The sequence below is a fragment of the Aphelocoma coerulescens genome, chromosome 15, assembly GCF_041296385.1.
Source record: "Aphelocoma coerulescens isolate FSJ_1873_10779 chromosome 15, UR_Acoe_1.0, whole genome shotgun sequence".
Taxonomy (NCBI): domain Eukaryota; kingdom Metazoa; phylum Chordata; class Aves; order Passeriformes; family Corvidae; genus Aphelocoma; species Aphelocoma coerulescens.
This window is the reverse complement of record NC_091029.1, coordinates 15,311,052-15,381,711: the sequence shown is the minus strand read 5'-3', so window position 1 is coordinate 15,381,711 and position 70,660 is coordinate 15,311,052. Positions and strand designations below refer to the sequence as shown.

Here is a 70,660-nt window from a genome sequence, read left to right as displayed (position 1 = left end):
AGCAACACAAAACTAAAACCCAGCCGTGGTAAGGACAATGAGAGCACTTCCCTTACCAAATCAAAAAAAAAAAAAAAAAAAAAAAAAAAAAAGAAAAAAGAGAAAAAAAAAAGAGAAAGAAGAGTGTGAAGGGTATTAGCTCAATAAACAAAACAGTGCATGCAGAAGTTAATGGTTGTTTCTGGCCACTTGTCACTGTTCTCAGCTGTGAAGACTGTTAACACTTCACTATGTAGTTCACTTCCAAAACGTCCCATCATTACTCAGGAATCAGAAAGAAAAATCCCCAAGACCTCTTGTTTCCTCCCGAATCTCCATGGCTTCTCCCATGCTGGAATTCTTTACTGTTTGAGCTCAAGGCAAGCACTTACTCTTGTCAGTGTGTTAACAAACCAGAGCAAGATCTTACCTCTCCCTTGGCTTTGTTCCCAGGTCTGAGCAGGAATACTCACACCCGGAGGTCATATGTGTGTAGGTAAGCAGGGCTGGATGGGACAGAATCCTCTGGCAAGGCAGGGATGGAGGGGCTGCAGGGGCCGCACTGGCATCCAGCAGTGGTGAAGACTCTATCTTTAATAAATAATACATGGTCCCCTTTCCCACAGCAGTTCACCACCTTTAGGACATTAATCCTCACAGCAGCAATACGGCATTGTCCTCTTTGTCTCTCCGAAGAATGAGGGTGGAACGGGACAAGTGCCTTGAGCCAGGTATTCCAAAGGGGGCAGTGAACCAAAAACCTCCATCTTGGCATGGAAGCCCCACATCCCCTTACACAGCCTGACTGAATGTTCCAGCATTTGTCACTGTCACCGAGGAACACGAGAGGATGCAAATTGCTGAACCTCCTCCTCTCTCCTCAGCCATGTTTTAGTAACATTCCACAACTGTTCTTCATGTGGCTGCTGGGCGCTGGCGTTAAAGCAGATTTCAGATGTGCTGTCGACACCTAGCCCTCTGCCTTTTTCTCTTTCTTATCGCAACTCCTCAGGGACCTTAAGATCTTCAGAATTTCAAACAGCTTCTTTAAAAGTCTTGCAACCTATATGTGAGCAGGAAAATCTGTTCATTTTATGGGCTGAGTAAATAAAATTTCACTCTGATGTGACCTTTGCTTGGATTCTTTCCTGGAGGGAAGCAGAGTGGTCATTTTCCATCTCCAGAATCCTGCATCTACATTCACAGCACATATGCCAGGATGGCTGGCTCAGCTGATCTGTTCACCAGCTCCTCACGAGGTGTCTGACAGTGATCATCTGCTTTATCCCCTTCACAGTACAGCTGCGAGATGAAATTCAAGCAGAAACTAAATTTTACAGCACCAACAAAGTAGCATCAAGCTGGCCTGTAACTGAGCACTAACTTTTTATAGGTCCTTCACACAGGGGTCAAACCTGCAAACGGAGCATCTTTGTTGACCAAAACCACAGTCACATTAGCCAGAATTTCAAAATAAGTGAAAATTTGATATTACAACACAATTTTTTCCCCTAGGAGTATACATCTTACAGTTTTTGCATAGGTCTTACTAAAGTGCAGATATGCCTAAAACATTATTAATTTTTCAGTGAAACAGAGCTGACTTGTAGTAGAAGTACTATCCTTGGCCCAGAAAAATAAAAAGATTAACTACTTCCTATTTCACTGTCAGACATACAATGGGAAAAAAAATATCCAAGAGCCAACACAATGCAGACAGCACAGTGAGATGTGCTATGTAGCCTGAGGTGAAAGAAAGGGGCTTTGGAGTCCTTTTTCCTGTAAGCTGCTGTATCCCACTTAGCGAGTAAGTGAATTTCTGGCCAAAACCATTGTCATCACTGACCCCATTCCCACATAAAAGCATTCCCTGAGAGGTCCTCGGAGCAACCATGAACCACCCCACTGGTTTTGTCCATAAATAGAAAAACTCATTCTGCAAACAGAAGTGAACATTTTTCATAACATCTAAAAATGATTTTAACCCCCAACAACAAATAAAAACATATTAAAAAGATACAATGACAGGCTTCCTGGAATAACTGTCTCAAACAACAGCTGGCCAAGTATGACAGATTCACAGGGAAGTAAGAGCTGGCTGTGCTTTGTAACAGACATTATTTCAAACAACCCAGATCTCAGAACTCCCCTGATCCAAAGAAAAGTCTTTTTAGTTGGCTTAGTGGGGAGAAAAAACTATTGGTAGAACGAACAACTAATTATGGTTAAGTTCATCTCTGGAAGGAACTGGAGATGGAAAACCAGCCCTTTAAGCAGAACACACATCCTTTTAAAAGGATGCCATTTTCTCATCACATCCAGATAGACAGTGTCCTAATGCACAAATTATAAATTCTCCCCTCGAAGAACATGGGCAGATGAATCAGAATCTCTCAGCAGATTGGCAAATACAAAATTTGTTTGGTGTTACTCTGCATGCAGTGATATACCTAAGGTCGGACCGCAACCCTCCATATGGAGTTAGACAACAGGAATAATGTAGTAGGATCATTATGGAATTTATCAAATTATGTTTTGGCTATCAAAACTTCAACTTCTGCATTTATCTTTCACACTGACTGTCTGATCTTTTTGAGATTCTAAACCTATTTTAAAAACTCAGATATTCGAGTTTGTATAATGAGAAATTTAATGACCTGTAAAGTGAGTGCATCTGCCAGCCCTAAAAAAGTCATCTTTTCACCACATGCACGTCATGGGACTGATGGTTCCACTGTTACTTTTCCAGGCATCCACTCTTGTTGCCTCCTTAAAACAAATGTACATTTTGGGATGTAAGTTGGAAGACTAAGAATATTAAAGTGCTTAAATATTTCTTACAATATTTTTCCAATAACACATTGTAGAGAAATATTCACATTCTCTAAGTAAACTGAAAATACAGAGTTTGCAAACAAAAAGATAAGCAAATTCTGAGCCACTGTTTAGTTTCACTCAAGCATATTTTTGTCAAAGGGTCAAATTCTCTGCTGGAATAAAAATCCTGACTGAATATGTATTTTGACAGGGATGAATATGGTCCATATTGCAACAGCAGAATGAGTGTGTATGCAAAGACTGGCTGGCACCAACTCCATCCACAGTAAACACGAGACAGATGAACATATCAAGAAAAAGATCTTAGTGGCTACATTTTGTGCAAGATTACAGAGCATCCTTTAATCCTGACACAAACTCCAAATCACCCTTTATAGCTGTATGTACAGAACATGTTTTAAATGTAACACACAGAATACAATTTAAATGTAACATACAGAACTAAAAATGACCTCTCTTTACTATGTATTTGTAATTTATACTAAAACTTCAGCATTCAGGCACGCACATCCAGGCTGGACATCAGTTTATATTCATTAACATTCTGGCACAGGTTTGTTTGGTTATCTGCAAACAAAGCCCTATCTGACTTAAAAAATATTAGTTTTTAGGTATTACCCTACATTTCTTGTAAGTGACGTTCAGTCCAAACTGCTGAAGGTCTGACGCATAAATAAGGGAATAAGCCCCAATCAAACTTGCCTTTCTGAAGGCCAGCTATTTTGAGCTGCAGTTTGTGATGGCCCTGCCAGCTGCACACACAGCCTGCCTTGCATCTGCGGCCCATTCTCCATGAGCACTGCCTTTGTTTGGATTTCCTAGTTTGTGTCCCATTAGTTTTAAGGCTACATGTCACACTGCCGTCAAATCACTGTTTTCAAGCAGCAGTGTCTCCCAGCTGACCTCAGAGCAAAGGCACAAAGACTTGCATTATCTCCACTTTCTCTGACAAGCCTGGGGTGCTGAGAGCCTCCAGCTCACACAGCAAACTTGCTCTGACTCACAACACACCAACCCAGATCTCACACAGATAATCAAAACGAACCTTAATTTATGAGAACAGCTCGAAGTGGAAATACCTGAATGGAAAAAATTACATACACAATATTTCACTGAGAGCAGCTTTCTCAAAAGGGAAGAATTCAAACATTTCTGATGAGCTAATGGAAACAGCAAAGTGACCATTTGGAAAAGGTTTTTAGGGGGTTGGTTTGGGTTTTTGTTTTTTTTTAATCTTTAATCTGCTTTCACTAAGAGATTAAGCGAGCTCACTATCAGCAAGAGTGATTTCTGACTGTCAGACAGCAAAGCTAAACGAATGTTGTGCTTCTGAGCTTTTAGAAAAAGTGAGGAAAAAAAAAAATAGAGCTTTCATCTGATGAACCTGGACAGGGATCACTAGGATCCTGCCAAGGTTTAATTTCTCATTTTTCATGGATTAACATCATTGTTTATATAGTTCAGGCTGTTGCATAGTGACACAGGCTCTAAACAGGGTGACAAGAAACAAACCCAACCAAACAAATAATAGTTCCAGGATGCAGCAATGCCTCTTATGCGTGTTTAGAATGCGCTTATTTTACAGAAATCCACCTATGAGCTTCCCCAACAATGGCAGCAGTTGTGGAGCAGAGCTTGGGGAGGCTGAGGAGCCTCCAGTGATGTACAGCTGCCTGCACAGAGGAGTCAGCTCCCTGAACTGTGATGAGCAATTTGTCTCACAGCTTTGATCCACTGTCACTGCAGCTGACACTGACTCCAGGAATTAATTTCTAACATTTCAGGGTAACCTAATTTAAAAAAAAAAAAAAAAATGGAAGCAGTGTGTGGTAGATATCTGTAGGTAACCTATCACCCCCTGCAGGTGTTGACACCAAAATTAAATATCTCCTGTTACAGCACAAAAGCTCTCAGTTTCTTGAGCACATAAATACATAACCCTACCCAGGACAAAGTATCAACAAGGTAAAGCAGCATAAAGGACAAAATATTTTAACCATATGCTCTAAGCTAATACTGTGTTGGTCCTACCTATGTAAGAGGCTTCCTGAGAGGAAGAACAGATCCTTTATTTCAACTATCTGCCCACTGGAAAAGGACATCAGCTCCTTCACAATGGAATCGGACTAGAATATGTTTGGGGTTTAATTACAGGACAGTTGCTACAGAGCTTTAAACATACTGTTAATTTGATAAGTGCACTGCATGAAAGCCATAAATATTTCCCGCTCTGGCTGAACTGATCAACACCAAACAGAGCAGAAAATACTGGCTTTGGAAGACATTTAGGAAGGGCGTATAAACTCTCGTTAAATTCAGCCCTACTGTTATGCTGTCATTATGCTGCAGATGGATCACAAACCCTCTATTTCGGTATGTTTTGGGCAAAAATCTTTGTCATTAGCAAACTGACACTGAGTTGTGGCTTAGCTTAAAGTTGTTGTGCTTGGCCATCATGACCCGAAGGCAGTCACACCATTCTTCGCCAGCCAAACTGCCAAGGTCATGACACTTGCAAGAAGGTACCAATCCTAAGAGTTCTCAGTGAGCAACCTCTGGTCCTTTCCTGGTTCTATCCCCCTGTATCCAGGCTTGAGGCTGACAGGAGGCAACAGGAGAGGAACATTGCTGGCCCACAAATATACAAGTTGTCGGTTGAATTGTGGACAAATTTAATCACGTGTGAAAGTCTTATTCTAACAGTGTCAGACGGGACAGGTTTGACTTCCTGCCATTAGCTCCCACATCATAAAGGCAAAAGTTTGTTCTTTAGTTTCAGGCCCTAGCTGTGAGGTAACTTCACTTCTTCTTAAAATAATTAGCTCCCCAAATGGCAGGGTAAACAATGAGCCTTGAAAATCAATTGTTATCTAATAAAGCTGTAAGTCTTCCTCTGTCTGAACCGGGAACTATCAGGTTCAAGGGGTACAAACACTAGAGAACAGCTTTGGGAGAGAAGGAGGAATCATCTGAGAGCAGAAGTCAAACCCACTGGATTCCTGAAACACTGGGAAGGAAATGTTGACAAACACTGGGACTAAATGATGCCACCTGGACAGATGAGGATCCTCAGGATGGCAGACAAATGAGGCTCTCTGATCACTGCTGTACCTGCAGGGGAGAAATGAACCACTGAGGCCAAAACCACTGACGTAAATTCACTTCAGACTGAAGGACTGCAGTCCAAGGGCTGCTCTAACAGATGAGGAATGATATGATTTCACCCTCCCAGCAGTGCCACAGGCCTTAGCTCAAGGCTAAAGACACAGCAGAGAGCACATAGTGACCAGCATTGGCTTCAGTGGGTTCTGGAACCTACTGCAACCTGACTTTAATTGCAGAAGAGAAAATATTACAAATAACCCCAACAGCTTTGCCATCCCTTTATTTCAAACACATGGATTGTTTTCTGGAGCCTGATGTAACACAGCTAGAATGTGCCTTTTATGAGTAAGGAAACTTAGGAAAAAGAGTCATTCTTCAAAAGGGAAGATTTGTAATGGATGCAGTGTATGAATGAGCCATTATGAATTTAAATGTGTCATATCAGCTTTATGAAGCATCTTTTGACCCCTAAATGAAATTGAGCAGGTGTGAATGAAGTGAAGTGCTCACAGACCAAAATCTAGCAATGTTTCACTTGGAGAAGTGTGCCTTACTCCACAATTACTCCTCTGAGGTTGATAGAAAGGCATATGAAATATCTCGGTTCTCCATGCCAAGAAGGATTGCGGAATCTGTCTTTTCTGCCCATTAGATTAGCAGAGAGGATGCCTAAACCTTTTAGCAGCAAGTCATTGAGGAATTAAAAGCTAAAACTTTCCTCATAATACACTGGAAAAAAACAGGTCCAGGCTACAGTACTTGAAACAACGTCACAGCCCAGATTTCACAAAAAACACAAAGCAACTCCTTCAATATGAATGGAATGCAAAGCAACATTAAACCCCCATTCCCCATACCCTGCTTTTGAGCTCTCAGTGTAAAGAGTAAGTTACAGCTGCCCAATTAACTTGACTATTGCCCCCTAAAAATACTTGCTATCTTAGCTTTCCTGTGCAAACAGCATAATGTTAATTTTATGGAAAGGTCACATTATGCTACAAGGAAGGGAGTGACATTCCATTATGTCCTTCTCTCCCTGCTCACAGTCCTCCCCTTACTGCTGCTGTGCATGCAAGGCATTTTCTATGGGTATTTCATGAATAATGAGAAACCATCTATCCAGGGAAAGTGCTGCCTTCCACCACTTGCTGTTGCACATCATTCTGCAGTCTCAAGGAAAGTGAAACACCACCCACTTAATCATACACAAATGTTTTTTCCTCTGCAAGCCAAACTCAAGATTTAATTATTACACTTTCCCCATCACTCCTGAATGCCTTCATTCACTTTGCCTGCACAAGGAAATATTCCAATCCAAGAACAGGTTTCAAAGTTCTTGCATGTGGAGCTAGATACCCTCATTTTTATGAGCGGAATGATTCCTCATCTGCCAGGCAGTGTTTGGGGGGAATTAGCAAGGTGTCCTGGCTAAACTTCAACTTGCTTCAGCTGCTGTCTGCTCACTGAAGTTCACCCCTCCATGTCAGCTGGATCCACCATTCTTCATCATTTTCTACCCTGCTCTCTCAGGTAGCTTTGCCCTGCTCTGTTGGTCACAGTTAACCAGGGATGGCTGATGTGACCTCTACATTCAGCCTGCAAAGCGCTTGTGGCATCATTTGGGGCAAAACTGATCTATGCATATATGATTCTTCTAGAAATGAGCACAAACCAGCCTATCTACTGTTCTGTATCAGTTCTGATTTTCTTGGAATATAAAAATTGCCACATTGACCATGTTCCCCTGCCCCTAATTAAATACTTATCACTTCCTGCTAGTGATCACAAAGCAGTTTCTAAGTTCTGTATATGCAAAAGAGCTCAGCTTTCCCTCCTGAAACATTTTCTTAACATTTCAGCTATGCACACATTCATTCCAGACATAATTCCACTGAACATGACATTAGAGAAATCCACCAGTGTCTGGTAAGATCAGCATTTACATTCCTTTGTGCTGAGTGACACAAAGGAACCAGAAGCTCATCCATAAATTCCCAAGTGTTGACCTTACTGTCCAGTACAAGTTCTAAACCGAGCCCACCCAGAAACAGGAACTACCATCTATTTCCTACGTAGAAATTCCAGTCAAATACGAAAAGGTTTTTTTCCCCATTCTCACCCAAAAGCAGCCGTTCAATGCAGTTACCAAAAGTAATTTTTAGCTGCCACACTGCAGCTGGGGGAGCAGATTCTCCAAATACAGGGAATAGTTTATTGCCTTCACTGTATGAGCTATAGAGCATTTGTATGCTCCACTTAAGAGAAACAGGCACTAAACCTGTTAAAAAATCTAGTATTTTGAATATTCACTGCTCAGTGTAACCTTTGTAGTGCACTTCCCTCCTGTCCCAGGCAGGATATTGCAGCTCAATTCCCAAAGCCAGGTGAGCTCTAAGGACAGCTCAGCTTTAATCACAGCAGTTAATTAACGCACCATGACTGGACCAGCAGCCTGACATTTGGCAAGTTTACTGAAACCTTCATAACAATGCATTAGTACATTTGATATGCCTCCCTTAATTCATTACGGAAGCAGCCTTTAGGAACAGAAATTGAACTTCTGGCATTGATAGAGTATTTTGAGCTTTAATAGCATGGAGATTCTGTGGTCCTTCCTGGGTAGCTGCTGTTTCACAGATATGTCAACCTAATTTGGTGATCATAAACCATTTACTTTTATAGAACATAACATTTTCACTTGTTAGACTCAGGTCAGGAGTACCACCTTGCATTTAATATTCATGTTAGACAGTAAAACTAACACTCTTAACCAAATTTTAAAAGTCCATTCTTAAAAACATAGTTCCATGAGCATGAGCCCCATCTCAAGTCTGATTTTCATCACCATTTTTGTTTCACACTCTAAAAGACAAAGCAAAACACTTGCAGGAAAAACTGAGAGCTCGGGATCACAAAGCTTTTTGCTATAATACCAGTTTTACACTTTTCATATGCCATCACCTAAAGATAATTCACTTTTCTGAGTCACTTTGTGCACAAGTACAAGAAAGGCAATGACTGTCAGTCTCTCGAGACCATGAAGAAAAACACTTCAACAAAACTCTCAGTACATGAGTGCTTAAATGTTATGGTTAACAGTAATAGAACCAACTACTTCAGCACTGAAGGACTGCTGCTCCTCTAAAACAGTCAAGAATTTCTAATACAGGCTGACTACAGTGGCAGAGTAGATCACAGTTCAGAATAAAAGATAAAAAATTCAGAAATTCTGCACCACCAGCTTCACTATGCCTGCTAAGTAATCTCAGATATTTGGCTGTCAGTGTTGTTATTCTCTTGTTAGAATTACTGCAGTATGATGTCATATGTCCCCATTTTGTCCATGCACGTGTGCAAATAAGAAGTTTACTTCCTCAGATATGGTGTCACTGACACTTTCCAACTTTTTATTAAGGGTTTTTGAAAATTAAACCCAAGTTAGAAGAAATACATTTATGGTTCAGGCTATCAAATGAGCATAATTAATAAGACCAACATTAGCCAGTGTACAGTCTAAAAGCCTAATATATTGTCTGTTGAAAGAGGCAGAAATTTCTCTGCCATTGAAACTTAAACATGAATCCAAGTTTGATGAAATCTGTCTAAAATTGAACTTTTCTTCTTGCATCATTTGCTCTCTTCCAGTTCTATGACCACCTCACTTCACAGCTTCTGTTTATCTTTTATCATTCCACTCCTCCTTTTACCAGCTCTCACAAACCAAACTGCTGCAGACCACCAGCAGCAGTCTCACCTAAAGCTTAACCTTTTCTTTTATTGCACAGCCAAATTATCCCCATCTACTTACTCACCACTTCCTAATACACCCTCATACCTCATGCATTCAGGCTTACTAACATTTAGCAAGAGCACATAAAAGCAGGAATACAACAGCACTTTATGGTAACATTGCAAATGTCTGGTGGGTCAATGCCTCCTTGGACAGGGGAGAATAAAGTCACAGATGAGCGGGAGCCCAGGCCATTAGACTGTTTATTTCCAAAGAAAACCCCTCCTAGTTCTTCTACAACAAGAAATGCATCTTTTGCTATTTTAGAAAAGTAGTGTAGTGTTACCCCTGCTAATACAGTTAAAAGCGACAGGAGACAGTTGAAAATAACACTTGAGCAACTCGTTCTGTTTGCTGGAAATGACATTCCCCATTAAACAAGTACAGCCAGGGTTCCACTGCTTTGTTGAGAGCTGGAAGAGCACATCGGTTTTCATCATAAGAAGTGAAGCAGAGACATCACCTCAAATGGAGATTGTGCATGAATCCTGTCCTGCCTGGAGTTACCACCGGGCACACAAGTTATGGATGGAGCTTGTAGGGAAAGCCATTGGTGCAACACCCACAGCTCATCCTGCCCACAAACACTGAGCAGAATAGCTGCTTCCCTCTCCCTTCACTCCAGAAAGGAAAAAAACCAAACAGTACACAACTTGTTAACAGCAAAAGGAAAAAAACAAACAAACAAACCAACAATCCAAAGAAACAAACCCCAAACAATAAGAAAAACCACAACATCCTTTTGTCCCCCCTCAAAACAAAACCAAAGAAAGCAGTAAAGGAACGTAGAGAAGGTTAGGCAAAGAAAAACTATCTGCAAAATCCACCTGTGGTAACGAGGGACAAGAAATCTCCATGGAAACCTAAGCCAGGCACATCTGTGTCCCCACTGCACGGCAGAGCTTTCAGAAGGAGGCATCGTACACCATGACAAAATCTTTCTGACATTCCAGGTCTCTCAGAGGGACCAAACAATGCACCCTTTCACTGTACAAGCAGTAAGAGTCTTTCCTTCAGTGTGACACCACCAACTCTGAATTTGCAACCACACACGGTGCCAGTGTGCTTGCACCTGCTTTTGTTTGTTTTACATACTCCAAACTCACCATCACTAACAGGTTTAGGCAACAGCAAGGTGAGAAACTGCAGACAATTGACAAAGGGCAGTTTTCCTACTACTGACTTTTTTTGCACTCAGGAAATTTATTTTGTTCGTGGTCTGCAAGATTGTGCAAGCCACGACACAATCATGGGGTAAAAACAAACCTGTTTTGCAGATGCTTTTAGTTTTCATACTGGTCTACATGAGGGGCACCTGCAGCAGTCACAGCTCCAAATAAAATTTAAAAAAAAAACCCACACAATTATGCCCAAGTACCTTTTCTTCATTCCCAGTGCTTCATCAGAAATGCACAAGGACAAACAAGATAAACCTGGATGACTGGGGAAGCTGAAAGCATGACTCTCACTACTACAGTCTCTTCTGAACACTCCCTATTTTGTCTTGTTCCCTTCATTCTGTCCAAAACACCAGCCCATACTAACACTGGAATTCTTGAGATGACAGGCTGTCAAGTGAGGAGCCTGGCAAAATAATACAGCAGGAAAAAAAAACCAAACAGCCTTAAATCAATTCTAAATTAACCCCTGCAGACAAAGCAAACTGTCACTTCCATGCTGCCAATATGCATTTTTTTAATTGTTAAAAAGATACTCACGTGTTTATCAATGAAGACTTTGAGACCACCTCTAGGAACCAGTGGAAAGATAGGGAAGGGCCCAATTTCACCTGTCTACGAGCTACCAAAATACCCCAAGAGGTACTTGAATCTGAACATCTCACCATATTTGGATCTACCTCATTTAGCTAACATAGAAAAATACTCTAGAAAATTATTCTGTGCCTTTTCACTTCCAAGGACATTTTATGGAGAGAAATACTGGGTTATCCCTTCTCAATAGCAGTTTGTTGAAATTTCATGTTCTTTAAATAGGAAGTTTCAAGGCGTGTCTGAAGCTGGAGTGTTTTTTGTTTGTTTTTCAAATGACTTAGGCACTTCCCAGACACAGGCATGAGACCTGTGCTGATCAATGACCACGTACTGGTTCTCAATTCAGCAAGGATTGGGAATGTCACCACACCAGTGAAGTCCGGCCAGACTAGTTTCTTTATTTTGGAGAACATAGGAAGACCATCCACCACCAATGTTTTCCTGATGTTCCCATAGAAATAAGAAATTATGACTAACCTTCACATAAGAGAGATGACAGGGAAAAAAAGGTCTTTGCATTAAAAGTTCTGCCTTGAAATACATGTTTTTAGTCTTCTAGAAAGCAAGGTTTTAAATTGGAAACACTGACAGATCCCTAACTGCAGCAATAACAAATAACATCAGTGTGATTCCTCTTGAAAGAAATTGCTCTGCTTTCTCATCCAGTTTCCAGCTTAAAACCTTTCATTGCTGAGGCTGTTGTCAATCTCATCTAGTGACCCATTTACCCAAAGCACAGAATTACAGAACAGAATATTATGACAAGTACAGAGCTGGCTTTGACACTAATAACACTCAAGATTTTGTGCACTTGGATTGTTTTTAGTGCTTGGTCAGAAAGGCCACCTTCCTTCCATGCAAAAAGTCAACGAGCCACCTCAGAGGTTTTGCAAATGAATTTGTCACGGCAATTAAGGGGAAGAATCTATCGAGCCATGATAAAAGGTGACTGACAACACCGTGCACCGCTACATTACGGAATAAGAGAGAGACCTTTAACACATTGTTCTGAACACTTAGGAAATCAAAAATACAGTCTGGACAGCTACATTCCATGACTTTCAATGAATCAGTGGTGCCTGCAATGCACACGCGACCTTTGAGGTAGAGGGAAACAAAACTCAGACTGAGCCAAGTAACTTCCAGTGCCCTGTAAGAGAGGGTTAAGGGCTCCGTCTCACGTGGACTGACATCAGCTGATATTAACCTGCGGAATGCGGGCTTCGGTGGATCGGTGCCGCGTTTATTCCTGCAGAGTCCCTCGTGGGGATGCTGAGGCAGCGCTCTCCCAGCACCTACGTGTGCACAGGATCTCACCTGCGCAGGTGGTCACGAACAGCCGCTCACACCCACAGTCTGTGCACGAACGGGAGACAGAGAGGCGAGAGGGGCTCTCTGCAGGCAATTCCGAGGCCTTTAATGGCAACACACCCGAAGGCAAGGGCCAGAGGCAAAAAGAACCACGAAACCGGAAGCCCGCACCAGTTTTATCCCAAAAACTCCCAAAGGCGGGCAGAGCATCCAAACCCAATAGGCTGAGGGCTCGTGGGCAGAGGCAAGGGCGAGTGACATAACAGGGACCAGTGGGGAAAGAGATGGCAGGGGGGAGAGGGCCAGTGACCAGCAGAGTCTAGACAAGGGGAGAACTTTGTAGCACAGCGTTGTAAGGAGAGGCCACTTTTAGGGCAACTTGTGGGGTGTAAAGTGGACTTAGCCACCGCAACGTTAACCCAGCACAGAGCCAGGCAGCCCTGCAGGGAGTCCCCTCCCCAGCGAGGTTTGGAAAATACAAGGACCTGAAATCCACTGGGAAGATGCCTGGGCTATCAGTTCTGGTTAAAAACATGGTCTGTTCAACTCTCCAGGCTTCTCCTGGAGAGCGGAGTGGCAGGGAGCAGATGTAGAAAAGCCACCACGTGGGATAATGGGCAATCTAAAGCCATGAGGGTCACAAAATCCACATCATTGTGAAAAGTGGCCACTCCATTCTGCTTGGATACTGCTGTACAGGGTGGGCAAAAGAGGCCTCCTTGTAGTGGGGTTGGAGGATTTTTATTTTTTGTGGGGTTTAGGGAGGATTTTGTTGTTTGGTTCATTTTTCAAACACACCCTGATCTTCCCCTGTCCCTCACTGGTATTGCCAGTGGGTTGGACAGGGTTTATTTTGTTCCAGGGTGTTGCAGTGGAATGCAATTCTTCCACTGTGCTGGCCCAGCTAAGTGTTTTCCCTGTAAGACAGGCACCACATGCCCGAGGGACTACAAAACAACAGCTTCCAGTGCAGCAGTGAGAATATTCAAATACCAGCTCTGTGTTCCTTGACACCAAATTTACTTAACAAAGATATAAAAAACATCCATGAACATACAACTTGTCTGAACACATTTGTTGCTATCAAGTATATTACAAAGCATCCTCAACATGCAATTATTCCATATAATGCCCTATGGCCATATTATTTTGTGAAACCATCCACAGTCCCTCAAGTGGTTTTAGCTCTTAAAATCTATTTTTTTAATACTATCAGTTTAGAAAGCAGCATTTGCTAGCAGATATTAACATACTCAAGCCCTGTTGAATTCACAGGGCTTTTATGATCTTCTTGTTGTTTACAAATTTTCCTATCATTCATGACTGCAAATCATCAGCTGTACTTGTGACTGAAGAAAACACTAACTCAGAAGGCAGAAACGAGTGCAAATGCATTAATCAGAGATTGTGATTTTTCTACCAGAAATGTTATGCTCTCAGACACCTATAATTAGACATATCCAGCATCTATAATCTTCTCAGATACTCAAAATATTATGGGGACTGCTCAGTGTGGGTAGGAATGGAGCAAATTAACAATAAAAAGCAAAAATACAGTTAAAACAAAGTATTTTTAATCTTGGGCTATAAAAACACATTTCTGTTCTAGAATTTCTAAAAAAAAACTACAAACAAATATCTCTGCAGAGAACACTGACAGCCTAAATAGTGAGACCTGATGGGAGAGCAGCATGAAATCCCTGGGCCTTCCCCAGACTGGGGGGATGGAGGGAAGCAGAGGACAGGTCAGATTCCTTTTTTTTTTTTTTTCGTTCAACTCAGTAACCTTCTAGTAACAGAGAAAAGAATCATCAGTCTGAAGACTTCCAACACTATGTTGCTCTGCACAAAAAGGAACAGCGGGCAAGACCATTCACTTCTGATTGCTTCGTGAGCCTCAAGCATAAGCCACAACCACACATTTAGTAACCGACATAATTTATTTTCTATTTCAATTGTGTACTTTTAATTTGGTCAAGTTAAACAGCCAAGTTCCAACTCGGTTTCAGAGCACCCTTAAGGATCAAACCCTGACATCATTGTTCAATACCAAAGAAATAATCACTACCTTGAATTAACCAGCATTTTCAAGATCACCAGAACTTAAAAGGGCATATTTACTGTTAAAAATTCTTGAAAACAACTTCTAATATTCAGCAGAAAAGATGTTTTAGAATTTAAGGGACAAGAACACTGGAAACACTTGCTGGATGAGGACAGGCAGCCAGATGCTGCTTCAGGTAGAATATAAAAATGAAGTGAATGCACCCGTAGTCTGGAGCCAGGACTGATGGCACAAGCGGGCTGCAGAGACTCCCACTCTGTTTTTCCAGGGAAAATTGCTCAGTACAAACCAGCCCAGACACCTCAGAGAGCCTCAGCTCTCTGTACATGAGCCAACAGCACTGAGGGAAAGAAAACAAGCAACAGAACACTGCAAGCTCATCTCGAGCTCAGTGACACAGCTCTTGTCCCTGTGGTTTGTAAGTCAAGCTTGGAAGTGACTTGAGACAGTGCAAGACTCACAAAGTCAGTGAGTATTGCAGGACTGAGGAGACCAGGAAATAGTCAGTTTGTTGTTTGTGTGGGTTTTATCACAGAGAGTCCTGACTGGTCCTGTGACACCTTCTTGAAACCCAAACGCAGAGGTGAAGCAAAATGTAAAACAGTTGATCCACCATCTCTGAAGCCATCCCTACTTATCTAAGCTGTATTGCAAGAACTTTACTTTTATACTATTCTTTTGCTCAGCTTTTGAGCTGTTTACCCACCCCTCAACTACCAGTAGTTATTATTCCTGCTTCTTAATCCATCCTTTACCCTCAAACCCTCACTACGATTCCTTTCCTTCCATTTTCAAGACTTGCTACCTTCTCTGAGTATTCTCCCTTAAGTGCATCCTCCTTATCTCACATTTTCCTTTTCACTCAGCCTCCTCCATTATTTTAAGTGCTCTCATTAAGAACTTTAAAGATCAGTTTCAAAGAGCCAATTCCCAAGCCACAGTGTACCCATCAAAACAGCCTTGCTTTACTTACAAACACTGTGTACCGCCATCAAATGTTGTATCCTGTGATACATTTCCTGTGATTACCCACAGGAAGGCATGGAAGATTGTTCCAAGCATTTATTTAAGCAGAAATAAAGATTTCTTTTCCCTGGAAACAGGAGCTTACTTTGAAGAAAAGTAAGCTTTAAAGGGGAGCCAGGAAAACTGGGTATACCCGTGCAAGCTGCCCCAAGGAGCAGAGATGAGTTTCCTTGGATCTGCATGGAGAATCTCTGCAACCTCCTGATAAGGCTTCCCAGGAGTTTGAAGCACCTTTGAATGAATTATTGTCCCCTCCTTATGGTCATTTTCCCAGAACTTGCTCCCTTGGACATTTGCTGCTCCAGGCCAAGACCTTTCCTTCCTCCCAAGCAGAGCCAAGCAAAACCCAAATGGGCACAAAAATCTCAAGGATTCAGCACTTTAGTGGCTGCTGGCACCTTTATTCTGCTGTTCCCAACTCGATCTGGGACCACAGGTGCCTCGAGTTTGCTGTTCCCACCTGCATTTGCTATCACAATTGCCTTGAGTTTACAATTTTTAAATGCATCTGGTACTGGCATCGTTCCAGAACAGGAGCCTTGGTGGTTTTTATTCCCTAAGTTATTAAAGCCAGTTGTTTCCCAGTTATGAAAACAAACACAGCTGCCCAAAGTCTGAAGCAAGGGGTTTTCATTTTCTAAAGGGTAGCCCAGCAGAAGGATCTGCAGCTAACTAACACTACACGAGGTCTCATTCCCCTCAGCAGCCCCTCAACAATAGAAACAAATCCTGAGAGGCCAGGACACCTTAAACCTAACCAGCCTCCTAGGGACTACCCAGAACATCTCCTTTGTATTTTATGTCAAATAAAACATATTTATATCGATTTCTAACTGTAGCACCACCTCCCCTGCCTGCAGCCCTCATGCCAAGGGCCTCCCACCACCCAAATTCCAGGGACTGGGGTGAAGTTTCCTCATCCCCTCCTGGGGCCAAGGGGGCCATGCACAAGCACAAGTGGTGACAGACTTGCCAAGGGTCAGGGGGCTGTGGCAAAATGTGGAATATGTAAAAATTTTCTTAGGAAAGGATGCTTTTGATGTTTGATAATTGTATATTTCCAAGACTGATCAACAGATAGCAGCTAATGACCAAGCTCATGCATTAGGAAAAAAAACCAAAATTACTAATTGGTAGAATTGCCTTGTTAAGTTTAGGGCTTGACATGTTTCAGTGATCTCAGGCTTAGGGGAAGGTTAACAAGGCTTGGGGGAAATGGATGCCCGCTGATAGTGGACACAAAGAATGCAGAATTTATGGGCCATCCAGCAGAACTCCCAAGATAAGGAAGGAACTAACAAAACCCAACTCGGCAGCTGTTCTGGAATCAGCTCTGACATCTCCCTGTGCCCCACACGAGGTGCCCTGTGCCCCAGAGCAGAGCTGCAAGGGGGTTCCTCCTGCAAAACCCACACTGGGGGACACCAGGAGGCAGCAGCTGGTTTCTCCAAGCATGAAGGTCGCCTCTGGAGACGGATTTTTTCACCTTTCTTTCAGCTGAGGGTCAAGCTGGCGTGTCCCCCTGCTGAGGGACACCGGAGCTGTGGCCAAGGGACATGGCCATAAAGGTGTTTTGCATTTAGATCAACAGAACTTCATCACTTCACAACACTGATGGAGAGCCCAGTAATTAAAGCACTGGGAAGGAGAAGACCCTGAGTGTCATTATAACAGTAAGGGCAATATTAATCAGTATTTCAATTAATTAAATATAATCCTTGGCTACTCTCTCATGTGGCAGCGTGGGGTACAGGACAGAGCACCCCTAGCCTCCCCAGCCCCTGATGCTGCTCAGCCCTTGGGAAAACCCATCAAACCTCACTCCTCCCACGACTGTTTTCAGTAAAAGCCTTTTAAACTCCACTCAAACCTTGCCAAACAGGCTGTAACTGGTGCAAATGAAAACTCGAGATGAATTTAATACTGTACCTATTCAGCCCTAAAATACAGGGCCGATCAGCAGCAATAGCACATTATTTGAGGTATATGATTTCCAGCAGATTGGGTTTTTAGCCTGCCAAGATCACTCCAACGATTTGAATCCTGTGAGTTCTTTAAAGGGACAAGGTATCTGGAAACATCTCCTCCCTCCCTCCTCCCTGTCTCTCCTCTCAGCCAGGAAAAAAACACCCTTGCTATCATTTCCCTGCATTTCAATCTGTCCAACTCTTCTTTGCTATTACAACTTTTCATTTAGAGGGATGTGACCAGACAGGAGAAGTGGGGAGCCACAGAGGGGATGTGGGGCTCCAGAGGCTGCAGGAGAAAGCAGGGGGCATTTGCAGCTGGGCAGGTTTCTTCCACCTCATTTTCTTCCCTGGCTTTATATTTTCTATGGGCTGATTTTTACCCTTAGACCTCATGCATTGCTCTGCTTTTCTTTTCAGGAAAAACTTCTCAGGCACGTGGTGGTCGAGGCCAGAGGTGCTCACCCACTGACCTACTAAACTGGGGAGCTGGAAATGCAATTTCGGCTACTTTTCTCACTGGATGAAGTTTAATCATAGATGTTTCCAGCTAAAAGGAAGTATTCTGACACCCAGTGTTTTAGACAGCCACGAGAAATATCACCATTTGGTGACAATGACCCTCTGAGCACCTGCTGGTTTTGGGCATGGGTATACAGGAGTGATTTCAACTGAAATACTGGAGAAAGAACTGGTTTCAATTAATTCCCTAATACAAATTAGTTCTCTAATACAAATGATGACATCTCATCTGGAACAGCTCGGACAACCTTTGTCTGCAGCAGGGTGGAACCTGCTGGGGCTCTGGCTCCGGGAGAGGGGGGACCCAGCTGAGACACATCACCCTTGCACCCTCTGGGCCTGTGAGTCAATGCAGGAGCTGCAGAGGAGTGGGTGGGCACATAGGAGCCATCCCACACCCTCACCCTGCAGGCATCAATGCTGTCACCCTCTGGAATTGTGCCCAAAACTCACTCTGCTTCCCTGGCAGGTCCATTTTTTAATGGCTTTAAAACAACCTAAGTGCCATTTGGCTCAGGAGCCTGGGGGCCCGACAGAGGGGATGGAGGGGATGTGTCCTCCTGAGGCTGGACACTCCCTGTCCCTCCTGGTCTCCCTTCCTGCAATTTGTCTCCCATCCCACTGGGACCTGCACCCCAAGGGCAGCCTCCAAGCCTTGGGGCAAGGCTCTTGCACAGATCATCATGTCTGTCTCCAGGCTCTTGGCAATTCGTTTCTCCCTGCTCTGTCCGTGGGGAGCCCAGCCTGCAAACTCCTTCCTGGCACGGGGTTCCCTCTGGAGCACTGAGCTCAGAGAGGAGCACATGCCTGTGCCTGGCTCCTTAGTGCCATGTCCACAGAAACGAGCTCCTTCCAAGACACAGGGGGATGTATTCTTCAGAAACAAACAAAAAAGATCCCAAAAGATGGATTTATAGGTTTATGTTTTTGCAGACACTCCCACTTATTTCCTCCCGCAGCCCATGTAGGACGAGCCAGGTGGGATCTCCCAGCTCTTCCCTTCCTCAGCTCCATTTCTCCTCTACCCTGTTCATCTCTAGTCCCACTTTCGAGCAATACTCCAATAACAACAGGTCTGCATTTGTTTTTTTTCCGTCTGTGTCATTTCTCCATCCAGCTTACAATTTTGGCAGCAATTTAACAGCTTTTACAAATTACATTCCTATCTTTTTCGCAGTTATTGTTAGAAGAGAAAGTCCCATTTTTCCACTGTGATCCTTCAGGTTTCTGCTGTCACTGTACTTAAGACTTTTTTTTTTTTTTTTTTTTTTTTGTCCTTAGCTTTTATTTTCTTATCCCTCAAGGGCAGCCTTGGAAATTCAAAGCTGTTTCCTGCCTATCCACCGATCTGGTATTCTCTTTTGGCAGTTCCACAGTGACTGTCTCTCTTCCTTCCATCCTTCCACCTAAATGACACCTTTTCTCAATAAATTACCCTTTGTGTCTCAGAGCGATGGTTCCATTTGTGACAGTTCGGATATGTAATAGTTGCATCCCAGAGGATACCTCCAGAACCGTCAACTAACAGGCCAATACAAACCCACTGGTGCAGAAAATAAAGAGATTTATGTATTTTGGGCTTTATTTCCCCCCCAGTAGTTGAGCTGTGCTCTGCATTTTCAAAGTTTCAGTTTAAAGGCATGGTCGCTCATTGGCAAAAAAACCCTCTCCTGGACTGGAGGGATGGCTGAACTCATAGCAGAATTCCCTTTTTCGCAACATGATCCCTGGAAATCCCTGGGATCCCTGGAAAATGCCTGGGAGCAGCCAAACCCACTCAGCTATGCTCCCCCCACACCAAATCCAGCCCTGAACCCAGGGCTTCATGGATTGTTTATGCTACGGAGGAAACACTGATTTTTGCAAACATTTCCTAACAATAACAACAGGGATCGATTTGTGATGCTGTTGCTCATGGTTTTGCTAACGGAGGATAAATGTGTGGGTCAGCAGTTTTGAGGTGTCCCTCGGCTCCCTGTGGGAAGGGAGGGCTCCTGGAGGGAGCACATTCACACCCAGCAGTGCTGGAGAAGGGATGCAGCACATAAATCTTGAGACATTTGGATGCTCACACCCTGCTCCCATCAGATGACAATGGAGATATCCAAGCCCATGGCTGGCACACCACCATCCTCCCTGGCTCCTGCAAGCTGCCCAAAAGCAACAGATTGAACATTTTTATAGAAATTGTCAAGATCCAGCCCTTGGCTTTAGCAGCCTGATACTTTTTTCTCGTAGCTCTGCTCCTTCTGTCTCCTTTCCAAACACCAGACAAGCCAAACATTATTTTCCAATCCCAGCATCTGGCACAGAGCTCTGGGCAAGCCTCTCAGCCTGTCGCTGGTGAGATAAATGAGCCTGTTTCAGCAGCTGACTTCATAAAAGTATATGAAAAGTAGTTAACAAAAGGGTACTTCACAAAGAGGGGAATGCAAATGCTACCTCCTAGATAACTAATTAACTGAAGGAGGCAGACAAAGGGGAAGCAGCTTCCCATCTGTGGAAAGAGATGTCATTTTGTAGAGGCTCTAATTAGTTCTGCCCTGTCCCGCAGCCATTTGGTCGTGGTGCTCACAGGCTGCTCCTGCTCCGCAGCTCCCGGGGCCCTCCAGGTGAACAGGGGGAGAGCAAAGCTGGGGGGAAAGCTGCTTCACCTTCCTAAAGTCCCCAGGAGGGTCGTGTTTTCAGCAGGGACGCAAGAAGCAAACAAAGCTGGGGTTGTTTTTCGGAGGTGGCCTGCACAGCCCTGCAGAGCCATCCAGAGCCACCCAGCACTGGCCCCGAGGAGATCACAGAATCACAGAACAACTCAGGCTGGAAAAGACCTCTAAGATCATCGAGTCCAGCAATTAATCCAGCACTACCAGGTCCACCACTAAACCCAGTGGTGTTCAATGTTATCTCTTCTGTGGAGAGGGATTTTTTTCAGGTTGCTGTGGATGCCCCATCCCTGGAAGTGTCCCAAGGTCGGTTTGGACGAGGCTTGGAGCAACCTGGTCTAGGGGGAGGTGTCCCTGCCCATGGCAGGGGGGTTTGACCTCAAGAATCTTCATATTCCCTTCCAACCCAAACCACTGTCAGATTTCCCCCCTACTCAAAGCTTTCCAGCCAATTTTGGGCACAAGTATTAGATTTTGCTACACCCCAAGATTTGGGCTGTACCCCTGCTTTGGACTGAGGCACAGCTCACAGGGACGTGCTGTCCAGGGAATGTGGCACCTGGAGGGAGCACCATGGGGTCCATCCCCACTCTGCCACCACCCCCTTCTGCCCCTTTCAAGCTGTTTTCCTGCAACACCCAGCTTTTCTTTTGCTCCTCTGCCTGCAAGGATCCCTTGGCAACCCCCAGCCTGCAATGAGCTCAGCAGGGTTAATGCTGAAATGGGGCGTACCACGGGAATTAGTCACCACCGGGACCTCAGTCAAGTGCTTTATTTAATGCCCTTTTCCAAAGACATTTGTACTTGGAAAACCTGAAGAATACAAACTCCCTGCTAACAGACGTGACTCAGAGGAGTGGTGGGCACACACCACTTAAGTGAGAAGTGTCTTCTGCAACATGAGTGAGGAGGAGAGAGGGGCTGCTGACAAAGTGGGTTTTGCAGGGAAGAACACCCAAATGGCTTCAGTTTGCGCTGCCAACAGCTTTGCTACAGCAGGAGTGGCTCAGATCACCGATGGGGATTGCCCACCAGTGAAACTGCACCCGGGGGCTTGGCCAAGGTTTGATGTGCCCTGGTGCCAACGACCAGAGCAGCTCTGGCATTCAGTGCACGGAGCAAATCTGTGCCTAAAACATGGAGCAGGACAATGCTCTGCTACCAAAGGCCATGCTGTCCCTCACGGTGCTGCCCCACCCCCGTGAATGCCGGGAACTCGCTCAGCAAGAAGTCCAAGGGACATTTCCAACCCCCTGGAGATGGCTTTGAACACCACGTCCCTTTGCCAGGCCTTACCTGTGACCTGCCTGGGGCACCAGGAGCACAGATATGTGGGGGTAGCCCAAGTCCCTGTGCCAACCATGGCAGGTCACTATGGGGACATCGTAGGAGCTGGAAAGTTTACAGGAAAAAAATTATAATTGGAGGTCATCCCTTCTCAACACATCATCTCCCACCTGCATCCAGCACTGGCATCACTAGAAATTAACAGACTGGGCATTGCCAGCAGCCAGGAGATGCTGTGCAGAGGGAGGGGGACCAGAAATAAAGTTTATAGGGATACAAGCCTTGAACTTTCTCCAGATTGACTTCTAGTGCATTACCAGAATGGTGGGGATTGTCTGCCAAGCAGAGGTATTTGGAAATCCTCCCAGCTCTTTCCCAAAGGGGAGAAGGAGGAGGAGTTGCCTGAGCTGAGCTGGGTTCCTCCAAACCCTGCGAGGCCCCCGAGGGACCGGCTGGGAGAGGGGACATGTGGGACCTGGACAGTTGGGACAGGAACAGTGACTTTGCACAATGCTGTGCCTTGGTGACTCATGACACTGCAGCAACTGGCAGAGGCTCTCTGGAGCTGCACCCGGGTATTATTAGACCTGATGGTTTTATTTCTGCTCCAGCCAAAGTTCAGCTGGTGCAGTTTGAGCTCTGACGCTGTGGTGGGCACTGGATGCATCCTGTCCCTCCAGAAATACTTGGTGCCGAGGGTCACCATGTCCCCCTGCACGCCACCATCCAGCCATGCAGCTTCCCACGGCGGGGTATTTCCTAATCGTCCTTTTGTTGTCACTAAAAAATAAGAAAAGCAATGACCACAAATGATACTAAGCCAGGGCACGCAGGGCACCAGCTTCGCCAGACCATATAACCCTCCTCATTTACATTCCCTAGGGAAATTTCCTCCCCACTTTGCAGAGCTTCAGCTCTCACAAATCCCTTTGCTACTCTCCTACCTACCAGGGACATTGGGGGGAATGAAATAAGAGCCTACAGATCATCTGTGTCAAGCTGCAGCACATCCCTCTACTCCTCCGGGGTCAAGCACCATCTCCCCCTGCAACTGGCCTGGCCCAGGCTTGCAGAGGAGGGAAGCTGGGAACAAGCAGGGCCAGGAACTGGCAAGGGAAAGCAACCAGGCAAAGTGAGCACTGCCAGGAGCCCAGAGAGACAGGGGATCGCTCTGTGCCATCCCAGCACCTGTGGGATGGGGGGCATTTATCCGAGCCACTGAGCAGCAATTCCCGGCAGGCACAGAGCCAGCTCCTCGGAGCTGCTGAAAACTTCCCCCAGTGCAACACTGAGCCTGCGCCCTGGGCTCAGATAAGTGAAAACAGAGAGAGAAAGTCATTAAGTGCTCTTCCATTAACACCATTCCTGCCAGGCCCAGGGAGGCTGGGGTTTTGTCAGATTGTGTTATCACCATGACTTCGCTGTTTCCGAACCTTGAAGAGATTCTTCCCAAAAGCGCAACCGCCCCCTCACCCGCTTCCCTTTCAATCTCCAGCTATTTTTATTTCACTCCTTGAGATAAAGCTACGTGTGGGGGAGGTATTTACACACACGAGAAATTATCAACGCACATAAAAATAACTGATGATTTGAGAAAGGCATTTCACTTCCACAGAGCTCTCTGTTCCCCATTCCATTATGAACAGAAAATGCTGGAGTTATTGAGGCTTGCAGGAGGTTCGTCATTGCTCTCTGTGTGGATGCAGAGAACATTTGCTCTGCTCATGCACAGGGTCTGCAGCTGGGGGAAACAGGCACTGGGTATGTGCTTAAGGGCAAAAAAAAAGTGAAATTTTTATGTTCTTAAGAAGTTTATGGCTCACTGTGGAGCAGATATAGCGGAGACAAATTCCTGCAGAAAAGCTCCCCTATCCTTATTTCATTCATGACACATTTCCAGATGTGTAAGTGCCTGTCTTCACATTGCTTTCATGTTTGAAATACCTTTTTTAAGGGAAAAAGGGAGGAGAAGGATAAGCACCCAGTGCCTCTAGCTACAAGCTGATGCTGCCTGCTCTGGGAGCTCAGCTGTGCCCAGGTGTGGGGGTGATGCAGCATCTGCCCATCCCATGGGGTGAGTAGCCGAGGGGCTCACACACCTGCTGCTCCCCCTGCACACCCCATGGGATGCATTTAGCATCCACCGATCCCCAGATTTGGGATCCACTGGGCAAGACCACCCTCTAAGCAGCACACGGATTCAGGAGGGAGTGAGCTCACACAGCAAGGCAGGCGGGCAGCCGGGGCAGGCCCAGCCTGGCTCAGGGAAGTATCTCCGCCAAAACAACTCCTGAGCCCTGGGGCCATGCTCTCGGTGTCCCTACAAGCCACAGCATGCCAGGACATCGCTGCATCGGGGCTGCACCAGCCAGGGAGCAGAGCTGAGCAGCACAAAACATCCTCAGCAGGCTGTGCTCGGGCTGGCTGCTGCCAGCCTTGTTGTGACTCTCTTTTGAACAGGCTGCCACATGCAGCAGTCTTGGTGACAAGTGAAAGCCTCGTTGCATTAACAGCGCTCCACCACTTGGTATTACTATTATTATCTAGGTTTGTGGGTATAACAGATAACACGCCAACCCCCCTCCAAAACAACCTGGCGTTGGGAGCAATTTGGAGCAAAGATGGGGATATTTGCTGAGCACCCCACACTGTGATAAACACGGCAGCGCTGTGTCCTGCCAGCAGCAGGGCTGCGAGTCGCACATCCCTCAGCTGCGGGGCGCTGAGCCGCAGGACGGCTGTCTCCAAATCACTCTGTAATTGCAGGAAGAGATAACAGGAAAAGGCAGCGCTCCGGCAGAGCCTGCCTGGCCAAGGTTGTTTAAAAATACCCCGTCCCAGCCCCCGTGGTTCCTGCAGCTCTGCTGGGAGTCGGGAAGCCCATGCTGGTGATGAGCAGGTGCTCCTTGCAGGCTCAGCCCTTTGAAAAAGCTGCTGGGATCTTGCCCAGAATCTCTTCTCCCAAAATTTAAGCCAGATCCCAGCTGGGAAGCGGTCTAAAAAAACACAACCACATGCCCTGCCAGTGACCTCCATTTGGTGTTAAGCACAAAGCCACCTCACCACTCATGGGGAGCATCACCCTGCCTGCTGATGGACCCATCTGCTAGGATGAATCCGACAACAGTGGAAAGAATTTTAAAAGGAGTATTTAAAAAGAGCTTGCCCAGAGATAGGCTGAAGGCTCAACTGCCCCAGGGGGACCGGCCTGGATGGGGCTCGAAGCAGCAGCTTCTGACCCAGCTGTGGGTGTAGGTGCTGCCCATCACCGAGGCTTCCCACGCCACTGGTGCCCACCAGCATGAGCAGGGAGGCAGGGATGGATAGGGAAAAGGCTTCCTGGGAATGCCAACACTGCTCCCCTGTCATCCCCAGCACATTCCCCCGGCAGGAACACAACCAAGGCTGGCATATTTGCTGCTATTGCTCACGGTGTCCCCTGAGCCCATCCCTGGGAAATGGGACACGTCCGAGGGGACGAACCAGCCCGCACAGGTTTCCTGGGCCGTGACTCACCCAGCTTAAGTAAACGGCCAGGTAAACAGGCTCGTTTTACTTTCAAAATAAAAACAAGGAGCCGCAAAGCCCAGTTTTTCCTCCTTGAAGACAGTGTGTAATCACTGGCATTTGGCCTCCGGGTGCTTCCGCGAGGTGCCAGTGCTTTAAAGCCTGGCAGCTGCTACAAGACAAAGTGACATATTTAGCTCAGGAGTGAAAATGCTGCTCGCCTGTGGATGCCAAGGAGCACGAAAACAAAAAGCACCTGCAAGGGAAATGCCTGCTGCTAGGGAGGCTCTGAAACCTCATCTCGAAGAGGCATAGAGAGACTGTCCCTAAGGCAGAACAGCTCTGGGCATGGTGGGAATTAGGGGGATTTATAGCCAAATACACTATTCATGCATTTGAGGGTCTCTGCATCCTGCAGGAAGTGGCTTTTGGAGGAGAAATACAGCTCCAGACACAGCATTGCACTCACATTGCAACCCCCAAGGCTGAGCCCTGACACCTGAGGTTTGCCTATGGCTCCTTTGTTAGAAATGAGTTTGGGCAGCCCCTCCAGAAATCCCTGTCCCAAAAGGCACCTTCCCAGGGAGTAGGTGTGGAGGAGCCCTGACCTGACCCTGCTGGGTTTGGAAGCCGTGGGTGTTAAATGCCCTCCAATGAAGCCATTTCCCAAGCCACATGCTATAAGGATCTCACTGTTTGATGGCTCCTCTTATGTCATTTCAGTAGCAGGTGGTGGAAGTGGGGGGGAGGAAAAACCTATAAAATGTTTAACATCCCTTTAGCTTCGATTTATCTGAAGAGAATTCAAACAGCACAATTTCCTCCCGCCATCTGGGTGCCACTTTAAAAGACGTTTTCTCATATCATTGCAATTTCAGAAAATCTTGTTGTACATCTATGGAAACGCAAGATGCTCCCCTAAATTGTGCATCAGTGTGAAGCTTTTTAAACCTCAACAGCAGCTGATGATATATTTTGACAGCTCCCAGACGGCTCCTGAGAGAATTTCCCTGTTCCAGTACTACCCATGCAGGGGAGCCCAGCTTTGGGAGCTGCAGTCCCACAAGGCAAAGCTTTCTGCTTGGGTTTGTACCAATTTCTGCTTGGTTTTGCCTTGTTTTGCTTCAGTACTGGGAAGAAGTTTCCCTTGCAGATCTCTGAAGCTGCTTGCCCAAACACTTGGAGCTGCAGGCAGTTGCACAGGGGTGCACACAGGCACACGTGTTCATGGTGTGTATTTCCCACTCATGCACCCAAAATAGCTTAGAAACACATTGAGCTGCTCCAAAACCTTAGAGGCATCTCAAAGGTCCTGATAAACATCCTGCAAGTGGGGAATCTGGAAGAGGAGAAAGGCTCTAGCGATGTCCCTGCTGCTCTCAGCCTTTCCTAGTCGCCCCGAACAACTGCAGGGAAAGCTGCTCTGTGCAGACAGACAGCCCCAAAAATCCAGCTCCACAGGAGAGGGGAGGCATTTTCTTCAGCACCCCATTCCTAGGGGAGACTCCCAGCCCTCGGCCAGGTGAGAGAGACACCCCAGGCCCCAGCTCCAAGCCTTGGCTTTGCTGAGCTCCCTGAACCTCAGCCCTACCGGCCACCTCCCAAAGCATCCAAACTCAAACACTGATTCACAGCCAGAGGAAGTGCCCCAAGAATTAATCAAAAGGTTAACACAGGCCAGGGGATGTTTGGTGTCAGTCACCTTAGAGCTTAATAATCACACAAACACAGCAGGAGTAACTCTGGAGCAGCCAGTTCATCCAATGGGTGAGCTGTGCCTGGCCAGAGGTGGGATAGGGGGTGACTGCCCACTTGTCCCTGTGCATGTCCTGCATGGGGAGAAGCCACAAGGCTCAAGGGGTTTTGGGGAGCCCCAAACACCCCCCACTGCTGCCTGTGTCCCACATCCCCAGCCTCAGCAATGGGACAGTCCCAGGATGGAGGAGTCATTCTCTCCCACTGGGACATACTGGGAAGGGAAAGACAGGCATTTGAAAACAGTAGATTTTGATCTAAATCCAGTGGGTTTGCTTATTTTTGAAGATCCTAGTGAGTTTTCCCACATGGCTCCTGCACAGCAGAGAAGGGCCCCAGAGGAAAAGCTGGAGCTGACACTGAGCCAGACGCCTGCCACAGACAAGCAAAGTTTTTGTCATCAAACACCCCCAGATTTTGGAGGGGTCTGGCAGCTCACTTAGGGCATGAACTAAACTTGGGTTTGGAAAACCCACGACCGGGTCTAAACCTGGCAAATCAAACCTGAATGGATCTAAACCATGATCCTGTGTCATCTTAGAGCAAGAAGCCCTGTCTCAAGCAATTCCTGCCATGTGCAGTTCTGGGAAATCAGGGACATTTCCAATGAAGAAATAGGTTGTCCCTGTAGGACCAAAAAGCCCACATCACTTCACAAGAGCCTCCGTTTCCCCAAGGACACCTTGAAACACAGGATGCATCTTTCAGGTTTGCACCAATACCATCAGAAGCCAGTCCTGGGGACTCAGGTGGATGCTGGTTCTGTGGTGTTCTCCCCAAATCTGGCTCCTGCTGGATGGAGCCTCTTGCAGCTCACTGGGAAGAGTTGAAATGCCAAGCACGCCTTCCCGGCGTTCACCCTGATTTTCAGAAATTGCATTAAATCAATATTGCTGCAAATTGCCCTCTTTTTTTGGCTCCAGCTTGACGTAAAGGGAAAACAAATGGAGTTTTAAAATGCAGCTAATCAAGGAGTTAAAGAGAGGTTAATCCTAATGGATTAATCAGCTCACAGGAGGATGGGAAGGAGGCTCGGGTGAGAAGGAGCAGAGAAGCAGCCAAGCCTGGGTCCTCCTCCCAGGGGTGATGGAAAGGTTCAGGGAGCATCTGGAGACAGTGGGGATATTCCTTTCTCCACCTGGCTGCATCCAGCACGGGGACCACAGAGGAATAACGTGTCCTCGGCTTAGGTACATCTTCCCTGAGAAAACAGAGCCCTCAATGCACCCAACATCACCCCCTGAGGAAAAGAGTGAGGAGTGTTTGACTTCACCACCCTCACCTACAGACACCAAGAGGTGATAAAACCCAGGATGTGGGGAGGCCCTGACTGGTGTTAACCCCCTGCAGAACTCAGGATGGGATTGGGAAAGGGGTTTTGAACAGAGCAGAGTCATCCCAAGGCTTTCAACCACTGCCTGCACCCACTGGGGCTGCCCTGACCCCCCTGCAGGGTCCAGCCCATGGCTCTTGCCACCAAATCCAAACATCCTCCTGCCCAAAACATCAGCATCTGCCTCCCAGCACAGCCAGGCATCCTCCACGGGACAAAGCCTCTTTATTGTCAGCTAATTGGGCTTAGGCATAAGAAGAGCTTGAACATCATTAGTGACAGTGAAAGCAAGGAGGTTTAAAGAAGGTTATTAATGATATACACACTGTATACAACAGCATAATCACAAAAAAAAAAAAATTAGCTCCATTAAGTATCATTATCAAGGCCTGGAGCTAATGATTAAAGCTTAATTAAACCAATACATTTCTCCAGCACATTCTGGCAGCAGTGCTCATCCCTTGGAGGGAGGTGGCAGCCGGGAAGGCTCAAGCCGTGCTATTCCTGCATCTTCACTGCTGTACCAGTGCCCTGCTGACTCTGGGCTCTGTGTTCCCCAGAGCTGAGCCCCCTTCCAGGTGCTTTCAGCAGTGATTCACCCTCTTCAGCATCAACCTCTTGCTTTGGCAGCTCGAAGACATTCTGGTCAATGACCACAGAATGGTTTGGATGGGAAAGGAACTTGAAGACCATCTCATTCCAACCCCCTGCCATGGGCAGGAACACCTTCCATTGCTCAGAGCCCCATCCAGCTCAGCCCTGGCAGGCCACTCATCCTGCTGTCTCCACCCACACCTCCCTCCTCTCCCTCGTTTTGAGCAGCTCTTTGGAGACTGGAGGAGAAATGATTCGGAGCCATGGCAGCTGCAATGGTCTCCCTGCTAATTACGGAGAGAAGTCATTTTGCTGTGGCTGCAATGATGAAGTGATATGAGAGGAGTAAAACCCCACAGCCACTTTGTGCATCACAAATTAAACAGAAATAAAACCCAAAGTGAGCAAACGCAGCACCTTGACCTCTGTGAGCCACTGTGGGTGCTGTGCTACCCCCAAACCCACTGCAATTAGGGACAGGCGGCTCAGGCTGGGACACAATTCAAAATCCCATCAGCTCCGCTTTCCTCTTTGTTCTTGTCTCTTTTCCACGCTGGTCCCAGCAGCAGGATCATTGCTGCAGCAGGACTCACCATCATTTTAAAGGGGAGCTTGGGATTAGCACCATCCTTATTAAAACCACTCACTCACACCTCATTTCACCTTCCCACTGGAGATGATTTAGCTTGATTTATTCTAATTACTTGTAATTTATTGTTTTAATGAGCTCTTCTGCAGGCTTTTTGTGCTTCATAACCACCCTCCTTGGCTGCTACAATGCATTTCAAGGAGGTCTTTTAGTAAGGAGAGGTTTCCAATGCTGCCTCAGATAGGGAGGTTTTTGTTGGAATAGGAAAGAATCAAAATTAAGCCAAAATTTGCCTCTCCTCCAGGATGGGTTTGCTGGGGAGCATCTGGCTGGGAATAGGAGGCTGCACTTCAGCACTTCACCCAAATGGCAAGAGAGCCCTTAATTATCAGCAGCATTTGCAACTGGGTTTAAAGACTGACAAAAGAAAACAATTAGGAGAAAAATCTCCTTCATCCAGCTGCAGCTCTGGAGACAGGAATTTGGGGCTGGGAGGTGTTGCTGCCCAGAGGCAGCTGAAATTCCATGGATAGGTCAGGGATGCTCAACACCAGGGTCACCCACACTGCCCACCCAGGAGGGTCTGTGCTGCTGGAGGCAGGAGGGGGGGGTGTCACAGGGCCTCAGAGCCCACCCGGTCCCCTCCCAGGGTGGACACAGGCAGAAGCATCCAAAACACAATGCCATAACCAGCATTGCTTTACCCACAGAGATCTCTCCTCCCCTTCCCTCTGCTGGGATGGGTGAAGCTTCAGGAGCTTCTTGATCTGCTCCCCGGGGTGGCTGGGCCATTTCACAGCTTTCCAGCCCTTAATTTGGAAGGGAGACAAAGGCCATCTGGTCAGCCAGGGTGGGTTATTTCTGTGACATTGGGTTCTTCCATTAGAAAGAAAAGCAACTTTTTTGCTTCTCTGTCCCCACGGCCATCATGTGGCAAAGTGTTCCCTTTGGAGACATCCAAAATAAAGCAGATGAGATTCACTTTGCAAGCAGAGACAAAAACTTCATGAAAGCAAAATCTCCAAAGGAGGCGAAACTCCCAAAGAGAAACATGAAAACCCCCAAATGGCTTCAGCTACAACAGAGAAACACCTGGGTGGTTACAGGATATTTTCTCAGGGAAAAGGGACTGGCTTGTACTGAAGCAGCCAAGATTTGTGTGAGAAATAGTGAGAAACCCTCGGGGAGACAGGGACGCTCTAGAGGGCTCTGGGAAGGAAAAACACCTAGAAGTGTTATACCAAATCCCCCATGCAAACCCAGAGGGATTCACTGCAGGAACACGAACCAGCTGCCAAGCAAGAGCCTGGAGACTGCACATTTCCTGGCAGGGCCAGGGGAGCTCTGCAGCCCCAGGGACTGAGCAGGAGGATGCTGGAGGTAGTCAGGCTGAGCTCCTGCATGTGCAGAGCTGTGCAGAGGCTCCCAGAGGGGCTGGAAAGCACAAACAGCCTCATCAAACAACAAAAGGGTCTCTGTGGGCACCCCACAGCATGACCCAACAGTGAGATCCAACAGGGAGCAACGAGACACATCAAGTGCATCCCTGCAGGGCGAGCCAGCAAGGGTGTCCCAATCCATGGGCACATGAGGGTGTGTGAGAGCAATGCCTCCCAGACCAGGGATGGACACAGCTCTGGGAGCTGCTGTGCCAGACACTGGCCACATCTCTGCCCAGCCACCACCTGCTCCTGCCACAGGAGTGGGCAGTTGGAAAATAAGACCAACCCCATTCTTCTAGGAGAAGAGACCAGGTCTCTGGAGATGCCTGGTGGATCTGGACAGCTCTGGAAGTTCTTGTGGATTATTTACCCGGCTCCACATGTTGCCAACCAAAATAAATCAATTCAGCTTTTGCTTCCATTTTAGGAAAATAAATCCTCTGGGACAGGCTGGGAGCTGGTGTCCTGCTGGGAGCCACGTGCTCCCCATCCCAGCCCTGATGGGATGTAAACTGGACTCAGAACCCCTTGGCCCCACTGACCCATATCCCTGCCTTGCAGGGGGCAAGGGGTGCTTCCTTGGCAGCTCAGGACAGACAGCAGGACACAGCCAGGAGGTTTATTGAGGCTCCTGCCACTGAGCTGCCTAGAGAGCTCTCCCACAGCTCGGGTGACCTTATCTTTATCTCCTCATGTCCTGCAGCCCCTCACAGCAGCCAGCTGGAGAAGCAGGTCCTCCGAGGCTGGTTTGCCATGATGCAGCCCCTTACCTCATGGTGCTGAGCCTTCCCCATCAGCCCATCCCAGCTCTGTGTCGGCAGCACTGGGAATCACCCACTTGTGCTGTGGGAGGGATCACCAAAATTTTTTCCCAAAACAAAAAAGCTGCATGGACCACCCACATTTCCCTCCAGCTGCCCAGGAGAGCTTTGCTGGGACTCAGGGCTGAGCTTGCAGGGCTCATGGTCCTGAGATGCATCAGGAACTGCTGGATTGCCACCTCAGCCCCAACCCCAGAATCCATCTCCTGGAATAGGCACACTCCTCACACTCCTTTCTCCTGCTGCTGCCCCATCAGTGCCAATTGCAAATTGCCCAGCATTCAACTACTTAATCCCACCAGCTCTTTCAGATGTGGTTGTGTACTTGATCGGAATGGGCTGCTTCGAAAGAAAAAAAAAAATAAAACCTTCCAAGCACCTGCTTCTCTCTCCTCCCCATCCAGGAACATCCCTGTACCGGAAGCATCAGTGCTGCTCCGAGAGCAGGATATAAAAGGCCAGATTAGGATGGTTCCTCTGTCTCCTTCAGCAGTGAAAATCATTTGGTCTTGAATGATGTGGATATTGGCAAGTCTAAGGCTGCTCCAGGAGAAAAAAAGGGAGCACTGTCCTCCTAGAATGATTGGGACAGGGCTGGCAGAGAGGTGCTGCTGTGGCTGGGGTGCCTCCGTGCAGTGTGAATTGCTGATAAACTCAATCCTGCCCTTTCTCCCTTGTGTGAGAGGGGTCCCAAAATGCACAGCGGGGGTCTCAGTCCCTCCTGGGCTCCCTCAGGCAGCCCCAGGGTCAGACTCACAGGATGCCCACTCCTCCCCTCTGGGAGGATGCTCCCCTCAGTCACAACCTGCACAAGGTCTGTCCCTTAGAGCTGGTATTAAGCCATGCACCATTGTGTGTTCTGACACCACCTGATGTGCTGTAATTGCTTTGGACCCATAGATGTGATGCCACTGCAGAGTGGCCGCTACTGCTCTGTGTTACGGGGCTGGTGGCTCCAAACCAACATCTCACACATGAGTGAGGGTGAGCAAACAGTTCCCACCCCCCACCAGCCCCAGCTCTGCTCACTCTAGAACCCCAGATCAGACATGGGGGGAGAGGCTAGTGCAAAAGTGCCCCAGTGTTTCCAAACTGATTTTTCCCCTTGCAGAAACACCAGTAGGGATTACTTTAAAATCTCCTTCACATGTATAATCAGCTCTTACTTGAAAAGAACCTCCGGATCTCCAGTTACAATTATTTCATTAGGATGTGATACTCCAGACCATCCAAGAGCTTGGGAAGCTGCTGTCTGCACAGGTCCAAGCACGCTGCCCATGGAAGTGGTCCTTAGTGCTAATTGCTAATGCCAACCCCAGCCATTAGGAAATTATTGCTAATGCAGCTAACAACAGCTTTTATAAGACACTATCAAGGAACTCAATCAGAAAGCAGAACCAAATAAAGCAAAAAGCAATTAAAGAAAAACAAAACTCATCCCAAACTGCAGGATCAGCAGGAATAAGAGCTGGAGCTGTTGGGTGAGTGCAGCAGCCCCAAAGGTGATCCTGAATCTCCCTTTGTCCCAGCACTGCTGTGGCGCCAGCTTGGGCTCTCCCCTAATACCCCGGGATGAGAGAGGGGCACAGCTGTGGCTCATTCCCCCCTGGCAGCTCCCTATGGAGTCACAGCTGGTCCCCTGCACTTGCAGCCCTGCTCAGGGAACCATCCTGTGCCAGACCCAGGTGCTGGGCCTGAGCGTGTCCCCAGGGTCTCCTGGGGTCCTTCTATGAAAGGGGAAAAACTGAAGTTGGGCCTGGGGATATTTTTTCAAAAGGCTGATTAAAATAACTCTTTGAAGGAGTGAGGAAGAGGAAGGACAGTTTGTGCTGGAGAGGGGTCATCCACAGGGCCTGATGGCTCCAAGTGGCACAAGGACACAGGGCTGGAGCTGTGACTCATGACTTTTGGCGTTCCATCCCAGTGTCAGTATCCCATTTTGAGGATTATATTTTATTCATAAAAATTGCTGTGCTCACAGCCATGCCTGGCAGATCCACGGTGGCTGAGCTTGGGGCTGGCTGTGCTCTGCACCGTTAGGGGGTCCCAGCTCTGTAACAACTGCTGGAAGTTAAATATAATCTACAAAACTGGGTGAGAGTCCCCAGGTTCCCGTCCATGACCTGGAACGTGGGTGCCTTCATGGCAGGCGGGTGCTGTGCCAGGGTTTACAGCACGTGGTGGGTGTTGTTGGTAACCGCATCCCAAATGAACCAGAGTGAAACATGTGAGGCTGTATTTTTAACTCTGAGGTCCTGGTGACATAGAAAACTGGGTGCCTGGCCCAGGTGCTGCACAGATCAATGGAAAATTTCCTACCACCTATCACCACCTCGGCTTTGCTAACTCCAGGCACTGCAGTATGTTAGCAAATGGTGCTTTGCCCCCAGGAATGGTTTTAAGGCTGTGCCCAGAACCCAGGAGAAACCATCTGCCATTCCACTGGGAAGTGCTTCCCCATGGAGCTGCAGGTGGGGAGCTGGCATGGTGAGATGGAAATGGGGATGGGCAAACCTGACTTTCCCAGCTCAGAGCCTGGTTTAGCATCCCCAAGCAGGAGGAACATTTTCAACCCACTGAGAGGGTAAGGACGAGATGAGCCCATGGTCCTCGCCAGGCTCGATGCCTCCCCAGCACAGTGTTAGCTAGGATTAGGAATTCACCTCCAGTGCAGGCATGCCCACACAACTCTCTTGTCCTTGCCTTCATGGGGACAACCTGTGCCAGGCTGGGAGGTGGCACATGGTGACATCCCCCCTCCTCCCCACCACCCTCCCACAGCCTTTCACACACCCCACTGGCTCAGTCGAGACAAGCAGAGGCTAAGAACATCAACTGGGTTTTATTCCTCAGGTCTGACAAGTAAAAGCACAAATTCTCTTCGGAAATAAGGAAAAAAAAAAAAAAAACCAACACCAAAACCCCAAACCAACATTCAAAGCACGCAGACGATTTCTCAGGATGGAGGCTACGCCATCAAGCTCCACCGCTGGACACGTGTCCTTTGCAGAGATGTAGTTTAAAAAAAACAAAACAACTCATGGAGGAGGAAAAGACACAGAGCTGCAGGTTTCCATGTCAATTTTAAAGAAAAAAACAGGCCCTTTTTTGAAATTGTTATAAATACCCCATCTGAGTGACTCGGAGCAAACAATAACCATAAGGAGGAACATCCTTTCTGCTTGGCCCCGTGGGCACAAAATCTCTACCGGCACCTCAGACTGCTACAAGCCCTTGGGGACGGTGGCCTGGCACCCGGTGCATGTCCCGGCTCTCAGCTGGGGTGGCGGGTGCTGCCATCCCTGCGAGCGGCACCCGTCACCCTTGCCGGAGGCTGTCAGGACACCGCACCGCAGGGGACCGGGGAGCGGGGGAAGGGGACAGGGGACAGGGGTGCCGGGCACGCGGGAGGGCCGCGGGTGGCTGCTCAGGTGCAGGTGGCCTCCTGGCTCTCGACGGGGATCTCGCTGCCGCCGCTGCCCTCGCCGTACTGCTGGTAGGGGGGGATCTGGGGCGCCTCGATGATCAACAGCCCCTCCGGGGACAAGGAGGCGAACACCGTGATGGGATCCACCTCGTAGGGCAGCCTGCAGGGGGGCAGGAAAGATGGGAGGGGTTAGGATGCTGCATCCCTCGTGGATCCCGACCCTCGGACCCCCAGCACGCCGGAACCAGCCATGCCGAGGCAGCAGCCCCGGCGCCCCAGCACAGCCTCTGTTATTATTGGAGCGCCTGGGAATGTGCGGGGGATATTTAGAGCAGGCTTCTGGCCAGCCTGGCCCCCGTGGGAGCTCTGTTTAATCTCCCCGGCAGATGTGTTTGACGGGATGTCACCGCCGCTTGTGCTGCCGCGGAGCAGGAGTAAATCCCGGCCGTGCCGCAGCCCACGTCAGCCGCGAGCCTTGCCCGTAAAAGGAGCCCGAGCGCCGAGCAGGAGGGAGCACGGTGCTCGCCCCAGCTTTCCCGTGGGAGCTCGGGATGCACAGGGCTCCTTCGGGCTGAAAAAGCAAAGCTGAGCTACTGCCAGCCGAGGAAACCCTTCCCATGCCCTGGGCTTTGATGCGAGCCCCGTGGGTGGGGTCTGCCCCCCACATCGGTCAGGGCCCGCCGGCCTCTGGGCTCGCCTTTGCGGTTGTTGTTGCCAAAGTGAGCCATGGGGTGAGTCAACGTGATAGCGATCTCCCTGACATCATGGAGATGCGGGGATACGCAGGGATGTGCTCGAGGCTGGTGATGGTGCCAGCCCACCGTGCCCGGCTGCACCCCGGGGGACGGCTCCTCCTCGCACCCCTCCTGCTCCCCAGCCGTACCCAGACGCAGCCCCGGGGGCGCAGGAGACTGACAGAGCGCCTCCAAAATGGCCTCCTCCTCCTTCCCTCCCTTGGGAAATCACTCTGTGGCCCGACCCAGCCAGGCACGTGCTGCAGAAGGGCAGATTTTGGGGTGGAAACAGTCCCTGCGAGTGTGAGCTGGGACACGGGGACTGGCAAAGCTCAGCCAGGCCGACCGGTACCTACTGGATTTTCTTGGTGAAGTTCTTGGAGACGATCCCTCCTTCCACCTGTTGGTCCTCGTGTTTGCCTACAGGAAAGGCCAACACGCCACATCAGCACCTTACCAGAAGAATATTTTTCCCCAACAACAACTAAACCCAATAGGAAAGTTTTCTGAGCAGCTGTTTTCCCTGCCCCAATGCAAACCCTTCCTCTGGGGAGGAATCAGGAAGCCTCTCCATGTAGGGGAAGGAGATGCTGGATACAGCACAGCCATCTTTCCAGTGGGAAACTGGGGTCTCACAGGCTGCCAAGAGCTGGGGCTTAAGAAAATAAACAAATAATAAAGCCTTTGTAGGTGGCAGCATCCCCCTTGGCCCCACTCCCCAGGATGGGCTCCTTTCCACCACTCTGTCAGGTTGGGGGTCCCTGTGCCTGGAGCATCAGCCAGAGGCTGCCTGGACCCCCCTGACCTGTGGCTTTCCCCCTGCGGTGCAGTGAGCTCCAAATAAACACCCAGAGCTGTGTTAGGTGGCAGCCCCCAGCCCTCCCTGGTGATCCCAGCCTGGAGGACCATGGGACAATGGGGACTGTCAGTGCCAGGCTGATGGGACACTGAGGGCAGTCGCGGGCACCCCGAATGTGCTGGACCACACACCCACTGTTCTCTCCATTAATTGACTCTTCAGGGACCTGTTTCTGGCCGACTCAGAGCCAGGCTGGGCTGGGGGCTGTGGAGCAGCTGCTCCCTTCTTCTCAGCCTCTCCCTCGGCCCCTTTAAAGGGAATCTCCCTCCCTTGCCGGCCTCACCCTGGCTATAATTAACCGAGCAGAGCTGGGGCCCCTCTTGGCCGCTCGCTGCAGGGTGCCGCCAGCCAGGGCAGAAAGCAGGGAGATTTACCCCGAAGGACACGTGTCCTTTCTCATTTTAGCAGCAAACCACCATGGCTTGTGAGCCAGATTCCCCCACGACACCCAAACTGCCTCTGGAGATGCCCCAATACCCTGATGCAGCCCTCCCCTAGCCCTCCCCTGCTCCCGAGCACAGGGCTGCTGCTGCTGCCGATAAAAATAAAATAAAATAAAATAAGGCCGATTTTGGCATTCTGCGGCAATTCCTTGAGCTGGCAGTGCCACCTCCCCGGTGCCTTGGCTCTCACCTGACACCTCGACGTAGCCGTCCTTGGTTTTGACCGTCAGCTCCTCGGGTTTGAAACTATGCACGTTGACACACACCTTCCAGGGCTCGCGGGGAAACGGCGCTGGGCTGCGGCTCTCGGGGTACCCCCCGAAGTGGGCGCCGTAGGCGGGGGCCATGGGGGGGGTGCGGCCGAGACCGGCGCGCAGGGGACCCGGCCAGGTGGTGGTGAGCCGGGGCCGAGCCCAGTCGGGCCAGTCCGCCGTCAGATCCCCAGGGAAGGGCGATAAGCCGAAGTCATCATCCAGCAGGCGTGAGGTCAGGCCGGGCTCCCGGAAAGGGTCGCGGAGGCTGCGCCTACCGGGATAATGGCAGGAGAAGGGCATCTGGCTATCGGCCATGGCTTCCTTCGGAGGGGTCTGAGCGTGTCCCCGGGGCTCTCCAACGGAGTCTCAGCCTCTGTGTGGCTGCTCCTGGCTGCAAACTTCCCCCGGGAGCCTGTCCCGGAGGAAACGCATCCACCCCGGGTGGGACGTGGGGGCGCGGGGACGGTCCCTCCTTCCCGGCACCAGGTGAAGGACAATGAGAAAATCAATTCAGGCTGAATCACCGGGAGCTGGAAGATCACAGGAAGGACGGAGGGAGCTCTCTGGCCGCGAGAAAAAGCTTCCTGTCTGGCTGCGATCCCAGGACTGGGGAGAGGAAAATAAAACTTCTTGTCAGGAGAGAGAAACAAAAAAACAAATATCCTGAGATTAAAAGGCTTCTCTCTCACTTCTCACTCTTCAGCACTTTATGTGCAACTTTCCCTGCTGCTCCTGGGTGAGAGCTGCAATAAATGCCTGAGCCCGGAGCCCAGAAACTTCTCTAACCTTCCAGCCGTTGGGCGAGTACTATTTATATGGATTTCAGAGGAGGGGGGTGTGTGTTTTGCAAGTCCTGCCCTGTCAGACGAGTATTTTGGAGAGGATGAAACAGCCGTGGAGAATTTGGGCAGTGGCAGCTGACCTCTTCTGCTGGCCCAAGGATCCCGGCTGCCACGGGGCCACAGTGCTTCGGCAGCTGCCCCAGCCCCTGCCACCCCCTCCTGCTGCTCTGCCTGCCCAAAATAGCCCCCAAGCTCACTTAGGGCTGGCTGCTTTCACCCCAGTGTCACCTGTTAAAAATACCCTTGTGGGGCTGACTAAGCTGCTCCCCTCACTGTAAAGACACGTCCCCATGCCACCGAGTACCACTGTACCGGGAAATGGGTCACTGGCGGCACCCCCAGCGCAGCACGGGGAGGATGGTGGGATCCCAGGGGTGGGTGTTTGGGGCGTGTGGGGCAGGGGACAGATGACCCTTTCCAACACCTCTTCTTTTGGCCATCTTCACCAATTGAGCCCAGAGGAACATCCCCTAATTGCAGGAAGGAGACGGACCCCGGGCAGCAGGCAAGGCGCTCACGGCGCTGCTCAGCACCTGCCTCCTCCTCCTCCTCGCCCCACCGCATGCCCCGACCCTGCCGCAATCGCGGTGCGGGCAGGGCGAGGCGTTAATCACAGCCGCGGCCGGGCTAATTACAGGGCAGCGGCGGGAGCGGGCTGCACGCTGTGGGAAGAGGCACGGCAGCAGCACTGGAGGGGGAGCTCCCAGCAAGCATCCACCCGGGAGCCACGGCCCCGAGCCGGGCCACAGGCGGGGTACGGCTGGCAGTGACAGGGTCCCCATGGAGGGGATCCAGGCACGGGTCCGGTGGGCAGCCGGGTGTGCTGGAGGATGGGATATGATCAATGAGGGTCATGCTGGATACAGAGCCGCTTCCTCATGCCGCATCCTGGCTCTGCATCATGCTCCTTTTCTCCAGCATCTGCAATTTGTCTAATGGACTCTATGGAAGTAATTGCAGCAGGAAGACTTTAATGCGGCACAGGCCACGCAGGGATCCAGCCACTGGTCACTCCATGGCGTTAATCACGGCAGCATCGCTGGGAGCAGGGAAGTGCCTCTCCCTGGCCAGGGCATGGAGACACCTGGGCATCACAGTGGTCTCCCTGGTGTCCGAAGGGATGCTTGGAGGTGCCTGGGGAGGTCCCAGGTGCCAGCTGAGTACTCCTGGTGCAGGGTAGCAGCTGCTAGTGGAGGGACTGAGCATTGCCCTCCATTCCCTTATTCTGCCTGGCTGCCTCTGCCTGGCTGGAGGCTCCTGGTGCCCATGCATGACAGTACAGGAACAGTCCTGGGGGTCACTGCCACACACAGCCTGAGCTCAGCTGGGCACCTCTCAGCTTGGCTGGGGAGCAGGATTGCCCCAGCACCCAGCTCCGAACACACTTGGGCAAACACCGGCGCGTGGAGTGAGAGGGACAAGCCCCGAGGAGGTTTCAGGCAGTCCCACGATCCCGCCGTGTTTCCAGGAGCCTTATAACATCCCCCGTCCCACATAGCTCCAGGCCATCCTCCCTCCCCGGCCAGGAATTCTTCCTGTCGCCTTGTTCATCCCGATTAGTCACACATCCCCTCCTCCCGCCTGCTCTCACCCTCTCTGGGCCATCCCAATTTAGCTCCTGTTGTCATTCCAAACCTCCCGGCTGCCTCCCACCCGAGCCACTCCACGACATCAGCTCTGGGAAGCATGAAGTGCCCTTGCAGCCCCCCCTTCTCCTCCGAGTGACCTGGGAATGCTGCCCTGTGTCCCCACGAGCCATCTGTGGTACGCCCAGACCTTTCCTGGGTGCCCATCTAGGCCCTATTGAGGAGAATGGGGACATGGCTCAGTGCTGCTTCTCCCTTGGGGGGCTTCCAGGTTTCTGGAGAGTCCCCGTTGCCCCTGGGTCCTGCCAAGGAGATGACCGTAGCAGGTGCCTGTGGCATGGGACCTCTGTGCAGGGCTTGGAGTAAGGGCTGTGAAGGAAGGGAAGGGCACAGCCCCAAGGAGAGCACTGGGGAGCCCAGTGTGACCTCCAGGGAGAGACGGACACATTTCTGGCTTGGACTCCCGGTGCCTGAACAAGGTGGGGGGGGGATCCAAAGGGCCTGGCAAAGGGCAGCAGGAGCCTAGCCCAGCAGGGAAAGGAGAGCTGCCAGAAATACTAGCCCACAACTTTTTTTGCTTCAGCCAGTGCCCTGAGGAGCCAGTCCTCGGCAGCTGGGAGGGGAGGCACACGCCCTTCCCTGTGGAGCAGCTGAAACACCCCAAAATATCCCACCACACACACTTGTATCCAAAAGGAACATGATGCAAAAGAAATACTGTCCGAACCTTTATTGGAACCTTTTTCTAACCAGGCTAACAACTCAAACACCCAGGAAGACTAAAGGATACAGAACGCATGTGGATGGAGAGCAAGGGGAGCTTTACAATGAACTCAAACGAACAGATGCACCGGTGTCACTTGGGGTGGAATCAGCCAATAGGCAGAGAACAGAGACACCCTTGTTTCCCTCGTGGCTTTTCTCACATCTTTTGTTCTAAATCTTCTTCTCATTCCCCAGGTTTCAATGGTGGAGAGCTGCTCTGGGCTGGTGAGGGTGTTGTTCTCTAGGCAATAGCCCAAAAGCAGGGATGCTTGACCATGACCCTGTTGCTTCGGAGACGCTCCCAGTCATGTCCAAACTGCCAGGTAGCAGCAAAGTCATAAGAATTATTTATTCTCTGGTGAAGAGGTAATAAAACCCCACTGGACACTAAAGGGCAAACCTGAACCTGTCCCTTTCTCAAACCAATACCCCAACAGCCCTGAGGCTAAGCACCCAGCAGCTCCCGGACAGGTCTGTGGGAACAGCCCAGTGCTGGGCACTCACCTGCTGATGCTGGAGCTGTGTCCACACTTCACCAGTGCAGGCAGCTCTGCCCAAGGAGCACAAACACCTCTCACTCGAGCGAGCAGAACAATGGCTGCGGCGTTGGTGGAGCAACACTGGGGCAGGGTGGGATTTTTAGCGTATCGCATGCTCTTCTCAAAGCTGGGAGAGGATGCCTGCAGCAAACTCTGCTGGTGTTGGAGACAACAGGGGAGGCCTCCCCAGTCCTGCCCTGGCTCCTGAGCTCACATCAGGGCAAAGCTACCAGCTCTGGCACAAAGCTTGGGGAACGGGGCAAAGCAGGACATGGCATGAGGATCTCAGGATGGGGCAGGGTGGACATCCTTGCTTCCTGGTGGACACCATGGCCAGTCACTTCAGTCCTATCCCCTTCCTCATCACTGATGCAAAGCATGACAAGTGTCCCCATCCCCCAGCAGTGGAAGATCAGAGAACTCCAGGGATTTTTGGTGATGGCAGCCCTATGCCACATGGCAGAGGAAGAGGAGCAGGGTTATTCCTCCACCAGAACTGTTCTGTCACCTCTGAACTCCCCACACCTTTCCAGGGGGATGTGATTTGTCAACAGAAGCTGGTTCAAGGAGATAGTGAGTTTTCCCCTGCCTTGACCATCTCCATCACAATGATGTTCCTCTCTAAATACTGGTGGTGAGGTCCAAATGAGCCCAATTTGCCCTCCTCTCTCCAACGTATCTGGCAACACTTCAAAGGCTCCTGCCTTCATGGACCAAACAGCATGACCCAAATAGCTTTTTTAAAAGTAATGCTTAATAAATAGAAGAAATAAATATTAAATAGAGGCCAAGTCCTCTCAGCCTTTTCAATATATGTACAATGCATAGCAAAATAACAGTGGTTGGCTGTTGCAGACAAGTTTGGTACAAATTCAGTCCCCAAAACAACAAAAACATTGATAGAATTGCAGTCAACATAAAGCAAAGCTCAGCCAAGTGCTGCAACCAATGAAGAAAGAACAGAGCAGGGCTTTGAAGCATCCCTTATCTTTGCTTCCCAGCAAATCTGCAGAAATAGTGTTGGATTTTCTGGAGCCTGCGGTTGGGAGAGGTGGGACAAGCCTCCCTTAGTGGGACAAACCCAGAGCCAAGGCAGATCCAGTGAATGGGGAGAGTTGATGGCTCTGGGGTCGAGGAGTAGGTGCTGTGACATGTGCTTGGCCAGGGAAAGGCAGCAGGGATGCTTGTGGGATGAATCAATATTATGGGTGGGAAAGAGCCTTTGAGTGTGAGACAAGGCTTCCAAAAAACAGCCAAGGTATTATCCTGATGTTGTGGCCAGCCCTGAACACCCCTTGTGTGTCTGACCACAGCAGTGATTCACCAACACCAAAAAGACCGAGCTGCCTTTCCACCAGGTGAACCTGCTCTTTGCAGAGAGCACCTGCAGCAATCTGAGATACTGGATGCAGAGCTAAAATCCATAAAAGCAGTGAATGAGAGAAACAACATTTTTAAAAAAGCAAAAACAAAACAAAACAAACCACTGGCAAAAGGCACAGAGAGAAAAGCTCACAGGCTTCACGCAAACCCACAGAAAATCCAGTCATCCACTAACAGGGAGGGTGTACTAAAGCTTGTACTAAAAATATAAGTTAAAAAATAAATAACACCGAGGGAAACTCACATGTATATGCACATGAGCACATACACACACACACAGACTTGGTCAGGTCCGTCACCAGAGGCTGGATTTTGCAAGGACCTTCTGCAGGGATCACTCTCTCACAGTCTCATCTCTTTAGTTTTCCCATGGGTGGGTCACTGTGCAGGGATAAACACGGCAGGGGAGTCCTGGCGACGGCATCCTCGCAGGGAACGCGGCGGTGGCTGTGCGGAGCAGCCGGGTTTCGGGTTGAGCGCTGCCGGCGGAGCCAAGGCAAACAGCGCGCGGCCAGCTGGCACCCGGCCGGAGCGCGGGCGGCACTTGCCCGGTGGCACTGCCAACACCCCGCGCTCGGCCGGCCAGCAGACCCTCTCCGTCACCTCCGACACGTCCCAGACCCTTTTCTATGGTCACACCCACCACATTCCTGCACAAATCTAATGAGAAACCCGAGATTTGAACATGAAAACACGCGGCTCTGCCCTGCGTCCTGTTGTCCATCCCGTGCTCGCCGCTCTGCTCCGGAGAGTGAAGAGGGACATGGTGGCAGCAGGAGTGACTGTCACTCCTCCGACCACCTCACTGAGAGGGGCCAGAGCTGTAAACCTTTACACGAGACCGGCGGCATGGATGCATTTGAACAAACAAACAGATCCAAAAATAACATTAGGGGGGAAAAAAAAATCGAATAAATAAATAAATAAATACTGGTCCGTTCTGGCATACAATTAAAAATATAATAATAATAATAATAATAATAATAATAATAAAATAAATAATTTAAAGAGGTTTACTCCAATGCAAGTCTGCTTGGGAAACCCCAGGAGCGTTACGCTGCCACAGACTGTACAGGCAGAGGCAGTCCTTGACACGGGGATCAGCTCAAACGGTGCAGGAGCTGCCGTCAGCCCTATTCAACCCTCGGGGTCATCTCCTGACCCACAGGGGGTGGATGCTGCTAACCCTGGTGTGGTGCTTCCATCATCTGTCCCCAGCCACAAGGACTCCAGTCAGTGTGAGTTTGGTATTTACACCAGTTGCACAAAGCCCCTCTTCTTCTCTTTCCTAGTGTTGGATCTTGCTGCTTCCTTGCTACAGCTCCACATGTGCGTTACGGGGTGTAAGGGGCAGGAGGCTGCTCCTGAAACACTGGCAGAGCTGGGTAGATCTGGGTTCCCATCACTGCCTTTGGTTCTTCCCAGGGAGCAGAAGGATGGGGTGTTTCAGCATCAGACTGGGAGAGACTCTTTGGGGAAGAAGCATGAGGTTTTCAGCCCTTTTGAGAGGGAGTTCACTGCAGAAGGTGGCCAAGGGGCTGCTGTTAGGGCCAGCACAGGACGGAAGGCAGTGGCATCCTGTCTGATCCCTCAACCACAGCCCTGGAGCATTTGCCCAGCCCTACCAGGAATGCTTCTCTCTGTGTCCTAGAAAGGGCCTTTCCAGAAGATGGACACATCCCTACTAAGCCACCAACCATACCAGTGCCCCGCTCTCTGCCTCAGCCACCCTCATCCCCACATTGCCTGAAGAGTGCAAGGCAGGGGATGAGACTCTGGGAAAAAGGGGACCTTTGGCCATTGAAGGCACAGGACAAAGGGGACCAGCACCAGGAAGGATACTGGGAAAGAGGTCCCTGACATAAAACTTCCTCTTGTACCACCCAGATGGAATTCCAGCCTGCGCTGCTATACTTTCCAACAGATAACAGATTTATAGGCTTGCTGAGGCGATCATCCATTTCCACCACAGCAGCTCGTGGCACCTAGCCTTCCTCCAGTTGCTGCTTTGTCCCTTTTCCAGCTGCCAGGGGCCTGTAGGTAACTCTTTAGATTGGGGATGGGGGGGGGGGGCACCGGTGGGGGGTGGGTTGCATTCCTTTCTACCCCCTCTCCTCCCGCAGATGGTGGCTCCACTCAGCCCTTTTCTGTAACACTTAAACAACACACCTCCTTGACTCATTAAGCCCAAACTCGTTAATAATCATGCAGGATGGAAGGGGAGGGGATGGAAAAAGGGAGGGAGGGAAGTCTTAAGTCCAAATTAGCGTCTCTAAGCACCCAGGTGTTGTAAGAGAAATAAACTCCTCAGCACCAGCTCAGCCTGTGCTGGGAGAAGCCTTTGTTACCCGGCAAAACACAGTAATTGCGCAGGCAGCTGGGCTGGCAGGGAGACAAAACCCCACGGCCCAGGGCAGCCTGTGGCTCCCTGGAAAAACAGGCAATTAGTGAGGGGCCCTTCCTGTCCCCCTGCACTGCTCCGGCCTCCCAGTAACAAACTGGGGCATGAGTGCAGCCTGCTGCAGCCTGGCACCGGCCCTGCAACTGTGCTGCTGATCCTGCCCCAGGGCGGCCAGAGGGGCTCAAGGAGGAATGATTTCCTGCAATCTTGCTTGAAATTGCTTCATGTTTTGAGGAAGGGGAATTGGGGTCCCCTGGCTCTTGCAATGCCTTTTTAACCCTGTGTGTTCTGACTGCACCCCATAACTGGGCTATCTCTGCATCTCTCTCTGGTCCCACCAGCAATGCACTCCAAGGGCAACTCTCCCTGGAAAAAAAACCTAAACCCGAACTGTTTGAGGCTTCCTCCGAGAATGGAAGCCCATGGCCCCTGTCTCCCACACGTGGCCTGGCTCTCGGAGCACAGCACGGCACCACCTTCCCTCTGCCTTATACCCCACCAGTCCCAGGTCTGATTCAGACCTCAGCAGGTTGTTTGCAAGCCCGTCAGTGCTGGAGGGATGAAACAATCCTGCAAAAGGTGCTGCTACCTGGTAGGAAAGGGCAGGAGAAAGAGCAAACAGCCTTTTTTTTCCCAGGAAGTACGTCAGGAGGGATTTCTAGCCTTCTATTTATAGCAGGGACTGGCTGACTGGAAAAAAAATAAATATTTTCTCTGCAGAGTGGGCAGCAGGTCTGGAGGAGAGACCCAAAGGGCCTGATATTTGCCTTGGTGGGGACAGCCATCTCCCCCATCAGCGAAGCTTTCCAGCAGACTCCTCCCTAACTGGGTCTGTCCCTCCAACAGAAGTTAAATTTGTTGGTTCCTGGTTTGTCAGAAGAGCAAGGAGCAGAATTCATTCCTTGGGACCCACTGATAGTGCTTTGGAGAGCAGTAGCAATGGGGAGATAGGAGGGAGGATGGAACAGGTCTTTCATGACAGACCCTCTACAAAGCACCGACCCTTCTTACAGCCTGGCCTGGGGAGCTGGGACTGATCCACCCACTCCACGCTGGGGCGAAGGGGCTGCACCAGGCGCTCCAGGGCTCTTACTCTGAACCGGGGAAGGGGGACCCGGCAACGCCACCACGTCAGTATCGGGGATGATCGCTATCGACGGCCAGTTAGGTGGGAAGGAAGCGGAGAATGCCAGGAATGTGGCAGTGACGCCGGCACCCGGTGTCAGCCAGCAGTGGCACTCCCTAACGACGCAGGCTGTCGGAGCTGGCTCCTGAGTCATAGCTCCTGCTCCTGCTGCGGCTGCTCCTGGGGCCCGAGCTCCGGCTGCGACTCCTGCCGTCGGCGCTGCTGCTGCTCCAGCTTCGGCTCCGGCTCGTCCGGTAGCTGGAGTAGCTCCGGCTGCGGCTCGGGGAGCGGCTAAAGCTGCTGTCCCAGGAAGAATAGCTGCTGGCGCTGCTGGAGGAGGAGGGGCTGGGACGGTAGTAGGGGATGGGGCGTTTGCGGGCACTGTGGGGACAGAGAGATGTCGGTTACCGGCAACACGAGGACAGACTTACTGCCGAAATCTCCAAAAAGCACTGTCTACTCTGCATAATACTCCCAAAAATGTGACTGTGTTTGCTTAAAAGAAAAAAGAGATCAGTAGCCGACGGGCCTTCGAATTCAAACCAGCCATGCCCACAGCCCTGGGGAATGTCCCAGCCAACTGAGTCTGCTGGACTCTACTTGATGTTGTCCCAAAGAGCCCTGTGCATGAAGGTTAGAGTCAATATTTGACTCTCTCCAGTGTGGGACATCTACCGCAGGGCAGGGTGAAATAAAAAACCTGTGAGGGAATGCTCCTGGCACCTGAGTCCCTGCTCTGACTTCATCTTCTTTTTTCCTTCAGCTACTGTAAATTGAGACACTCCCTCCACTCCCCCCCCATCCTCCCTCTGCCTCCAGCTGGAAATCCCCAAGCTCTAGAGGAGGGGTGGAAGGGCCTGCTGATCAGGCTCAGGGAAACCGGTCTCCAGGAGAAACCTCCTCTGGCAAGGGCTGGGACCCAAGGACAGCCCACATCCCCCCGGGAAGAGCCAGCTGAGCTTGTCTCCAAAGGATGGGACAGCATCCCCTTGCCTTGTGATGCGCCGAGCTTCGAGGTGGCTGGGAGAGTCTCTCCGGCGTTTCCTTAGGGGTGAATAGGAGCGGTGCCGCCGCTGCCGCTCGCGGTCCCGGTGCGACTCCTTCTCGCTGGAGCTGGGCTTGTGCTCCCGCTCGCGGTCCCTGGGGATGGCACAGCGTGGGAACTGTCACTGCAGGGGCTTTGTGGGGTGGGTCAGGGATGGGGAGGCAATGACCTACGAAGGCACAGATGAGCAGAGGACGCTCAGCTCCAAAAGGGACCGCTCTAAGCGCTCTGGTGGCGTCACCCCTGAGCACTCACATAGCTGGACAAAGAAGAGACTGGACAGATGGACACCACTAATTGCATCCAGGGGTTCCAGCAGTGTCTTCCAGTGGCTTTGCACTTCCAAGCTAAGATGGCTTCCAGGCACCTGTGTCTGTGGGTGCAGTCTGTATTTAGCTCTTGCTGGCCGTGCTGCTGGAGCTGGCAGGAACAGCCCTGCAAGCAGGCCCCACATGAGCCAAGGGCCTGGTAGCCCTGCAGGGCTCCGCAAGCCTTGCCAGAAGGAGTGCCAGTGTTGCTATGGTTTTTTGTTAAATTCCCATACACATCAGCACAGGCCCTTCTGTGCAGTGTGGCAAACTTCATACACCCTGCTCAGTGCCATCTGCAAAGCAACACATTACAGGTTAAGGGCCTGCCTGATCCCTGCATGCAGGAAGTGTTCTCCTCACCAGCACAGGGATTGTCAAAGCCTGCAAGAATCGACCCTGGGAATGTAAGATTTTGAGGTTGCAAAATGTTCACGGCAGCAGAGATGCTCCCAGGAAAACCTGCCAAAGGCATCTCTAAGGCTGAGCTGTGAGACTGTTTTCTGTGGTTTGTGGAGGGAGTAGAGGTGCCTGGACTGTGTTTCCCTCTGCAAGGCTGTGAGTGCCAGCCTGAGGGTACCTGGCATCTGCCCTCACAGCAGGGGCACTTTCCAGGGCCTGACAACTCTTTGTCAGAGCTGTGACTCTAAAAAGTAGTGTGTCTTTCCTTGCTGCAATCAGATCCCTCTCTGACAGGGGCTGCAGCCCTGCTGCAGGGGCTGCTGGCTGTGTGGGCAGTGAAAGCCGTGGGCAGACCCAGCTGGAGCCTAGGGATCTGCCCATCACTCACACCAGCATGACAGTGACGGAAGCAGGGGGAAAGTGTGAGGCAGCAGATACCACGTGAGTGGACAGCAAATAGCACACGAGTAGACAGCTGTACCTGCTGTGGCTGTAGCGGAAGTAACTGGGGCTCCGGCGAGGCCTTGAACTTCTACTCCCAGGACTTTTTTTGCAGGATTTGGAGGAATAGCTGGGGGAACGTGAGAAAGACCTGGAGATAGGAAAGAAACATAAAAGAGTTAAAGATGCGGGAGGGTGAGGCTGTACCAGACTACTCCAAATCATGAGGGGGAAGAGATGTCCCATTCACCAGGGTCTCAGCACAGCTCCGCATGTTCACCCCAAGCCTTGTGGATCCCTAGGCACCCCCAAACTCTTACACCTCCCCCTGCAAGGGAGCTGGCAAGAGCTAGACATTGTCCAGGGTCACAGAGACAGCTGTCTCAGCTGGCCTTACCTCTTTCCCGAGGAGCAGGACCTGCTTCGGGAGTACCTGGGAGAGGCCTTGTGGTGTGAGGAGCGGGAGCAGCTGGAGCGAGGGGAGGATCTGCCTGTGCTGGTGTAGGACTCGCTGCGAGAGCCAGGCCTGAGCGGGGAGCTGTGGGGTGGGGATGGGAGGAAGTTTCGCTTCTTCTCCTCTGAATAACTGAGACATGAGGACAGGCACGCTCTGTGAACATATATTTGAACAGTTTTTAAAGCTGTGGCTGAACTGGGACTGGTCCCTGGCTGAGGGGAGCACCATGTTCCAGCAAAAATAATTCCCATCCTTCCATTCCCTAACTGGAGGTTAAAAAGACCTCTCAGCTCCCCAGACTGCTGTTGCAGGAGACCCTATGTGTGTGGGTCAGAGTCCAAGAGCTCACCCTCTGGGCTCTGCCAGGGAGAAGAGGTGTGGAAGAGCTCTCAGGTGGCACAAGCAGCAGCTCATCTGCCCCATGCCCAACACACCAGAGGTGTCTGGCTGGCAGAGCCTGGGTCAGGCCAGCGAGCAGTGCTGGTCCTGGGCAGGGAGTGAGGTAAGAAGTGCTGGGGTAAGGGAGAAGCAGAGCATGGCAGGGCAAGGGCTGTGCTCCGGCCTGGCTGTGGAGCAGCATGAGTGGGCACTGAGCAAGCATGTCCTGTTGCCTTTGGACAGCGCTGCGTGAATTCCTCCTCTTCCAGAAGTGCTCTGGGAATGAACTGGGGTCAGAGCCTAGCAGCCAGGCAGCCTCCCAGCAGCCAGGGCCAGCTGCAATCCCAGCTCCACCCATGTGAAGGCAGAGTTATCCCACTGGAGTCACCACGTGAAAAGTACACACAGACCTAAAATTTTACCCTCTGACTGAAAAATGAGGCTTGTTCTTACTAACACCCGTTCCTCTGGCTCCCTCCTGTCACATTCAGTGCTCCAAAGCATGTCCTGGCTCTAACTTTCAGCCTTTAGGACCCAAGGGCCTGAGCTGGAAGAGCTCCCTACCAACCACTGCCTGAGCACAGCTCTGGGTACCAGCCACCACGCTTTAGTGCCCTCATTCCCAACATCCCCTGGCAAACCCCCAGGAAAGGGAGGCAGGGATGGAGGCTCGAAGCTACTCCCCTCTCCTGAAAATGACCTGTGGCAGTGGGTGGTGGCTCGATGCCCTGTGGCCCCAGTGCAGAGGTGCTACTGTGTTATCCTGAGCCAGCTAAGTACTTGCCCCTCCCTGTGCTCCCCACTGGCAGGAGATGCTATCTTGTCACCCTGGACCTGTGCTGCATGAGCTGTGAAGGGGAAGGGCCACGCTGGATTTGGCTCATTGGACAGGTGAAAGAACAGCCCATAATGATCCTACTGAAAACAAGCCCCGCTTCCCTTCCCCACAGTAGGCAGAGGGGGAGAATTAGCATGGCAACCCCCAGATGCCCCTTTCAGATTGTGCCCAGAAGGGCCAGGAACTTTTTTTGACATGGCCATGCCCAGCTGAGCAGGGATATGCTGTGGATACAGCTTGACCCAGGCCCAAACCCTGCATTAGCCACAGTAATGCCAAAGCACTGACACAAGCAATGTCCTGGCACGTGATGGCTGGGTTTTATCTTCCTTCTCAGGCTACAGTACTGGTCCTTGCTGGGTTCTGGACTCCAGACTGGCAAGACCGTGGGTCTGATTGGTACCTGCCTGCCTCCAGAGCACAGAAAGCTCCCTGCCAGCTCACCACGGCAACTGGCGAGCAGGCAGGAGACACAGAGCAACAATGTACCAGGTATTGGGCTGCCTGCAGCAGCTACTGGTAATCACTGACCTTCGGTCTTGTCCCTGGGCATCTGGAGACAGATTTTCCAAAGCTGTTCCCTTGGTCTGGGAAAAGCAACTGGTGAAGGAATTTCCTGAATCAGAGCTGTTATCGCTGTTGGCCAGTTTGGGCTTCCCGGACGAGAAGGCATGGCCAAAGCCATCATGGACTAGACTTCTTTTCTCCTGGCTGTCCTTTGACCTGGATGAGCTCGTTTGAGTGGAGGGAGGGGAGGAAGTATCGTTTCCTGAGTCATATTCATGATACTCTCCATTCTGGCTGTCTAGGTTGCCAGGCGGGCTGTCTGTTTTGGTAAAGAGGTCAGCAGAAGACCCTGACTGAGAGATCTGAAAGCAGAAAAGCCATTTGGCATTGTTTGAATGGTTTTTTGGGGGGGTTGTTTTCGGTTTTACTTTGCTTTTTTTTTTCCAAATAAACCCAGAAATTTTACCATCATGATACACTGAAACAAAAGGAAAGGAAAGGAAAGGAAAGGAAAGGAAAGGAAAGGAAAGGAAAGGAAAGAAAAGAAAAGAAACAAAGTAAGAAAGAAAGAAAAAAAAAAAAGAAAGGAGAAGAAAACAAAAGCACATATCCCTAAAAGAAATCCACAGTAAGAAGAAACTTATTTTCCCCCTGCTATAATAACGGGAAACTTTAGAGATCATGCAAAGAGTATCAGCATGCGGTTCATGTTAAACAAAAGAGTTCAACAAAGTAAGCGGGCAACCAAAGAATTAAAATAACTAACTAACTAAATTAAAAAAATGTCACAGAGGACAAAGCCCTTATTTAACCTTAAAGAGGAAGGAGAAAAAAAAAGGAGGTATATACATATAAAAAACCTACATAATCCTTGCAAAGAAAACAAAAATGAAACAAAAACATAGATGAGTGAATTTTTTTAAGCTTTCTTAAAGTGGCTGGACAAATGTCACTAAAATAAGCAACAATAAACCAAATCAAATCAAATTAAGGGCTTCTGTACAAAGCAAAAACTGCCAAATACACAAGTTTATCACTTTGAAATTTTAAAAAAAAGAAAAAAAGAAAAAAAAAAGAAAAAAAGAGGGTGAGGGAAAAAAGAAAAATCCCTTTGGAAATAAAAAGTATACAGATACTTCTTTGTGTGCTTTTTACCCCCTGAAGAAGATATAGCTAATGTGCTCAGGTGACCTCTAATAAATTCCCTGGTGTCTTGCGGATAGCATCCACTTACCCATCAAGAACTCCTCCTTTAGTAGGTAAGGTGTAAGAAAAAAGGAAGAGCGGGCAACATAAGTCCATCATTAGAGTCTCAAATTACATGAAAAAACATAAACCCTCTCTTCAATCCACACTGCCAACTGTTTGCTGCCTCCTCTATGCAAATGTCACAACTGCTTTTTGTCTGCTCACTTGTCTCCCTTATTATTCATTTTTGTTTCCTTCTGCTTTAAATTAGCCTGTCCAGCCCGTTCCTGGAGGCTGATGGCTTGTGCTGAAAAGTCACAGCTTGCTCTAAATCCCCCCGGGTTGCATGGAAATGACAAAGGGAACTCGAGTGAGGGAAGAACAAAAGAATAGAGGAGGAAAAGTGTATGCCCATGCTGTCTATCAGAGACCTGTGGGGAAGGGGATGGCAGCTCTGCTCCTGCCAGCTTCTGCAAGGGGGTCCAGCCACACCCTGGCTGGGTTGCTGAACGCAACAGGGCAAGCAAGGACCTCAAACTCACATAGGTTGACCTGGGCAGGGCTATTTTCTGGGACCCTGAGCACCACCAAGGGGATTAAAGTTCAGTTTTAACTCCACTGGCACTTACCTGAGCCAGCTCAGGAATGTGCCAGCACTGGAGTGAGGCTATGTTAATGCTAATATCTGCCCTTGCAATGGGGTGAAAATTAGGGCCACGTGCACATAATCTGCACTCTCATGTGGCCTCCTCCTCTTTCATGCAGAGCCTCCGCTCTCCTCAAACCCACCCATGAGGTTTGGTCCAGGGTTCTTAGGGTGTGGACACACAGGTTTGGCTCCCCCCACTCAGGATAGCCCTCCAAACACGTTCCCAGCAAGCCGTGCTCCGTCAAACACGTGCCCATGCCCTCATGCCACACTCTGGGGCACACAATGCCCCCATCTATGCCATGCTCCCCATACTGGGGACGTGGGCCATGCCCTCACCAATATCGGGCCTTCTGAGCCAAAAAACCACATTGCAGTGTTGGTGCTATCTCAGGCAGCAGAGGAGACCTGGATCAGCTGTCACACAGCAGGCACAGGGTCAGTCCCTTTGGAGAGTTTAGCTCTGGACTGGCTGGCTTTTTCATCCTCAGACGGGCTGCAGACTCAGCCTGTGTCATGTTTCACATGGACCTCTTTCATCCTATCAGATGGTGCCTCCATATCCATGCTCCTGCCTGTGGCATTCAATCTGTGTCCCCAGGGAGAGCTGCTCTCGACCCGGTTCAAGGTGCTAACTGGGACAGGGACAGCTGACTTGGACACAGGTGCTGACCCAGCAGCGACTGAAACCAGAGCAGAGCTACCAACACCCACAGCAGCTCTCAGCACAGTCTGCAGGAGGATGACTGCCCACAACACTCTGGTGCTCTGAAAATACCTGGAGCTGGAGGATCTCCAAGTACTTTCTGCGTTGCCAGGGAGAGAAGCATTACTGCTTCTGGGATAAGGGATTGATTCATCCCAGCAAATCCATAATGGAGTTCCCCATCCCCACCCCACACTAACTTCTAAGTGATGCTCAGTCCCAGCTCAGAGGAATCCGAAGACCCAGGAGCAGATGTGGGAAATGAAGTGATCCTTCTTCATTAGCCAACTTGCACCTTCAATGCAGAAGCCCTGGACAGAGCAGAAACGTCTCCCAAATGTTCCCAACTAGGAATGAGTGGAGACCTCATTGCAAGTCCTCATTTCGGCATCTGGTACTGCTCCTTGCTTCTTCTTAGCTCTAGCAATTCTCTACCAGTCCTTGCTTACTCCAGCAGAAACTGGAACATCACAGGAGCCTAAGGGAGCCAAACAGCCAGCTCTGCTTTTCACCAGTTCTTTCTGAAACCCTGATGCCACATCCAGAGCCCCAAGAGATCTGACCTCTGTGCTGTGGACCACTGCACTCGCCCCAGCCACATTCCAGAAGATAGAGGATTTCACTTTCAAATATGGTACCAGATATTTTTCTTAAAAGATGGGTTATGGTTTGCAGTCGAGCTGAATCCTAACCCAGAGACAACCAGCTTTTCACCGCCTTTCACTTACAGGCATGAAACTACCATGTGAGGTACTCCCTGGCTGCAGGGGTAGGGTAAGCCTGGCACAGGGCTGCTCCAAGGGACACTGACCCCAGCATCACACACAGAAATACCTTCCTTCTGTTAATTCCCAGTTTAAACTGAAAGGCCATTATTTCTGCCAAGAAATACAGCAGCTTCTTGGCATTTCTAAATCAGCTTTTCAGACTGACTCCAGGACCTGGCATACTTGCTTCTGCTCTGCCTTGGCTGACATCTACCTTCAAAGCAGCAACTGTTGTCAGCACATCACAAAACCTGTCAAATGACCGGGAAGATCAACAAGCCCCTCTGTAGTTCAACATCTGTGGCAGCAATGCCTGGGAAGAGGCAGCGTGGATATCAGTGAAATATGAAGCTGACAGTCTGGATGAGGGCTGGAGGGTCTGGATGGGGCAAGGGAGGTGCCAGGAGAGACACAGCAACTTCTCAGCCCCACCACCCTGGGGCAGCAGGCTGTAGCCTGTAGGTTCCTGCAGGCTCTGGGGGAGGTTCTGTCCTGCAGCAAGAGCCAGGAGAAGTTTCAGGGTGCTCAACTTGTCTGTCTGCTCAGACCAGTTCCCCATAGTCCCCATTGGATGACCTTGGCTTTGCTTGTGGTCCTGTTCTACTGTTTCTGAAAGTCATGCCAGCCACCCAGGATGGAAACAGAATACCACATCTAAAAACACTGGACAGAGCTCAATTGAATCACACTGTTCTGGGTGATTCTGAATTCTAATGGCTTTTTACTTTTCTAGGGTGGCTTAAAAGAGCCTGTTCTTTCACAAATCTAATTCGCTGTATGTGAACATTTGGATTTTGCCCCACTCACAACCCCTAATAAGTAATGAAATAATCTCAGTAAACTGTGCTTCATCCAGCTTTCAGCAGGGAACCTACTGCTGCCCTTAAGGGAACCCAGGATATGTATTTATTGGATTTTTTGCTTCAAATCATTATTTAATCAAGATGGGGGGGGGGGGGGGCGGGCGGGGGGGGGGGGGGGGGGGGAGCAGAAATGATGCCCTCACTCATATTCCAGACTGTATTTCCAAGTGCAATCCCAGACCAAGAGGCAGCGTGGTTTAATAGGCTACAAAAATACAATCACTGCTTATCTTCCAATTAAACTGAACAGCTCCATTTACTGTGCCACAAACAGCCCTGAGGCGAGAGATGACAATGTATTGTCTCAGCCATACGGGGACAGCAGCGTGGCACAGCCTCACTCAGAGCTGCAGGATTTCTTTCATGGGTCTTTTTTCTCTTGTTTTGCAACTCACTTCAAAGCGGAGTTAATTTCTCTTTCAGAGGGGCATAATGTCTGCCTTTCTCTCTTTTTCTACGCGTTGTGCTAATGAAAGGAATAAAACACTTGTGTTGGTGACCCCAGTGAGCCCCACTCTTGGCAAGGGCCCGGCCAACATCTGCCAGAGCCGCCAGCACAGGGACAGCACCTGCTGGCGGCTGCTGGGGATGGGGCTCTGGGCCTGCCCTGGGGCACCTCCACCTGCCACAGCCCAGGGGAAATGGGCTCACCTCTGCTGATAACCTACCCCTGCTGAAAAGCCAACTTCTGACTGAGTACAAAAAGTAGAAGTTCTGTAGGAATTCAGTACAACCCCTTTTTGCACAATTATGAGTCCCTGACTCGAGGAACACTGAGTGGGAAAATACCCCCTTTTTTGACTGGATGGGGAGTTCAGGGTGAGTCTTTCTCTACCACAAGGGCTAAGCTGAGTCCCAGAGCAGGGAGGAAAGGACACAGCTGTCCCTGCAAGCTCTGACCTTGGGTTACTTGGGGCTGGATGGTAATAATGCTGAGCAGCCTGGCTCACCAATACATTGCTGGGGTTAAACTCCAGAGAATGCCAAGCAAAGGTTTGATTCTTTTCACGGATCTTTTCAGCCTGCTGCGGTGCAGGCATTGTACCCTCACCTCAGCTTGAGCCAGGCTAGCACTACTTTGGAGCAAGGGCTTGTCTTCCACCACCTCCTTTGGTACCTGGTGCACAGCCCAGCCCTTCTGTGGATACAGGCATCAATCGTTTCCCCCCAGCTGCTGCTCCCAGCACTGAGCTGTGGATCTGTCTGACAATAAGCAGGGGTAACTTCAGTCCCCCAGCTGGGAGGGGAGAACAGGAAAAGAAAAAAAGAGTAACTTCCATATTTATAGAAGGTTTTGCCTTTCTGCTCTTGAAGGGCCCTCTTTGCTGTCAAAAACATGCTGCCTAGCACTTGAAAGAATAGTTTTTCCTATGTAAGCCAAAATCCAGGCTAGAAAACAGCAGCAGCAAGCCAAGAGGCAGGTCTGCTGTAAGGTTTCCTGAGCCCTCCAGCACAAGCTGTCCCAGTCCCTGCACAGCATTTCCCCATTCTACCTTCCTGCAGACACAAGCACAAAGACAAACAGCATCATTTGGACCAGCTGTACCCCCCACTGAGCTTCACTGGAAATCTGGCTCAAGCCTGTGATAATTTGTGGCATCACGAATGAGTTACAGTGAAAGCAAAGGAGCTGGCAAGGAAAGTGTATGCATGGTGCAGTTATCTTCATCAGGAACAACAAAGGCAATTAGATCTGTGCCCTGCAGGTATTTATATTGCACTACTAAAGGAAAGCACAGTGGCACAGTCATCCATCTGTGTTGGTGTGGAATAAAGCGTCTGCAACTGGGCAGGGGTATTCTGTACAGAAATAAACGCTGCACATTACCCACAGCTTCTCTCTGCCTGCTGAGGCACAGGCCCACAATCCTGCTCTCCATAGGTGGCTATTGCAGCTGCACGGGATTAAAGGAGAATGAGAGGGAGAAGCTTGGAAATTCACTGCCAAAAATAAAAGTAGCAGGGAACTTTGAGGTGTTTCTGCATGTGTACATGCATATGTGGGTGCATCAGCTTTTGCATAAAGAGGGGAAGAAGCAGCAAGGTAAATGCATAGGTAGGGCATTGTTTTGTGTGCTTTATCCCCCAGCAGTTCCAGGAAGACCTAGTTAGAAATTGTGGCTGTTTCACTACAAAGGAATGAAGAAAAATAGGGTGGGGAGGATAGCAGAATTTACCACAAAGCACTTCAGATTTTCAGAAGAAAAACAATGTAGAATAAAAAACATCTTGAAAAGCAAAACCTTTGTTTTGGAAGTGCTATGGCATTATCTCATGGGAGTTTGTGTATTGTGTCTCTAGATTTTTCCCTGTATCTCTGTGTATTTTTCCCTGATCCTCCTTGGACAATCCCTTTCCTTTGGAGATACAAGTGCATCCCCCCAGGTAAGGATGGTTTGAAAGCCCAGGCCAGATGGAAGGATAGGGAGTGTAACATAACTCTCATAAAGGACTGAAACATGGCATTTTTGAATCCTAATTCTGAATTTTTTCAGAAAATCTTTTCTTTTCCAGCATTTTTTTTTAATATGTGACCAACATATTCTGCAAGAGCCCACTTTCATTTCAGGCAGCTCTCAAAGTCTGACAGAATTAAGCGTATTCATAGAGCAACCATTTAACTCATGAAAAGAAAAAGCATCAAAGGGTTGTGTATAGTCATTAATAAACGAGACTAAAGGTTTCCATTCCATTTTTCCCTTGCCAGTTTTGAGTACATGATATTTAATGACCTTGTTCAGCAAAATTTCAGGGGCAGCTCTTAACCAGGGCCTTCAATTTGAACAAATGCTTAAATGTGCTCTTAAATGGTGTCCCAAGAGAATGTACTTCTTTTGGGGACAGGAGGACAGTAGTGGATTTCATCAGTCATTATGCCTTTTAGTCATTAAAATCTTTGCTGAAGTTATTAACCCTTACTAGAAAGAACACAGGAATATCCTGATGGCTTTTACTTTGCATCCACCACCTGCATCTGGAACTGTCAAGCTCTTGTCTTCGCTTCCCTGCAGCTTATGGACTCATTCACCTCGATTGAAGTAAATGGAAAAGGGAGTGCAGGATGCTTGCGTTTAGCTCATTTTAAAGCTTTTAAAATTTTAAATTAGAGTTTACTCTTTCTCAGGAAACAGAACAGCTGGCAGTTGGCCTCACAGGGCTTCAGGAACCTGGCTTCTGAGAGAGGAAACCTAGCACTAATTGAACACTAGGCTTAGACTCAAAAGCATTTATGAAAAATATGCCACTTGAACCAAAAAAACACCCTGGTGACATGATACAGTCTTCGGCTGCTTGTTTTTTTTGGGGGAGGAGCTCTGAACTCAGCAACACCCCCAGCTCATGACAGTAAGCTTCAAACCTTGTTTTTCTTCCTTTGCATGTGCGTGCACACATCAGCGTGTGGTGTGAGGTTCTGCTCTCCACGCTGCCTTATAAGGCTTTACAAGCACTGACTCATATGGCCCCACACACTCTATAACAAGAGCAAATATGCATATCTATAACGTTGAGAGACAGCTTGTGCCTGTCTGTACCCACGTACAATCCCTGGGTATTTTGATCAGCACGCTGTCTGTGTGGGTGAGTGGGCAGAGTCTCTCCTCTTGCTGGCACCATCTCTCTCCTATCTGATGTAGCTTCTGCGTGCAGCTGAGCTATTTCCAACTGATGACTGGGCCTGAAGGAGAAAACAACTTTGGGGCTTGGAGGACTCTGTACTCAAAACACCTCTAGCATTACACATCCACACATGTGAGTATCATATTCCACACTACTTCCAGTCCTAGGTAGCAATTTATCTCTCCAGAGTGCCTATCTGATACCAACACCACCATCAGGGCATCACACCTCTGTGTTGCTGCTGCCAGGAACAAAGGGGAAACATGCCACAGAAAAGGAAGACTGATATCAATCTCTATCTAATATTTCTCTCCATCTCTTGCTCCCTCAATTCATGTATTATCTCTTTCTATGTATATGGAAAAGCATCCCAAGGCACTGAGCCTGATTTTACTCTCAGCTGCACATGCAGTTCCCATTAGCATCAATGAGGGCTGCTCATAAGTTCCAAATTTGGCCCCCAGGCTTGTCAGTCCAGAGCAACAGTGATCCTAGAAGGATCCTGATACTCAGAAAACATCCCATGCCAATAATCACCAGCTCATTAAATGTAAATATTCCTTTTGTATATGTTTGATGCCCTTTTTCAGCCTGAAGAACTAAACTTTTGGATGTAAAGACCAGTGAATTAAGTTCACATCCAGCTGAGCAAAATCTGCATAACAAGCACTTCCCTTTAAAATATCTTTGCTGGAGGCCAGGTTTTTTTTTGTTAAATGTCCTCAATTAATTATTCACAGGCTAAAGACTTGCAAGTTTTTCCCCTCTCCAGCCCCACCCTTAGTGTGAAAGTGCTGAAGGAAGGAATGACTTTACACACATAGAATACAGCACCATGAATTAATAATACCGTTTAACCAAGTTCGTCTAACATCACTATAATTGAGTTATAAAAATTTCATACCAGAGTTCTTGCCCAGATCCTCTGGCTAGTTCAAGCAAAGAAGGACAGTGTGTAATACTTACTACTTCCTTAGAAGACAGGAAGCTGTAGAGTGGGAGGGTTTGGCTGGCTTTTTGACTGGCCTGAACCTCTGCAGAGGAGCTTCTCTTTGCTGGGATCTTTGAGTGGTGCCAGGAGTGTCTTCGCCATGTTTTACGCCCTTCCTCCCGAGACCTGGCTCTGTGCCTTCAGGAGACAGGAACAGCCAAAATGTTATTCCTTAGTATTGCAGTAGTGCCTATTACCAGCTCCATACAAACCCTTGGCAGCTCTGTGCTAGGACACTGCATATGGGAGAATATTCTTCCACATGACTGCTCTGTGGAGTTATGATGGAGAGAAAAGGGATGTTTTGCTTTTCTACTTTAAAAGAAAAATAGTAATTTTGCATCCAGGCTTTGGACCTTAACCTCAACTTTCAGCTCCAATGCATGATTTTATGGTGGCTCAAGACAAACCATTACCTTCATGCACTCTAGAATGTTCCTATGGTGATACACCTCCAAGACTAAACACACTCTGCTCTTGCATGAGCACCCCTCCAATTACTGATTGCATTCCTCCCCTCACTGATCCTCAGCTTTTCATAAGAAAATTCCCAGTACTTAGGAGGAGTGAAGTAGGAGAGTGGGGGTGGGTTGTTCAAGTGCTTTCAGAGAACATGAAACATGAACTCATTATGTGTATAAATCACTTGCTATTGCAGCAATGCTGGGTCTAGCACCAGCATCAACTTAGCTGGCCCCAGGATGCATCTGTCATCCAGAGGAGAGATTTTAATCAGGTCAAAGACAATGGCTATAGATGTCCAGGGGCAAATATATTTCCATTGCTAAGACCATGTTTAAGGGTTTCCTGGGACATGAGCAGAACAAAGCCCTTGGGCTGGGGAAGGGACACTAGACTGGAATCAGCTGTCATGGGCTGATATCAGCAATGGGGATTAGAAGTGACTGTCAGACCGAAAAGCTGCAGCCACTGCTTCTCAAGGCAAAACCCTTCCATGGCTGAGACCACAAACAGCTCAGCCCCCAGTATGTGATATTGCTGCTACCAGAATGGGAAGTGGCTGTGTGCAGAGAGCCTGTGGGTCACACAGGCTGTGGCAACCACATCCTTGAGCCCACCAGGAAATGTTGAGGACACTGAGCTTGGGAATGGTGACGTTACCTGCTCCGGCAGCTGGGGGAGTGGGAGTCGGAGCTCTCCGAGCGAGAGTGGCAGCGGCGATGCCGATGGGATTTCCGGGGGCGCCCACGAGAGCTTTAAGAAGCAGAAAGGAAAACCAGCATTAGGTTAGCAGGTGGGGGGATGCAAGAGCCAGCAGCTGGAGGCTGAAGTCGATAATGTTCAAATCAGAAGGGAGGTATGCATTTTAAACCAAAGAGATTGGTGTATGAAACACTGCACAGAACATCAAGGCATGAGAAATTCTCTGTCCCTTCATCGGTGCAGTGACATCTTCCCTAGATCTCTGCTAGTATTTTACACACAAGCTATTAGGTTGGCTCTGTAGCCTGCTAGAGGAAGATTTGCAGACAAGCATGTAGGAGTGCAGCAGCCAGCACCAATCCTTTCAAGACTTTAAAGAGCCACGTGCTTGTCTTTCATCCTGCAGTCTACCATATAAAAGCTAGGCAACTGCCCAAGACCTTCCTGTTGCTGAGCCTTGGGGGAAGCACCATCTCTCTGGGCAACTCATCACAAACCTCCAGCCCTCTCCATAGTGTTGGTTCCTTGCTAGAGAGCAGGTACAGAAGGACAAGCTCCAAGTGATACAATACACTCAGTAGCAGCCAGCCTTCCCCACCCTCTCCAGGTGGGAGCATTTAGTGCTCCTGTGGGCAGCTCTCATGGTTGCTACACAAAGTACAGCTTCCCTAAGTACAGCCTGCCTCATGCACGTTTCCTGCTTGAGAGACAGGACCATTTCCCTGGCTTCTGACAGGTGCCCAGTCACTGGTGCTGCCTTTTCTGACAGGGCCTGAGGACAGTTCCCAGCAAACTCTGTAGGGGACAGAGGTCCAGTGCCCTGCTGCACTTCCCTTTGCACCACCAGGCTGTTTCTCATGGATTACCTGCCCCTGTTACTTAAGCGCTATTGTTGCCCATTGCAACAGCTGAAGTCCTGGATGCAGAGAGCAGGGCGACATGGGTGGCAGGCTAGCTGCCACCTTCCGTGCCACTTCCCTCCCATCTTTGTTCACCACAGTAGTAATTTTAGATCTGTCAGCGTTTTCATCTGCTCAGGCTAGCATGGCTGTGCCAGCAGGCAAAGCTAACTGTGAGTGAGCTGGTCACACTACACAGTCACTGACAGCACAAATACAACCTGCCTGGACAGCATTTAGCAACTTGCTGGTATAAAAACCCAGCAAGTAATTGCTTGAGAACAGCATCTCCTTTAAGACAAAAGGGCAACCTCCAGGACAATTCCTTCAATTCTGCTTGGCTGTTTTCTTTGATGCTTTTCACACCCAATGATTATATTTTTTAAAACTTTGCATTTTGGAATCCTCCTTTCTTATTTCCATACAGCTGAAATCAGCAACGCTGAACATCTTTCACTCACATGGTGGATTTCTGTGAAAATCCCCATGTTTGGTCATCACCCTCTGCACTAGTCCCTCCAGTTTGTTTTCCCTTCCTGCAGAAGGCAAAACTGGTCCGGTGTGATTTAGATAACCAGTTGCTCAATGCAAAGATAAGTTAAAGCAGCATGATTATACAAAAATCCTCATGGGATCCATCTGATCCACGCCTGGGAGCAAAAGGTTTGCAGAAACTGGGAGTGGCACAACTCTGATTTGCCAGCAGAGGGATGAGGTTAAAACACCTTGGCTGGTTTATACCCAAAGAGCAATTCCAGCAGCTCTAGCTCCCTGAGGTCAGGGCACACCAGCAGGACATGGATCTTCGATTTAACTGCACTGTTAGGGTACTGCTATGTTAGGCTGGGGGGATGCCTCCTTTTACAGATAACCTAGGAAGCCTCTCTTTTACCACTGAGGTTTCTAGGTCGAGGGCAGCCCAATTTGAGGGGAAACTGAGCTGAAACTGTGCCACTTCATATGCAGAAATTTTAGAGAAAAAGGAGACTGGCTTTCTGCATGCCATAGAGATGGCCTGTGCAGGCAGTATCCCAAGTCCCAGCAAAGCTGACCAGGGGATCAGTGTCCAAGGTTCATTCCCAGAACTGTTTCCTTACTCTGAAAGAAGGTGAGAAACCACAAGCTGCAGTTCCCAGAAGACAGAGAACAAAGGGAAAAACAGAGGCAGCTTACAGTCCTTCCTTCCAGTCCCGAGGAGCCCCATTTTACACCATGCCCCTTGACTGTGTGCCACACAGGACAAGGATTGTGCTCTGCTAACACTCCAGGGCTGATTGGAACCTCACCACCAGATTTTTGCAAACTCCATCCCCTCCGAACAATCCCTTCTCTTCCCATTGAACCCATTCAGATACTGGGCTGTACTGTATCTCATGAGTAGGTCCTAATGCAACCTCCTAGAGCAGCAAACCAGGAGTTGCTGAGGCCCTTCTCAGTAAGAATGTGCCAGCCTGCCCTTCTGGCAGGCCAGAGTTCACCCTCTCATGCTGCCCCCACCAGAAAAGCTAGAGCCTTCTCTCTGGATTAGATGGACAAGACTCCGCACATCGCTGCAAGATACACAAAGTACAGAAAGAGGTGTCACAAAAGAAAGGGAGAGGAAAGCTCTCCAGCCTCTACAAACCCTTTTCCATTCCAGCAAAACCAGAATTGCCGGTTTTAGCTTCAAAGTAATCCTGAGAACTGCTTAGGGCTGTGCAGCAGGTGTTAGCTCCAGGGGCCCCACCACATCAAGCACTTCCTAGCCCCACACTGTGCAGGCAGGGCAGGGAACTCCATGAATCACTACTTACTGTTTTTTGTGTTTTCTTTCTTCCTTTCTCTTACTTTTGGGGCTTGAAGAACTAAATAAGAAATGGCTAATTAATTCAGAGATTTCTGTTCTCATAAAAAGCTGCACAATCACACGTCAACGTTACAGCTTGGTTGCCCAAGAGCATGCAGTAAAAAGGAAAGGGATTCATGATTGTCACAGCACAGGGGGTCTGAGTGCCTTCTGACAAATCTGCTTCATGGACTTGGCCAAAACCCTCAAAGGGATCAGCCAACTTGGTGACTTTGCTTTCTTCCATAGAGAAAATGAGTACTTCCTGATAATGTGTACACACATACTGGAATCAGGAGAGTTCTTCCAGTCCACACCTGGGGAGTCACTGAGTCTGAATCCCCAGACCCACATGGAATGGGGGGACCTAAGGGGATTCCACAAGGAAACACAGAAGAAATATCTTCTGCCCCCACTCAGTGAACATCAACCTTGAAGAGACCATTAAACTCTTATTTCTAAGGGACCACCCACACTTGCTCAACTCTTACCTGTGCCTTCTCTTCTTTGACGATAACCTGCAAGACACAAATATGTACATTGAATACAGGGTCTCACAAAATTGGAAATTTTAATCCAAGACAATGTGTTTAGGCTCAGACTGAGAACTGAGAGAAGACCTCGTGCACCACCTGGGCAGAATGGCCCCGGCTCTCCTTTAGCCAGCTGGTGAGGGAGCAGCTGAGAAATGCTGGCGTGGCAGAAGGGACCAGCACACTCTACAAGAAATTGAGAACATGGTCCTCAGGATAACAAGTCTTTAGAGAGATCAGATACATCCCCTATCTCTGGTGGGTCCTTTTTCTCTGCTACTGCCTCCAGTTTTGCACTGCAGTGTGGAGGTGAGTCCATTCCCCAGTTTTCTGTATGAAAGACCAAACAGCAGTTGAGGGAAAAATCCTCTCTGTGTAACTCCAGAGTAGTCTCACAGCCAAACCGGCATTGTGCCCCTGTCTTGCCTCCTGGAGCACCCCTGGGATGACACAGGAGACACTTCTCTGATATAGAACACCCTGGGCACATGGAGGACACATCCTTGCAGCAAAGCCTGGCCCCAGTGCACTGCACACCCCACTGTCTCTCATCTCACCTTGGAGCACAACATCCTGCAGAAGATACAGCCTGAAGTCCTGCCTGGAGGGGCTGTGAGATTGCCTCTGGCAAAGTCACTTGGGGTCTGTGGTTGAAACGCTATCTCTGTTGGTCACTAATCCTGAATGGTTCATATCATGCTGCCTTATGGGACCAGCTCCAGCTTATCCTTGGCTTGCAGGGGCATAAATGGCCCAAAGGTTCAAAGCCAAGGAGCCTCTGACCCAGGACTTCCATCAGGAGATGGCATCCACAAAAGAACAGAAGAATCCCTCCTTGGGAAGAAAGTGTTTTAAAGGAGTTCCTATATCCTTGTCTCTCCTTCTCCCTTGCTCTTCTTTAGAGATTCAAGCTCAACTTTTCACCCTGTTATCCACTTTTGGTAGCTTCTCTCTTTGGTTCAATATATTATAAATACATGAACCTTCTTAGGGAGATGGAATCCACTGTTCTCTTCACATATTGGTTTAACAGCTGAGAGAAAACAGTGAAGTATTTGCAATTTTAAAATTTAATCATGCTCTTTGAATTAAAAATGGACTTCAGAAGGGGAAGGTGGAAACAGTCACTGGGGCTGGGAGAGGAGACTGGCATGTGGACGTGGGGAGCTGGTCTGAGCCTTTTCCTGATCCGGACACTCTCTGCAGGCTGGGGAGGAAGGGATGGGGACCAACGTGAGCCTTAAGCACTGATCCCACTGGCATTCCAGAGGATGGAGACATATGAACAGGACAGCAAGGACAGCAGACTGAGGCTCCACAGACCTCACAGTGATTCGGCTTGTCCATCTCTGTGTCCCTACACCCCAACAGCACATGTTGCTCTGTTTGCACTGGATGGACACCCCATTTCATGCCCTCCTAGCCCAGAGAGACTCTGGCTATGCCTCCCCTTGGCTGCCCAGTGCTCACAGAGCCCACAGATACCTCTCTGCCCACTGGGACCAACAGTTGCCTGAGGCAGCAGTGCCCTCCACCCCTTCTCCAAACCCCCAACAGCCACTGCCAGTGGGGAATTACATTTTCAAGGGAAAAATACCTGTTTCTTTTTCGCTTCTTGGAGCTTTTCTTCTTCTTCTTCTTCACAGGTGAAGGGCTGTAGGAGGGAGACCTGAGGGGGCAGAGGGGCATTAGGGACCACAGGGCTGCTCACAGCCATCCCAGCCACCCCAACACTCACCCCACCACCAGTGGCAACATCTCCAGGGCAGAGAGTGGTTGGGGGCTCCTGGTCAGAGCAGGATGAGACCAGGGATGAGCCTCAGCCCAGCTCTGCTGCCCTGAGGGGAGGGCGAGAAGATGGTGGCACCTCCCTGGGAAGCCCCAGGCCCTCACACCTCCATCTTACACAGACCCTCTTCCCTCCCACCCAGCTGAGGGCTGTCATTCCCTCCTGCCCCACACACCACCGTGGCCACCTGCACCTCCTTCACTGACCCTGTTCCCTACACCCAGCCAAGGGCTGCCCTGCCTGTCCCCTAACGCCACCATGGCTCCCTCACCTCCTTCGCTTCTTGCGGCCAGACTTCTTTTTCTTCTTCTTCCCCCGAGCCGGAAGCGGCCGCTCCCCATCACACGACGGGCTGAGAATGGGGAAAAAGACCCAATAAACATGAAAAATAAGAAAAATAAACCCTGAATTGGCTCACACGGGTCTCTCTGCCATCCCCACCTCAGAGACATGGGGCAGCAAGATCAACGTTCGTGGTGGACCGAGGGTGTGGCTGTTGCCTCATTACCCTCTAACAAATTATTTAGTCACGGTTTAAATGAAGTGTCTAATAGAGATACAACAAGACAGCTACACCACAGCAATGCTGATTATTTAAAACATGTTTGCTGAGGTTAACAACTCCGAAACAGATTTATAGGTTTTGTTGCTCTTTGTAAATATGCTTTAAATAATTAATTGGCATTTAATTTGCATACAGTAATTATTGCAACCAGATGCATCTAACTATAATAAAGACTTGACATGTGTTAAGTAGCAATTGATTAGAAATATATATATATTTATTGAGACACTATGGCAATTGAAGGAGATATGCATCTCTTATACAGTTGTTAAACCTTGAAAATAAAGCCTCCTGCAAATTAATTTCTTCTTTAAACATATGATGCTGAATCGTGTTATGTTTCAGTGAAAAGCAAATACCGTGGTTAATTAATTCAGAGCATTGGGCTGAAAAAAAACCAACAGATAACTCTGTGGCTACTCATTAACGAAAGCAAATGCTTGTAAAGACAGAGGCAGCTGGCGGCAGCCTGGTGGCATCCCTAAATCAGCCCAAGTCAGCCATGTGGATCTCCAAACAGATCCACAGATCTCTCTGAATCCCCAAACAGATCCAGGACCAAGGTTTGTGGGGGCACAGCAAGCTCCCCAGGGCCTCTGAACAATCACTGAAGGTGCTGGGTTTATGCCGCAGTTTCCCCACTTCTCATTCTGCCACTGAGAAAAGCCAGGAGCAAGGGATGGGTGGAAACAACCCCATGGTTGGAGAATGCTGTGAGATCTTCACTACAGAAACAGGCCAAAAATTGAGTAGTTTTCTGCAGCAAAAACAAACATTATTGCTAACAAAAGTCCTAATGCAGAGCAAATGACACTTTGGGGGGGACACTCAGACTCCACCACCCCTCAACACTTGATCATCCAGGGCTTTAATTACCACTGAAATTACACTATCATAAAAACTCCATTGTTTAGTGCTTTTAATACACTTTGGAAAAAAAATAAAAGCTCTGCAAAATGAAACTGCAAGCTAATGCTTCACTTGTGAGCTGTGGATACCGAGTGCTTCTGGTGCAGTAAATCTGCTGTGCAACCACAGCATGACCCCACGGAGCACCCACATACTCCTCCTCACTTCCTCCTCCCAAGGATTTCACAGACCAGCAGCAGCACTATTAGAGGATGTGGCACACTTTTGGCTCAGTGGGCTTCCTACCTTAATGCAGACAGAAGTCGTGCATTTTCTAGGATGTCTCATCGTTGCTAAGCTCAGACGCCTGCCCAAAGACACCCAGGGACACGGCTGGGCATTGCCACGGCCAAGGGAGAGCAGGAACACCTGACCATGCAGCCACAGGCTGCTTCTGCACAGCCCGTCTCCCTCTCCCCAGATAAAGTCTTTTGTCTTTGATGTGGCAGCTTTCTCCCCTGCGCTGATCTGACTTCAATTGTTCCTCCGCGATTATAATCAAAGTCTAATTAAAAATGTGCTTTAGATTATTGTTCCAGTTGGCCTGAAATCTGAAGATATGAAATGTGCTTTCTTGCTCTTTCTTTCCAGCATCTTTAACCAAACCAATCCCAGAGACAGTTCAGCAGGCAGGGCTCAGAGACCCCAGTTACTTAATTTACAACGTTCCATGCATTTTTCCCCTCTCAAGTGGTCAGGGACTAACGACAAGCTGCTAACGAGGCTGTGTCCTAATGAAGGCAATGCTGCTGAGCTGATCCAGGCATGGGGAGAGGGGAATTGCTGAGGGCGATTCCCAGCAGACCTGGTAGTGCAGAGGAGTGCTGGCAGGTCTTGGAAGACTCTGAAGGAGACTGTAAGAGCAAGCCCTGGAGTAGAAATGAGCTGCAGGTTTGTCCGTGCAAACATGCACAAGGATTTCATACAATTGCAATGTTTCCTGCGCACATACTGAGCCGTTTAAGGCACCCCCAGCTCTCACAGGCCCCAGAGGGGCTGAGTAAACAGCCATGGACACCTCCCCTGCCATCCCCGTGTTCCAGGGTGGCCCCGCTCACGGCCCTGGCTCCTACCTGCGTGACCTGCGGTGAGCATGGTCCCGTCTCTCCCTCCCCTTCGCACAGCCATTGGTGCTGGAGGGCTCCCTGACCACGCAGCTGCTCAGCTTCTCGGGACGTCTGTCCTCTGCAGGGTACGGCAGGCAGCTGAGCGTCCCACTGCCAGGGCAAGATGAGAGAAAGAGCCATCAGGAGCTGTCCCTTCAGCTGGGGTCATTCCCCAGGTCGTGGGGAATCTCCTTTCCTTTTTGCAGGTAGGACCTGTGCTGCTGTGAAGGAGAGCTGCAGGTTTCTCAGTGCTCAGCCCTGCAGTGGGAAATGCTCCTACAAGGCTCTAAAATGCCCCATTTCCAAGCCAAGCTGCACCCCAGCCCAAGCATGCTGTGCTCATTGTTCAGGCAGAGATGCCATGAGCATCATGCAGCCAAGGAGCAGCTGGACAGCACAGGACCAGATCCAATCCAATGGGAAGGGAAAACAGGAGCCAGTCAGGACATCTTCTCCTGCACTGTGGGGTTTAGATCACCAGCTCTGCAGAGACAGCACAGATTTGCACTCTAATAGAAAAAAAAAACCCTTTTGCACTTCAAATGTAACTTTCCAAATGCACTATTGCCTTGATAACACCTTGCCACACATCTTCATCCCTCGACTGGAAGCAAACTTCCCCACTCCTACAAATAAGGTGCTGGGCTAGTGAACACACCTGGTCCTGCTGACAGCTCAACCTTGAGAACCTGGGATAGCCCAGCAGAGCTAAGGAGAACCACCTGGGCCAGGTCAGTGCCTGCAAGAGTCCAGGGAGCTGGCAAGGAGCAGAGCAAAGGCAGGCAAAGCCTGGAGTGAGTGGTTTCTACAAAACACTGGGGCTTGTGCAAGCTCAAATAGAGAAAAGAAGCCAAATGGAGAAAACAAACCCAAACAAGTCTGCATGCAGACACTTGGGAGGAAAGTAAATAGGTTTCCAGGCCCTGCAGATGTTTATTTCAAAGAATGAAAAGATTAATGAAAAGTGATAAACTGTACCCGGCAGGGGTGCTGAAAACACTGGGGTTTGGTGTCATCCAGAGCATTATGGAATACATAAAGCAAGCACGGGCACATCCATGCCCAACCTGGCTGTGGGGTGATACCCAGGGTAGGTTGGGCTCAGCTGGCACTAAAAGTGTCCCTGTTTCTTCCCATTATCATTTTAAAGCCGATCCCAGGATTGGGCTACGCATGCCAGTTTAGGGTCAGCTCTGCAAAGTCCTGTGGCTGTGTCAGCCACCAGACCTACCTTCTCTCCTTGGAAAGCAACACTCTGAAGCCCCCAGGCCATGTAGATCCCAGTAGAGCAGGGGGAGGCTGGGGTGTCCCCCTGCCAGCCCTGCAGCCACAGCGAAGGATGATGCTTTGGCTGCAGAGGCCACCACAGCCATCACACATGGGCTATGGAGATAGGAACAAGGGGCCAGGGCCAGGGCCAGGTGTGTGCTGCACATCTGGGGGTTAAATGGGGGCAAGAGAGTGGTTAAAGAGCAATGTGATGTTAAAAAAGCCCCAGTTAGGCATGGCCAGAGCCTTGCATGCCTCAGGGAACATCCTGCTGCCTGCCTCAGCCATGAATAACACTTCTTGGGGTTGGAGTTGGCACAGGAGCACCTGCAGAAGGGTCACCCCTCTCTTTCCACCTGTGTTTTCTCTCTCAACAAGCATCCACTTTCTTTAACAGCCAGCTCCTCCTTGGAGCCCATTTTGTAATGCCTGAACATTTCAGGATATGCACAGCCAAATACAAGGGACAGGGATTGGGGCGGGGGGGAAGCTGGGTGAAATATTTCTGGCCCAGAACATGCAGGAGGTGAATAGTCCCTCTTGCTTTTAAAAGTCTGTTTGTAATAAATCCCCCAGCTGCCTCCCAACATTTCCACTATTTTAACCATCCAGGAAGCTACATGGTTAATCATTTTCTGTGTGCCAGCTAATTGGTTCTTAAAACCGCTTTTAAGAACAGCCTTCTGAGGCTCAGTCACTAGGATCCATTAAAAATGTCCCC

General features: G+C 49.3%; 2 protein-coding genes across 3 annotated transcripts; both read right to left on the bottom strand.

Annotated features, from left to right (window-relative positions):
* Nucleotides 1-35,186: 35,186 nt before the first annotated feature.
* On the bottom strand, nt 35,187-38,879 carry HSPB8 (heat shock protein family B (small) member 8). Of its 2 annotated transcripts, XM_069031039.1 has the most exons (4): nt 38,770-38,869; nt 38,017-38,686; nt 36,881-36,944; nt 35,187-35,950 (listed from the first exon to the last, which is right to left on the bottom strand). In XM_069031039.1, the coding sequence occupies exons 2-4, from the start codon at nt 38,393-38,395 to the stop codon at nt 35,791-35,793; spliced, it is 603 nt and encodes a 200-aa protein (XP_068887140.1). In that variant the 5' UTR covers nt 38,396-38,686; nt 38,770-38,869; the 3' UTR covers nt 35,187-35,790. The 2 variants fall into 2 exon arrangements, with proteins under 2 accessions (XP_068887140.1, XP_068887139.1); XM_069031038.1 differs by having other exon boundaries at nt 38,017-38,879.
* Nucleotides 38,880-44,217: 5,338 nt separating this feature from the next.
* SRRM4 (serine/arginine repetitive matrix 4) lies at nt 44,218-69,262 on the bottom strand. The gene is made up of 13 exons (XM_069031070.1): nt 69,239-69,262; nt 68,638-68,781; nt 66,362-66,442; nt 65,899-65,970; nt 64,260-64,286; nt 63,737-63,787; nt 61,003-61,095; nt 59,856-60,018; nt 51,123-51,460; nt 49,316-49,528; nt 48,959-49,069; nt 47,716-47,862; nt 44,218-47,103 (listed from the first exon to the last, which is right to left on the bottom strand). The coding sequence occupies exons 1-13, from the start codon at nt 69,259-69,261 to the stop codon at nt 46,839-46,841; spliced, it is 1,728 nt and encodes a 575-aa protein (XP_068887171.1). The 5' UTR covers nt 69,262; the 3' UTR covers nt 44,218-46,838.
* Between the last annotated feature and the right edge of the window lie 1,398 nt (nt 69,263-70,660).

Excerpts from the sequence above, each read along its gene's own strand:
- HSPB8 (XM_069031038.1), bottom strand. The coding sequence starts at position 38,395 with ATGGCCGATAGCCAGATGCCCTTCTCCTGCCATTATCCCGGTAGGCGC. Across the intron at positions 36,945-38,016 it reads CGGCTACGTCGAGGTGTCAG|GCAAACACGAGGACCAACAG; the intron begins GTGAGAGCCAAG and ends CCTTTCCTGTAG. Across the intron at positions 35,951-36,880 it reads AACTTCACCAAGAAAATCCA|GCTGCCCTACGAGGTGGATC; the intron begins GTAGGTACCGGT and ends GCCCCCCTGCAG.
- SRRM4 (XM_069031070.1), bottom strand. The coding sequence starts at position 69,261 with ATGTGTGGCAAGGTGTTATCAAG. Across the intron at positions 63,788-64,259 it reads TCAAAGAAGAGAAGGCACAG|TTCTTCAAGCCCCAAAAGTA; the intron begins GTAAGAGTTGAG and ends TTTCTTATTTAG. Across the intron at positions 61,096-63,736 it reads GAAAGAAAACACAAAAAACA|CTCTCGTGGGCGCCCCCGGA; the intron begins GTAAGTAGTGAT and ends TGCTTCTTAAAG.